Source organism: Falco peregrinus, chromosome 2 (assembly GCF_023634155.1).
Source record: "Falco peregrinus isolate bFalPer1 chromosome 2, bFalPer1.pri, whole genome shotgun sequence".
In the NCBI taxonomy this organism is placed as follows: Eukaryota; Metazoa; Chordata; class Aves; order Falconiformes; family Falconidae; genus Falco; species Falco peregrinus.
In genome coordinates this window covers 36,034,895-36,095,842 of record NC_073722.1, presented here as the reverse complement: position 1 = coordinate 36,095,842, position 60,948 = coordinate 36,034,895, and the positions used below count along the sequence as shown (strand labels likewise).

The 60,948-nt window shown below is 43.7% G+C and overlaps 3 protein-coding genes and 1 long non-coding RNA gene across 5 annotated transcripts; 2 read left to right on the top strand and 2 right to left on the bottom strand.

Annotated features, from left to right (window-relative positions):
- Nucleotides 1-318: 318 nt before the first annotated feature.
- On the bottom strand, nt 319-2,712 carry HMGB2 (high mobility group box 2). Its single transcript, XM_055795320.1, has 5 exons — nt 2,551-2,712; nt 1,909-2,079; nt 1,614-1,759; nt 1,355-1,529; nt 319-872 (listed from the first exon to the last, which is right to left on the bottom strand). The coding sequence occupies exons 2-5, from the start codon at nt 2,056-2,058 to the stop codon at nt 717-719; spliced, it is 627 nt and encodes a 208-aa protein (XP_055651295.1). The 5' UTR covers nt 2,059-2,079; nt 2,551-2,712; the 3' UTR covers nt 319-716.
- Nucleotides 2,713-15,941: 13,229 nt separating this feature from the next.
- SAP30 (Sin3A associated protein 30) lies at nt 15,942-23,240 on the top strand. 2 transcript variants are annotated; one of them, XM_055796578.1, is made up of 4 exons: nt 15,942-16,588; nt 17,987-18,109; nt 20,779-20,877; nt 22,909-23,240. In XM_055796578.1, the coding sequence occupies exons 1-4, from the start codon at nt 16,286-16,288 to the stop codon at nt 23,029-23,031; spliced, it is 648 nt and encodes a 215-aa protein (XP_055652553.1). In that variant the 5' UTR covers nt 15,942-16,285; the 3' UTR covers nt 23,032-23,240. The 2 variants fall into 2 exon arrangements, with proteins under 2 accessions (XP_055652553.1, XP_055652552.1); XM_055796577.1 differs by lacking the exon at nt 15,942-16,588 and adding an exon at nt 16,625-17,546.
- Nucleotides 23,241-24,352: 1,112 nt separating this feature from the next.
- On the bottom strand, nt 24,353-28,463 carry SCRG1 (stimulator of chondrogenesis 1). The gene is made up of 2 exons (XM_005239519.4): nt 28,228-28,463; nt 24,353-26,661 (listed from the first exon to the last, which is right to left on the bottom strand). The coding sequence occupies exons 1-2, from the start codon at nt 28,461-28,463 to the stop codon at nt 26,607-26,609; spliced, it is 291 nt and encodes a 96-aa protein (XP_005239576.1). The 3' UTR covers nt 24,353-26,606.
- On the top strand, nt 28,399-42,595 carry LOC114012750 (uncharacterized). Its single transcript, XR_008745899.1, has 3 exons — nt 28,399-28,505; nt 31,146-31,386; nt 33,250-42,595. It is a non-coding gene; the product is annotated as an uncharacterized LOC114012750 (long non-coding RNA).
- The last annotated feature ends 18,353 nt before the right edge of the window (nt 42,596-60,948 follow it).

Here is a 60,948-nt window from a genome sequence, read left to right as displayed (position 1 = left end):
GAAAACAATCCAGGAATAATTATCAGCAACTTCAGTACTTAAAAAGATTATTCTTTGTTTTTCCCCCTCACAAGGTGGTAAAAGCAAATGCTAGCATAAGGAAAACATCAATTGCAACTAACGGTAATATATATGGGAGCGAGAATTGTGGTTAAAGAAGTTTAAGCTTCTGGATAAACTCCATGAGACAATGCGTTAAGAGACTCGCCAGTGTTGCAGCAACAGTGATAGCTGAAGAACAACACGAAGCGCTATCCTGCACAGGGCTTCAGCATTCTGGGAGTACCCAGCCTCTCAGAAACGTCAATACAACAGCAATCATGTACAACATTTTATTACAAAATTGTTAAAAAAAGTAATACAATGCAATATACTACAAAATATAAGATCAGCTATTAGGCTACCGCCTTTGTTTTACTTAGCTATAAAGAAACACCTGGCTATCAGTCACTGAATTTCAACAAAACCATTAAATATGCAGAAACATTCCACAACTTTTTCTTCCTTTTTTTTTTTTTTTTTTAGTTAAACTGAACTGTAGCAGCCCTTGGCTACTACTTACATTAAAAATAGAGGTCTCCCTACAAAGAACCACATTACCTATACACAATTCTGTACAGATTTTTATACTGAAGCTAACAATGAGCTGCACTTGAGTTCACATTCTTAGCAAAATATTGGATTTTGAGCATAAATCTTTACAGCAGGACGTTCATTTATTCTTCATCCTCCTCTTCTTCCTCCTCTTCATCATCCTCCTCCTCCTCCTCCTCCTCCTCTTCTGGTTCTGCTTTCTTCTTAGATCCTGCAGGCCTACCTGGGCCCTTTTTCCCTGCATCACTCTTGCTCTTGGCACGATATGCTGCAATATCCTGCAAGAAAAATGCTGTTTAGTTACCGCCAACGGAACTCTGAAGACCAATTTGTACTGTCTTCAGTAATTTAACAGTACTATACTGTGCGGATCAAATACAGTGTGTGCAGAAAAGTGAGCTTTCAACCTTGGGACTTCCGTGCTTACACCTCTTGACCAAGTAACACGCGATCTGGACAGGCATAATTTTATGCCTGCAGTGCTTTGGAGTATTGACTATGTATTTTACCAAGCAGGTGACCCATTTTCTGGAAGTATCTTACTGGTAAAACATCTAGACATGTAAAAACCACATCCAGGTTGACTGTAAGGGTTCCAGATACCTCCCCCACACCACACCTTTCCCTGCATTCTGAAGTCTGATGAAGGCTGACATAAACATTTAGAATTACAAACCATGTGGTTTCGGTGCAAAACAGAAGTCGCATATTATCACTGACCTGTACAGCTTTAGCCATCCTTAGATCACTTTCACCGTACCTTTTCATATTTCTCCTTTAGTTTTGCAGCCTTCTGTTCATATGGCTGTTTATCTTTGGCTGACTGTTCAGACCACATTTCACCTAATTTCTTTGCTGTATCTCCAATAGACAAGCCAGGATGATCATTCTTGATTTTTGGACGGTGTTCAGAACAGAAAAGGAAGAAAGCAGATCTAAAATGAGAGACAGTGATTAAGTGTCAGACTATTAAACCTAGTACTTTCCGCACCCCCCCTTCTGGTCATAGAAATACTCACGGTGGTCTTTTAGGAGCATTGGGGTCCTTTTTCTTTCCCTTCTTCTCGCCTTTGGGAGGAACATAGTTTTTCATCTCCCTGTCATAACGAGCTTTGTCCCCTTTAGCCATTTCTTCAAACTTCCCTTTTTCCTTGCTAGACATTGTCTGCGAACACGCGGAGGGGAAAGAAGAGTCTGGATCAGATAAAGCACCCGGTGACCCACTAACGTGCGAGCAGCAGCTGCCACCAGGATCCTTCCCCAGCTGCCCGCAGCGGGGCGGGGGCCGGCTCGGCCCGGCCCGGCCCCACTCACCTTCCACCGCTCCGAGCACTTCCGCGAGAACTCGGCGAAGTTGACGGACGAGTCCGGGTGCTTCTTTTTGTGCTCCTCACGGCAGGTCTGCACGAAGTAGGCGTACGAGGACATCTTGCCCCGCGGCTTGTTGGGGTCGCCTTTGCCCATGGCGAGGTCGGCGGCGGGTCCCTGCGGGGAGGGCGGCAGCGTGAGGGGGGCGGGCGGCGCGGAGCCACGGCCGGGCGGGGCCGCGCCTCAGGCCGCTCCCGCCTCCCGCCCGCCGGCGCCTTCCCGCCCCAGCACGCCCCCTGCGGCCGCCGACCCCGCCCCGCCGCGGCCCCTCTCCCGCCCGCCCCGCGGCCCCTCCCGCGCCGCCGCCGGGCGCCACCACCCGCCCCCCGCGGCGGCCCGAGCGGGCGGCCCCAACCCGCCCCGGCGGGGCCGCCCGCCTCCCGCCCCGCGCGGCCAGCCGCCCCCGCCCCGCCCGGCGGGAATCCCCTCCTCAGCCCCGGGCGCGCCGCCCGCCCGCCCGCCGCGGCCACCCCGCGCCCCCGCCGCGCCCCGGGCCGCTGCCGGCGGCACCCCCTCCTTCCCGCTCTCCCTCCCAGCGCCCTACCCGCCACCGCCGGCGGCGGCGAGAGGGGCTTCGCGGGGCCTTGCCTGGCTGGGTGGGGCGGCGGCGGCGGCTCGGGGCGCTGCTCCCTGCGCTGCTGCTGCAGCTGAATGGTGCCCCGGCAGCGCACTTACAGCCTCTTGTTTTCCACAGCCCTACCCGCCACAGCAACTTGACCCGCGGCGCCCGGGAACCCACCCCCCGCCACCGCGGATTGGCTGCCGCGCCGGTTCAAACTGCCTGTGGCCCCGCCCCCCGAGGCCGGCGCCGCCGGGGATTGGCCAGCCGCTGCTGTGGCGTCAGCGGCCGAGCAGCTCCTCGGCTAGGTCGAGCGCGAGGGGGTCGCTAGCGCTTATACTCGTTGGAACCGGTTGGGGTGAAGATAGCGGAGGGGTGGAACTAAGAGAGCTGGGCGGTGATTGGGGGAGGGGGACGGTTTTAAAAAACCGCGGGGGCCCCCGCCATTGGCCGCCGGGGGCTGTGCACGTTTTGATTGGGCAGAGCGGGATGCTGTAGCGTGGTTTAAAAATACAAAGGGAGCGAGGGCGGCCGGCGGGGCGGGCACAGCGAGAGGAGCCGCGGAAGGGGTCGGGCGGGGCGCGGGATCGGGGACCGGTCTGTGCTGGCGGCCTCGAGGGGCACGGCGGCGGGCGGCTGCCCTGGCCGCGGCCCGGCCGCCGGCAGAGCGTCGGTCCCCCTCCGGCGCTACCTTCCTCCTGCCCGGGGTGGGCCGCGGCGGCGAGCGCCACCGTCTCTCCCGGGCTAGGCGGGCCGTGGCTTCCCGCGTCCGGCGGGCGGCAGCTGTACAAACCGGGCTTTAGCCGCGCCGCCCGAGCGAGGCCCGCTCCCGAGGCGTAACGGCCGCCCCCGGCTGCCTGCCGCGGGGCTGGGGAGGGCCCAGGGCGCGGCGCCCCTCGGGCAGGGGGAGGCCTGGCTGCCGGCGGGGAGCGCCGCTCCCCGCTCTGGGGCCGGCGGGGTGCCGAGCAGGGCCGGGGCCGGCTGCGAGGGTTCCCCTTCCCACGCCGCGAAGGGGAAGCGCCGCCGCTCCCCGTGTGTCGCCCCCTGGGCAGGCGGCGCCGCGGGTCGGTGGAGGCGGGGGCTGCGGCTGGCCCTGCCGCTCTGCCCAGCCGCTGCAGCGCGCCTGGCGCCTTTGGCCTGGGCAGAAACCCGAGGCTTCTGTACGGTCGTTTTGTCTCTGCTTGCGATTTGACACTAGTCTGCACGATGTGGGTTTTCGGCTGTCTGGTTACTTTCATCCAGTTCTTTAATTAACATCAGTTTAAGCCAATATTCTTAGTAATTGAAGCGGTTTCTAACGCTCTTGCTTTTTCAGGTGTAGCTTGCAGCACTGGTGAAAAGCGGTTACCAAAGATGCTGTGCCTTCGGCAGAGTCTTAATCATATTAACCTAGCTCAATGGTAAAAAAAAAAAAATAACCTTTAAAAGACAGCAGCAAGAACCCCTAAGTTGTCTGAGGATATTGAGTAGCTGCAGGTGTGAGAAGGGTCAGTGTAGATATCCAGAGTCTCCCCCATTCCAGTTTTGCTCAAGTATAAGAAACACTAGGTCTGGTCTTTCAAGCTTTTTTTTTTTCTCTTTTTTTTCCTTCCAATGAGGATGTGTTCACGCAGAACTGTTCACTAATATGGAGGTAAATGCTTCCTCGTTTTAAGCTTTATGTATTTGCCCAACTGCAGCCCTAAGAGACACAATGTAAACTGGAAAAAGTTGGTCAAAACTTGTCAAGAGGGAGGTATGCAGAGACAGATATGCCCTTTGCAGGTGCTAAAGCCTGTCAGATGCCAGTTATCTGAACTCTTATATCCACTAACTTCTGTGGCTATTCCTAACCTACAAACGAACCTTACACTTCCCTTCTAAAATCAATGTATACACAAGGGATATTCCACATTTCAGTTTTGGCTCTTAATTTCTGTAAACCATTTCACCACTACTCAGTAGCAAATTAATGTTCTCAGTTCTATGGCATTGAACAAAGCGGAGGCCTAGACACTTTGCAAGTTGTTTTAATTTGTTATGTAGCTTTAAAAATGCCTTTACTTCATATGGTACTTGGAAAGCACTATTTTGTTTGGTGAATTAAGCTGCCAGATGGGTTACTCATTCACTTTGTGGTAAACCACCTGTATGTGACAGTTTCTTGCAGAATGTTTTCTAGTTAATAAAGCAGTTTTGTAGCAGATGGTAGAATCTTACAATACTAGTCTGTACTGAAAGAATCATAGCACAGCCATTAGTATCTCTGGTGTAAAACCACTCTTTGTCCGCCAGTTTTACCTACAGTTCTCAATATCACACCCTTCAAACAAATTCATAGATAACCTTCTGTGTAGTTTACGAGCCATATGGGAATGTAGGTTAACTCCATCAAGATCAGTTTTACTTGAGTCCACACCGATGCAGTTGAAAGAACAACGAAGCAATCCGCTAGGTTTCAGGAAACTGAGTTTTCTCGGTGTCAGCACTTCTAAAATAGTCATGACCTCTTGGGAGTTTGTCACTGAAAAGTTATAATGATGGCTACAGGCACCAGAAATTATTTTAAACAGTTGAAAGGAGAGAAGATTTTTCCTCATCTTAATCATCCAAATCCATTCTCTGTCAGTTCTTGAGCAACAACAACAAAAGCTTTATGTAAGTTTACTGTGAACATGTTTTTACTCTTCCTTTTAACATTAATATAGCAAGTTCATGGAAAAAATTACTTTGGAACAGTCTTCGGAATTTATAGCATATAATTGCAGTGAGGCTTCCTCTGTTGCATCTGTTTTTGTATCTGCTCTAAGAGTATGAAGAAAATTCTTGTGGAAAAGCAGGTACGGTGAGAAAGTGTAATTACTTCCATGGGAAAAAATGAGACCTGCCTTTCAAATGATTTAATCGATTGTTTTAAGAAAGAAATTAGGTTCTTTGTGCTTTTAAAGATACTCTTTTTCTAGATTATCTTCACTGAAAAAGAAAGCTTTGGTACAATTAAATATGTACATAGAGTGTTATGTCATGCAACATAGGGCAGCGTAAGAAACCAAACAGTTGTACTCTAACATCTGTCTGTGTTCCAACAAGGAAGGCAGTATTGAAAATTTTCCACGCTTGAACATGATACTGGAAGCTTTCCACAGCAGTGCCGATACTGAAAGCTCCACGCAAGAATGCCGATCTTAGCCTGTCAGTCCCAAAGCTGTGCCTTCCTCCCAGCACTCTCATGCATGGTAAAGTGCTTCTCTCTGCGCCTGGTTCCACAATAAGCTGTTGCTGTTTTCTCATTACACCACACTGTTTCTTTTCAGACAAAACCACAAATTTTGTCTCAAGAGATTCAGTCACTGTTGCTCTTCTAAAGCAGTGATCTATGCAGTATTGACTTCGGCTGGTCCGCGTGGTTAATTTATTAACCACATGTGGATGACAGTTGTGGGGAAGAAGCATAAACTCCAGGACTTGAAGCTTACTTCTGCCTGAATAATTCAGCTCATGAAATGACTGTTAAGTTTTATAGCTCCCTGGCTTCGAGCCCTTTTGAGTCTTTAATCTCCTCCACAATTACAATTTTGGGCACTATTGTTAACTTCACTTAATCTTCAGTAAACTGCGTGTGAAGAGACATGAGCAATGTAGTGACTAGAAAGGCTGGATAGAAAGAAGAGAAAAGACCAGGCGGATGGTTACAGAGCTGAGAAATGGATTTAAAGAAAAGTATGTCACAGAAACAAAAATGTGTGATTGGAGTGATAATACTTTACATCATACTGTACCTCTTGGCTTCTGTGGGCGGCTTCTACAGCTTTTCTGGATGCTCATGTCAGTGTGGACAAAGCAAGGAAACATAACAAAGACCTTTTATTTGAATTAACATTTTCATCAGCGGATCCATTGCAACAGATACCATTCAGCTGAGGAAGCTGCAAACTACAGTTGCATGACCTTAACTCTGACCAAACTTTCATTCTGATGTGTGTTATATGGTGACACTGTCAGTTGGATGAAGCAGCTCTCCCCTGTAGCAGAGACTCTGCTATTACCCAGATTCCTGTATGGGATATGCTTTAATGTAGCCTTAATGGCAATAAAATTCTGCTTTGGAAAGTGATCATTCTTGCTAGATTACTGCTGAAGAAGTCTTGCTTATGGGACCTCAGAAGTCGGTGTTTACCAGATGAATAATGAAAGCGAGTTACAGCTGCTCTCAATTTTAATGTCACCCAACTTCACTAACAGTAATGCAATATGTTGAAAGAAAAAGAAAATTTAGCTTTAATCAGCTTTTTTGTTGTTGTTGTTCTAGAAAAAGATTAAAATCCCAGACACATAAAGCATTTAAATAGGTCACTGCTTTAAAACTCACTTTTTAATGTGAGTTACGAAGTCTACAGAGAGCAGCTATGTCTTTTAGCCTATTTCATGTGAGCATCTCATACTAGGTAGATGGTAGGAGCTTTAGGATGAGAAGCAAAAAACAGAACTACCTAGTCTACTGCTTACCTAAATTCAAAACTCACTTTACTGTAGTGTTTTGGTTATAAGCAGCTACTTTCTTTGTACTGTGATAAAAAACATACATAACTGCAGCTGCCCAAAAATTAAAAAACCTGGTATTTCGGTCAATATCTTAAAGAACTGCGTTTAAGCTAATACATTAGAACTTTTCCCATTTTTCTGTTGTTGTGTAATATGCAAATAATAAGTATTTATAGAAATGAAATCTATTTACCCTTTAAACATTACAGTTTTATTATACGGGCTATGGCAAAGCCTGCATAACCAGTTAAGCAGCTCATAGGTGAACGGCGGCTGTGTTACACAGGGCTGGTTTAGTCTGAAAGCTCAGGAACTTGTTTTGAGTTTGTGCTGTGTACCCACCTAAAACAAAGGCAGCCTACATTAGACACTACCCAGGGCAGCTGCCCAGTAGGGACTGAAACTGCAGTGGTCATATGTTAGGAAGTAAAACAAATCTCTCCTGGTACTAATGCAGATAATATTAGGAACATGGGCAGTCATGGTCACAGTAATTATTAACTGAACTTTTTCAGTCTTAATTTGGCAAGAAATTTTCTTGCATTGGGTTTACAAGCTTTAATTTTTTTATATTTTTACTTTTCCTAAACCTCACTTTCACTGACTTTCTTATTTACATTTAAAGTAACACTCATGCAACATTTTCCCCTTGAGATCTTAATAAGCCTCCTTCATATCTTGCTACACTGTTGGTCCCTTTTTGCAGGTATGAGAAGAAAGCAGTAATTTGCCTTTGCTCATCCATTAGATAGTTTCACAGGCAGTTTAAAGGGGCTTTGAAATGTGGATAGCTGTAATTCACACTATGAAATCAGTTTATAATCGGTAAAAAAAAGTTTTGATCCTTCTGTCCCCACCCTGTAAACTCTTCCAGCCTTGGTAAGCATTGGTACTTCACCTGAAGTGTATACATGACTCACTCTTAAGAAATAAAATGTCATTACTAATAAAAATGTGATGTTGTTTGGGAATTGGAGAACATCATTCTAGGCTTGGGGGGGTGCTTTTTTTTTTTTTTTTTCTCCTTCTAAGCAGTAAGACAAAGGGTTGGAGTGCGTCTGGCCCGGGAGGTGTGACATCCAGCTAGCAGATCCAAAAAGGCTGTAGTTACAGTCCAGTTCCCCAATATCCCAAGCACCCACCACGCAAAGCTAGCTGCTGGTGCTCACTGCTGCCAAAATGAAGTACCAGTCCACCCACGGTGACTTACAAATGTGGAAACCTCTACAGAACAAACCAGACCATTTTGTTTGTACCTTGTCCAATCTAAGAGACTGTTTTATTCTGCAGTTTTGAGGGCTAGAAATTTAAAAGCAAGCTGAACCTGGCAGTGGAAGCTGTTTCCTATGTAATTGCAGCTCTAAAATTTCTTAGGAAAGAGAAATAAATGAGTGGGTTAACAAGGCTGCATGCCATGGGCCACAAGAGGAAGGAGGAATCGTGCTGTCCTGTCTCCCAGAGCCAGAAGAGAGAAGCAGGTTTGTCTGGTATCTGCCTGGTTCCTTGTGAGCACTGCGATACTCGTCAACACATTGGTCTTGTATCCAGGTAGTGGAAAAACTTGAATGAATATTAACAAGTCTCGTTAAACTTAAATGGGTCTCAAGTTTTGGTTGTGTGGAGTACATCCTCTGCTGTTGCTAATCAGACACGGTCTTGGTAGAATAATCTATTCTGTTATTTCTGGCAAATAGCGCTGTCATATGTGTCATAGAAATGATCATAGGATACACAGGTAATCTGAGACTAGAAAGAAAATGCTCAGGAAATTTTGAAGTTGTTGATTCAATCATCAGCCTCCTTTTTAGTCATGGATCCTGGGGGATTTTCCAGCAATCGATGATATAAAAGTATAGTTTCTCTGGAGGATCCCATTGTATACCCTACTCTATACTGTTAAGTGTTTTACAGGAACAAGGAAGGTTGTTTCAGTGATCTTATGCTACTGGAAAACGCGTATGTTTATAACACTAGCCAAAAGCTAATGCTTCTACTCCACAGCCCTGACTCTTGTGGGAAGGAAAAAAAATAATCTTTAGGAAGTTTGATAGTAAACCCTTGCGCCTATGATTAATCCTCATCATTTTCATTTAGTGTGACCATGTGTGAAGTTAAGCAGAAGCTCTTCCTAGGTACTGGCAGGGATCAATGCCTAGTACACATGAAAAAGAAATAGGGAGCGGTACAGTCACGCATCTGGAGAACAAACAAGGGTATCTCAAATGAAGTCGTTCTGTGTCAAAGAAAGGCCAGCTTATTCAGAGCTACCAAGACACTAAATTGCAGCCCAAAACATGTCTTTTCCAGGTTTTGAAAGTTGAAAAAAAGAATCCTTGAAAGCTGTGAACTCCCAGCTTCAGTGTAAACCTTTAAGAGAGAAACCATCTTGATGAATACACTCCGGTTTGTAGGCTCGATCATGTGTGATTTTTATGTCACTACATTTTATACTAATAATTAGCATTTATGTTGTTATATTATTGTTATATGTACAAATCTTAAAAGCATAAAATCCCCGTTCTCCTTTTCCAGTCGTTAAAAATTACTTTGTATACAAAGATATGATTTGTTTTGGAACGGACTTTCATGATATAACTAGAAAAACAGATAATAACAGAACAAAGAATTTAAAGTTGCTGAAGAGGTAAGAGATCTGTGTTATTTTCCTGATTTTGACATAATTTACAAGATCATGTAAAATCCAGCTCAAGCAGTCACTTCTGGAGAGAGGTAAGGGTCTGTCTGTGGATAGCTGTAATAGCAGAATCAGGTCTCAGCTGTGGTGTTTATAAATATTAACAACCAAACACTTGGATTAAAAAAAACTTATAAAACCATATCTGTTTAAACGCTGAAACTGGAGCATGGGGTTCTCTTTTTGTGTTTTGTGCTTTAGGATATGTCCTTGACCAGGTTTCAAACTTACCTTTGCGACTATAAAAGCTAGCAGCTTTATCAGTATGTAAACTGAGGCTCTTAACGTTATCTTTCAAGTACGGGAGTTGAAGTTTGAGGAGCATTAGAGATGAACGGCAATACCTAATGGAGAAGCAATGCTTTTGATCAGCTGCTGTATGTTAAATGAATGATAGCAGTAGGTACTAGCCAAACATAGGAAATCTGGTACATTCTGCCTAGTGGCCATTTTTGTGAAAAAAAATTGCAGAACATTTTATCTGATTCATTTCCCATAATATTTCTCAGCTAAGGGTTTATTGTCAAGTAACAATAGCAAAAAACAACTACAGTTCAAAACTATTGTTTCACTTGAGTTTGTGGGAGTATAAGCCTGTATCTTTTACGGAGAACGAGCTCTGCAGGAAGTCAGGAAAACATTTAAACTCCAAGCCCACATGCAATTTTACTCGTTTTATTTTTATAAAAATATCTGTGCTAGCATCGGACTCTATTTTGGTTTTACTGACAAATTACAAATACCTTCTAAAGACCTTCTAAAGCATGCATTCTGGACTCTGGTGGAAGAAGTGTTCACCCGCTCCCAAGGGGCACTTAAAACCTGCTGTTAACTTCAACAAGAGCTAAGTCAGACCTACAGATGCTTATGACTGTACTGCAAAGACAAGGGCACTGGAAGAGGCTTGAGGGCTACAGAATTTTCCCATTTTCCTTTCTGTAAAATGAGTCTGTATCAGAAGATGACATAATGGTGTAAAGGGGCACTGTAGTTTCTAGGACCCTCTGACAAAACTGCGAAGATGGTGTAAGATGCATTATTGAAGGCAAAAAGCAAGTAATTAAAGACAGCGTTGAATCTGAATTTCTGTAAGCAGAAAACAGTGGCTCACAAAATGTAAGACTGTAGGAAAGAGTATACAGGGCTTTTTGTGGTATCAAGATTGCATTACAGACCAGTAAAATTTGCTGAAAAGACACGGCAGTTTCTCTTACAGGCAAAAAAAAACCCCAAAACAGCTGAGCAAGCCCTTTATTTCTTTTCAAGGGATTAAAAAATAACTCTTAAGCAATATACTACATCAGCCTATTACTCATAGCTAAATTTTTGTTGCATTATTACACAAAACCTCTGGGGGTGATACTTTTCCACTATGCATTCCAGATAGTTGCATTACATTTCAGGAAAGCACTAACAATGATTTTGTTGCGTTCCTTTCTGACTGCGAGATCTCACATAATGTGAAACAAAATGTTGATCAAAGCTACCTGGACGGACAAGTGATCAGTGACTCTGAAACAAGCAGATGGATGTACACCTTTAACTTGGCCGAAAGGGAGCTTGTGAGGAGGAGGGGTGTTGAAACCCTGGGGGTACCTCAGTGCAAAGCTGGAGGTTGGCTTCTCTGCTTTCTGTGCAGTTGTTGTGTTTGAAGTATCGCACTTAACTCATACTGCATCATTTAAGTCCCCCAGCAAACAATTTGCCACGTACATTTGACAAAGAACATCCAAAGTTTCTGCACCAACGTTTCTGTATCTCTGCACGTAAGAACAAAGCCTTCTAACAGAAGTTTCTTTGATGCCTCCTGTAACTAATGGCTTATTGCGAAAGTGAATTGGCACAAACCATTAAGGGGCATGTATAACAAATCTTTAAAGCTTTTACAGTACGCAGGCTTATCAGTTTTAATCCCGTAACACCTAGATTATTCTTAAAACAATGTTTAGTTTTGGACCCTGTTTACTGCTTTGAATCTTGTAATAAAAGCCTGTGTTATGTAAATTCTTTCATATACCCTTAGTTTCTATTGAACAAGGCAGAACGCTTAAAAAAGGAACATTGGCTTCAAGTGGGTTACTCGAAGACCTAGAAATGCCCGTTTCGCACCAATATCACTATTTTGGTTAAAGGTATGATTTTTTTCTCTTACTGTATTACTTGAGTCATATACAATAAGTTCTATGTGTGCTAATACAGATTGTTTTGTTAGACAATTAACTACCTGAAACTACATTTTAATTATCCTAGTGTAAAACATAAAGAAGTAAACCAGACAAACAAACAAAAATACAGTCTGTAGGTGAGTCCCAATACTCCTGTGCTTTAGGGGTCTATGCTTTAACAGATTTGGACAATAAATTGGAGGCAGCGCAACAGGCAGTAGCACAGCGAGTTGGTGCCAGAGTGGGAAGGGAAAATCAGAGATTCAAAAACCAGAAAAAAGAGAGAAAAATAAAAATAATAGGACTTGTTTCTGATAAGGAAGGAGAGATTTGCTCACTGTTCTTTATCACAGCCCGTGACTGCCCATTGAGTAGGTTGCTTTTTTATCAAAAGTGCCAGGGTGTGTAGTGGAATTTGCAGAATTTTCAGTGTTTTAAAGCTGTTTTTCATTGAAATACTTGCAATCCGAAACAAAGAAAATGTATATTTGCTGTGGAAAATGTATACCAATAGTTTTGCTTATTATTCCATTTGCTAACAGGATAATTTCAGGTGCTGCACACTTAGACTTCAGCTGAATGGTACCTGTTGGGGAAGAGAATAGTCATCCCCAGTTGAACCTTATCATGTGAAGATGTATACACAGTTACAAGCCACATTTCCTTTCCAAGATTTAATTACTAATAATACATTTGCAGTGAGCTTCCAATATATCCAAAGCGATACGTCCGACTATTATTCTTCTCTCTCAAATTACAAAACACATCAGTCAAAAGCTAACAGGAGCTGGGACATATGGCATCTCGGAGAGACACAAGCTGCTCAGCTTCCACCTGTGCCTAGACCACCTTGGTGCCAGGAGGAGCCACTGAGTCCCACTGACTTCAGAGCCTGGCAGCTGTGAATTCAGGCACACTTTTCAAGATGCCATAGCTCCTGCTCTTTCTGCATGCCACTTAAAAGTCATCTGTGCTATGTTTTTGACACCCACGAGGGATGTAGATTACTGCTGCCTTCTGTACAATTCCGCTCTGCTTTGCACGTGGCCCATAAGTGCTAGTGAAATCTCATGTACAGAGGAGTTGCTGGTTTGGAGCTGCTGTTTCCTTTGAGCTGGTTTGATTTTTGAAGTTTTACCCTAATCAGTATATTGGTGCAATACTGCAGGTTTTTATGTTTATGCTAAATCTCTCCCTATATATGCTTTAGTTATACCTGAATATTTCTACTAACCACTACTAAAGCTTATGTTGTAAAATCATAATTTCAGATTACATACCCTATGAATGATTTTTTTTTTTTATTTCACAGGCCCCGAACTACACGAAAGTTTGCAAATCCATCCTGTAGTAAGCTTCCTACTGCCTGATAAGCCCATCTAGCTGCAGCTCTCTGTATTTTGTGATCCCACATATGATGCAAGATTGAAAGTGACATGATTTCTTTGTTACTGTAAGCAGGCTTTCATAGCAAACAGCATAGTCATCCCCCTGCACCAGTTGCACGGTCCTGCCCTTCCACTGGACCTTGTGTGTGCTGGGACATCATGCAACCAAGCAGTAAAGCAGATCGGGGTTAAACTTAACTGATTTTCTTGTTGCTGGTCTAGTTGTAACCCTATCCAGTTTGCAGTGCAGCCACAAGAAATGCTTTTACAGGCACAAAGGATGGGGCACAGGTGTCAAAACGAGCAGCTTACAGCAGAAGCAGAACCATCTTTCTCAGCTCCACTACTCTCTTATCGTGATCTAATCATGAAACTATAATACTACTCTACTTGAAATTCAGCTTATAAATTAACACATTGGCAAGCATCACCGGGTAACATAATCAGTCTTTTAATTGCTCACAAACTGTACAAAGAGGATCAGAAACGTTTAAAATGCACAAGTGATTGTTCCGTTATACCAAATCACAGCAGACAGATCCGGATTGACATATTTTACGCTCAGAGTAAGGTCAAATGCATCTAAAGAAATAAAAGGCACCTCAAAGTACATAGCCTAAGAGCTGAGAAATTGCTATTCATGACCCAGATTTCCACTGAAGAATTCCTGGAACTCACCCTTGTCCCACTTTTCCCAGCTCATGCTTCCTATGTTTTTCTTTAAGGTCTGCTGTTATTGTTATTGGTGGTGGTGGTTTTTTGGTTTTTTTTTAATTTTAACATCATTGTATTTTTTGAAAGCGTGAAATCGCAAGGAACTCAAAACGTGAGTTAAACAGTTGTTGCCTTAGATTGCACAGCAGCAGAGCCTGGAATTAAACCCAAGCACTCCACATAGTCTTCAGCTCTGCCAGTAACAAAACAGGGTTTGGTAGTTTTTCAAAGTCTTACCCAGTTCCTCCTCTAATCACCAAAACGTGCCTTCTAGGTAACTGCTGTCTCTGACGTTTTGCTCAGTTTTGCTTCAGTTACTGTATCCTTCATTCAATTGCAACTGTGGGAAGGCTGAAGTGGGACCTACCCTTGCTCTCTAATGCCAGGTTATGCAACCAGATCAAGCAGCCATCTGCAGCGCAAACCGAAACTGCACTATAATCGTGTTCCCGGCTCACGCAGAACTTCGGCTTACGCAGGATCTGTGTCTCCTCGAATCATTCACCGGCCTCCTCGCTACTCCCTCTCCTCCTTCTGCAAGCTGGAAGCGCACTTTGCAGCAAGCAATACGGTCAAATATTTCAGTGATGAAATCATTGCGCTTTGAATACGGTCAGCTCGGATGCTGTTTCCGAGATTTAAAGGAATATTTGCAGCAGTTCAAAAGGAAAGCAAAACCTCACCCTTCACTGCGTGTGCTTTGAATGCGCTTGAAGAAAGATAGTAGGTCAAAGCTCGCTGCTTCTGCAGCTCTGCTGTCAGCAGCTGAATCGTTAGGTGGTTTGGTGCCAACGCATCTCTTCTGTAGTTTTCCAAACTCTCAAAAGTAAAAGCACTTAAGCTTTTATCAAGCACTTTCACAGAATCTATTTTAGTTAGTCATGCGCAGCAAGGCAGCAAGGTCTTGGTTCAACACCAGTGAAAACAATTCTGCATTCTCAGTCTTTTATTGTCGTTAAAGTCACCTTTATTAAACAAAAAGTCCTTTTAAATGACAAAACTGGGAACTCGCGCTGCAAGCCTTCTTTGTCTTCAGAGATCTTCACTGCAGGAACGCAAGGCGGACCCCGGATTACAGGCGTTTTGTAAGCGGCTTTAACAAAGGCCGGGGGTCCAGAGAGGCGCAGTCGGTGGCTGCGCTGCGGGTCCCGGGGAGCTGCCTCCTGCCAGCGGGGCCGCAGCGCCCGGCACCCACACCGGCGGGGCCGGCTCTGCAGCCATGGCCGGCAGCGGGAGGAAGGACCGAGCCGGAAGATAGAAAAAGAGAAAAATGGGGGGGTTGTAAAGTCGTGGAAAACCCTAAACAAGCATCCCGAGAAGCACGACGCAGATGAAAACATTAGAGCCGCAGAAGCCACGGGGGCAGACCCACGTCAAAGCGGAGCAGGGAGAAGCGGGGACGCCCGAACCCCTTTAGGCACGCCGAGAGGCAGCACCGGCCTCCCCCGCTCTGCCCCTCGCCTTCCCGCCTACCGCCCCGCCACAGCCAGGCCTGGCCGCCGCCGCACGGCCGCCTTTCAAATCCCAACGGCCGCGCCGCCGGGGAGGAGCGACCGGGGGCGGGGGGGAAGCAGGAGGGAGGGGGGGGGGGTGTGTGTGCGTGTGTGTGTGTGAGAGAGAGAGAGAGAACGGCGCCTTTTAAAAGTAAGCTGAGCCGCTGCCGCCACTCCCGCACGGCGGGCCCGGCCTCCTGGCGGCGGGGGAAAGGGGAGCGGAGCGAAGCCCGCCGCGGAAAGGAGCAGCCGCCGCCACGGCGGGACGGCATCGCCTCAGCAGCGCAGAGAGGCGCGCCGAGCCCCCCGCCCGCGCTCCCGCCTCCGCGGTGCATCTCGGGAGCTGTAGTTCTCCCGCCGCGCCGGCCGCGGCCGGCGCGGCGGGAGAACTACAGCTCCCGAGATGCACCGCGGCGGGCCAGCCGGCATGCGCGGGCAGGCGGGGCGGGGCGGCGGGCAGGTTGCTGTTGTTACATAGGAAACAGCTGAAGAGTCTCCACATGACAGGGGGGGAAAGAGGAAGTGGGGCGACCCGCGGGGCGCCGCCGCCGCTCCGGTAGCCGCGGGGCTGAGGCTAGCGGACAGCCGGCGGGGAGAGTCGTTCCCGCGACGTGCGGGCTGGCCGCCCTTGAAGGGCGGGTTCGCGCCCCGGTGCCGCTGCTGAGGGGAGGCAGGGAGAGGGGGGGCGCCCCGCCGGGCCGCGGCGTTTCGCCGGGGAAGTTTGGCGCGGGGCGGGATCCCGCCGCCTTCCTCCGGGCTTCCCACCGGCCGCGGAGGTGGCGCCGGCTATGAACGGCTTCGCCCCCGAAGAGGTGACCCAGCGCGGGGCGGACCCCGCCACCGCCGCCGCGGCTGCGGGTAATGCGGGCTCTGCCGTAGAGGTGCCGCCGCCGCCGCCGGGGCTGGCTCCGGCCGCTGCCGCCGCGGGCTCGGTGGGCGCCGGGGTTGCGGGCGGCCCCGGGGCCGGGCAGCTGTGCTGCCTGCGGGAGGAGGGGGAGCGGTGCGGCCGCGCCGCCGGCAACGCCAGCTTCAGCAAGCGGATCCAGAAGAGCATCTCGCAGAAGAAGGTGAAGATCGAACTGGACAAAAGCGTAAGTCCGGGGAGGGGAGGGCACACCTGGGACTGCCGCATCCCACCCCAGGCCCCCGCCGCCGGCGGGGCAGGCAGACAAAAGCGGCCGGCGGGTCCGGCTCCGGCCCCCAGCCCCGCTCCGCGCGGGCCGGTTGCTGCCGTGGGTTACTTGTTTTGGGGGCTTTTATTAAAAGTTCAGGGGTTGTGGGTTGGGGTTTTTTGGCGGTAGGGAAGTGGTGCTTCCCGCTTCCCTCCCCCCTCCCCTTTATCCCGTAGCACGGTGGAGTTTGGCTGGTGGTGCTGGAGCACGGCCTCAAAGTGCGCTCCCTCTGCGGGAAAGGGAGGGGGAACTCCCCTCCCCCCGTCCCTCCGCTTGTTTCAGGGGTCCCCTCCCACCCCGCAAGAACCGGGGGCATCGACTGCATGTGTGGCCCCCCCGCCGCCCGGTGCAGCCGGAGCGGGACGAAGCGTGGCCGGGAGGCGCCGCTCCCCCTCCCCGGCGCGGAGCCTGCATGGCTCCCGGCGCGCTAGTTTGTGCCTGTTCCTGGCGAGGGCAGCGCTCGGCTGCTCCGCCTCGTGTTGCGATGTTGCACGTCTCCCCTTGCCACTCAATCTTCCGCTCGGCAGCCATCAGGCGCCGCGCAGCGCGGCTCGGGCCGGCTGGGCGGGGGGGGGCACGGCACGGATCCCCCGGCGGAGCTGCAGCCGCCGTTCTGCGGCGTGAAGCGCCCGGGCGGTGCGGAGTGGTGCCTGCCTTCGCCCGGTCCCTGGGAGCGGGGAGCTCCCGGTGCGGGGGGCAAAGCAGCTTAAAATGCGCGGCGGCCGGCCTGGCTGCTCCGTGCCCCCCGGGGGACCCCCGCAGCCCCCGGCCCCCAAACGCGGCTCCGTGCGGGCATTGCCAGGAAAGCACCCAGCTCGGAAATTCGGGGCCGGTGCGCGCCTGGGAGATACCCCAAAGCGTGCAGACCCCTGCAAAGGTAAACTTTTTAAAACACAGACAAAAAACCAGTGCGTTGCTTGACCTCGCCGAGGTAGTGGAAGTGAAAACACGGAGGGAAGGATATTGATGGGAAAGGAGAGCGGGCCTTTTGCCCTCTAAAGAACAAGTGAAAGCTTGTTTTTCGTTTTCCTTCCCGGTGCCCGAGTTGCAATGCGTCGTGGCTGGAGGGAGGGTTGTACTCGTGTGGCTCTGCAGCCTGTTACAGCTGCATCAGTCGATGGCAGCAGCACTTCGGCGTCCTCTGGGCCAAGCCGGTGGCGGTGAGCTGTAGCACAGCATGTTATTCATTTTGAAGAATCCGGTATAAAAACTTTCATGTGACTCTGGTTGCTGAGGGGTTGTCTCTGTACGTGCGTTTATATTGTAAGTCTGGGAGATAGGTGGATTTGATTGAAAGACGCCGTATTACTCTTCTAGGCAAGACATCTGTATATTTGTGACTTCCACAAAAACTTAATTCAGAGTGTGAGAAATAGAAGGAAGAGGAAGGGCAGCGATGATGATGGTGACTCACCGGTGCAAGACATCGACACTCCAGAGGTAGCTAAATAGCAGTGTCTTTTCTAATTGTTGTGTTAACCTTGTTCTTGCTGACTACCTAGTCCACACAGGTACTGTTTTCCCACTCTTACAGCTCTTCTTATTTGGGGTGTGTGGAAAAGAGAAGACTCTTAATTAACTCAGTCTTAGTATAACAAAATCTAACTGAATTTTATGGTGTTTTTTCTGTATTAATTGTGCAGAGTGCAATGAACAAAAGTCCTTAGATTATTTTAAGTGTCTGCTGGTTCTCTCAAGAAAACTGCTGTTCTCAGCTTTCTCCATCTTGGTGCTTCCTCTCCAAAGTGGTGCTCTGCCACATACCAGCAACCTCTGTCTTCGGCAGGAGTTGACAACTTGAAGGGAATTGCACACAGGGCTTGGGATATAAATGCTTCAGTGCCTCATCCCTCTGATCCTTTCCTTCTGTGGTAAATGTGTTGCAGATGGCTTTTCCCTTAGTCGCGTTAAACACAAAGTTTAATGCCGGTAGCTCTTTCTTTTTACCTTGTTGGGGGGGAAGAGGCATTTGGGGAGCTGTGCTAGAAAGGAGTGGAGAAAGATGGTGGGTTTGCAACCTGTTAGCTCCACTGCAGACCAGTGAAACCTCACCCATTAAGAAAAGTGAACTACAGCTTTCAACCTTTTTTGTAGTACAGTGGGAAAGACTGCAGTTAAGGCTTGCTTTTCCTATATGTGCTCTGGATTACTTCTGCTGCAGACTGGCTTAGCAGGTGCTCTTCTGTGTGTTAATTTTGAACAGAGGCTGTCATGCCTACCTGGTTCCTTCTAAAAGGGATTTTATTTTTAAAGCATTCTCCAGAAATTGCTCTAAGTGTTAATTTAATGGCATCCTTATGGTCTGCATTTGTAGATATCAGCAGCATAAGTGATGAAACTTTGTACAAGAATCCATGCCTAAAGGCATGTGGCTGCAGTCTGAAGGCTCTGGCTAAGAGGATTTTAGGGGATTGGGAGTAGTTTGATGCTGGGCTGTGTTATTTGTCTCTTAAATATCTGGGATTGCTGCTTTAAAAGTTTTGTCTAAAGCTAATGCTCTGTGTGACTTCAGGTAGCTCTGGCACAGTGGTAATCGCAGCTCTCCTGCAAGCCTGTCTTGTTTTCTCATGCAAGAATTATAAAACATGTCACAAATGATGGATATCTCCAGAACAAGAAAGCAAGCTGCTTTGGTTTTAGGTTTTTTTTAATGGTCCTACTGCAGGAAATAAAACTGCCTGGGAAGTATTTTTGAGGATTTTCAACTGGCAATTTGGACAAGGTCAGTACGTTCATTCCACGTAATTACTGTATGCCTTAGATGCCAGTTGGCCCTTGATCTTTATTTTCAATTGCTATCCAGTTTATTAAGGAAAAAAAACTTACCATTTTTCTGAAGACTTGTAAGGCCTTTCCATTTCAGTCTCAGTCATGGCCATCGTTACCTGTTAGAAGTGATTCCTGCAGGAGGGGAAGAGGCTTCTGCAGTGCTGGTAGCTTCTGGGAATTGGTGGAAAGCTGCTGCTGCTCCTCTGTGTGATGCTCTGGGGTATGGGTTCCCCGCTGTGACTTGGGAAGTGGAATTTGTGCTGTGTAAACTTCAAAATACCAAAGGATACTCATCCTTTATCATGCAAGGCAGCATGACATCAAGTCTGGCCAGGTTACCAAGCATGCAGTAGCACTGCTGTTGTTTGTGTTCTGTAATAAGGCTGCTAAATGAGTTTAAAGCAAAAATGAATGCCTTAACCAATTTTTAATGCAGTGAGTTTGGAGAATGCTACTGTAACTGCAACTGATGTAGCAGAATTTCTCATTCGGCCTGCTTTCTCGGCTTGCTTTCCCACTCAGTCATCTGATTAAGCTCTCTTACATTGTCAGGGAGGGTGGGAGGGTAAGCTGTTGCTGGGAGAAGTGGCTGTTGATGAGAGTTCTTGGGATTCAAAACCGACAGAGTACTGGGTTAAGGTTGTGTATTTGTATCCCTAAGAGGACCTTGTGCAATTCTTTCAGCTGTCAGCTCGTGCTGAAAAATAGTTTTGGACAACGGTGCCCGTGCACATAACTCGTGCATTGTGCTTATGTAGCAGGGATGTGTTTGGAGAGCAAGAGCAGCTGTTTTCTTCTCTCACCTCAAGCCAAGAAAACTTTGTGCTGTAGACTTCCCTTATTCTAGTATGTGCTGTCTCATGGTGCAGATGTGCTATATCTTGCATGTGACTTGTGTAAAATTTGATGGCTGAAATTGCAGAGCAGGGGCCTCCTTTTGAAATGTCATCTTCATAGATGTTGTCTCAAAAGTTGTTACTGGGCTTTGTGTTATCATGCTTGAACTGGGGAACAAACAAAAAACCCCAGAACTGAGTAAAGTACAATAATGAGTTCCAAATATTGTCCACAGCTGAAGGGAGGCAGAGCCACGCTTGGGAACAATAAAATGCTCTTAAACTGAACTGGGCTGTTTTCCTTTCTGCTAAAAGGTGCAGGGTAGAGCTTGGTTTTTGTCAAAATGAGATCTGCTGAGCTGACTGTTTACACTTATGTATCTAAGATTCCAAAATGTTTTTGAGAGGTAAACTGTTAATGACTGAATCCTGTTCAGTTACATTAGATTATTTTTCCTCCTCCCCGCCCCCCCCACCCCCACCACCCCCCGCCTTTTCTTCTAGGTTGATTTATATCAGTTACAAGTAAACACACTTCGAAGGTACAAAAGACACTTCAAGCTACAGACCAGACCAGGACTCAACAAAGCACAGCTCGTTGAAGTACGTATGAGTGTTTGTTCCATAATAGAAAATGTGACTTGTTATGGCATGTGGTTTTCTATACAGTGGGATCCTTGCATAAAGAGCATATGTAATCTGGATTTTAGAAGAACAAAAGGGAACTACTTATCTAGCTTCCTTCATTGGCTGCAGCTCCTGAGCCAAGTAAATCAAAAGTAAAAGCTCTTTCCAGAGGAAGAAACTTCCGAAAGGAGTGTGTGCCGCTCAAAAACAGTGTTGGAACAGTAAGATGAACTGGGTGTCGCTGAATACCATAGAATCACAGATTTATGGTCTGTGTATCAGTCACACCTTCACCCCAAGTGTCCTGCTGAAAAGAGCTGGAAGCTGGGAGGTGGCAGCAAACTTCTGGCAAGGTTCAGACTTCACAGTAACTGGCTGTTTGAAGCAAACATACGTGTTACTATGTATATAAAGTATAGAAAGCTGAAAACCAGGCTTCTATTGATAATTAATTACCAATAAATAACCAAAACCACTGGGATCTGCCATCAGAAAGATAGAACTTTATGAAATATTTCTAAAGGAGCTGAAGCTCTGTGTGAGTACAGCTGTATGTAAGCATCTTGACTGCGTGTGAGTGTAATTTTAAAGGGTTTGTCCTGCGCTGCAAGATCCAGTTAGAGCTTGCTGATGTAACTACATGGAAGAACTCACGATCTTCTCTAAACAGGGAGGTACAGCCACTGATTTTTCACTTTTGTGCAGCGATACACTCAATTGTACTTCCGTGCAGACATTTTGTTGTCCTCTCCCTTAATCTGTGCGGATTAACGGCAAGGTTCTTAAATGTGTGGGAGATCTCAAGGCTGAGAACAGTGCCGCGGCCGCTGCAGTCTTCTGTTTTTTTAATATGTGAGTTGAGGTACAGATAAGCTCTTGAATTAGCAGGACTGTGATTTGAAAAAGCACAAGGAGTTTTTGTCCTCCAAAAATGGTGTTTCTAAGGGTCTGCTTTAGGTACCTCTCATGAGGTATTTGCACTACTTGTTCTTACGCTGCATGGTGTGCATGGGCAAAGCTGCTTTGGTCATTGGCTTGGTTTGACTGACCTGCAGGTATTTGTGAGCCATAGCTGCGGATCTTCTTTAGTTTACAGTACATATGATTCCTTGTAACCTGTCCTAACATAAAATAGACACTCCTCTAGCTGTTACAAGTCCCCTTCAAAGGACTCTTGTCAAACTGTTTCTCTCTGAATTTTTTGGGGAGTTGGTTTTAGAAACCTTCCTAACTTGCTGATGAGGCTAAACATTTATATACTTGTATCCTGTGGTAATTAAATAACCAGTCCCAGGTTTCTCACTTGCCAACTTTAATCTACAAAAAAATCCTGCAAAAAGCCAGAGAATAGACGCAGGCAGGTATAATATTTTGTGTGCTTGCTTTTAAAGCTGGAGTTCATTTTGATGAAGGGGAAGACTTCTAGAATGACAAAAGTGATTTAAGGACTGTTTAGAGATTTTCATATTTTAGTAGTTACAGCATGGTCAGTTTTCATTAATAGCTCTGACTTGAAGAGCTGAATGTTCAGTTATAATTCTTGAAGATTCTTAGGTGTTTCTGTATGTGACTTGATACAGACACACACCACCCTCCCGAGTGCTGAGCAGTAGCCTCTCGTTTACCTGCTGTTGCTCTGTTTGTATTCTATAGTCATTACTTGCTTTATAGTTGAGCTTTAACTATACAGCTGTAACAATACTCAAAACTGTTTGTTTTGAGAACTTTTTTTTTTGAGGTTGTTCTTGTTTTCTGAAAATTTTCTGAGTTTTTAAGTTTGAAAATTAAGGTACAATCTGCTATATTTAATTCATAGGTCTCAATATTAAAATGGTTCCTGTTTATCTTTTTTATGACTATTAAAGACTCTTGAAAAGAACTAGCTTTTTCTTTTGTAAGCTGCTCTATCAATCTTTTAAACTTCAATGAAGTTGATTTAAATCTGAATCTTCAGTTCTTCTGCATATAAAAGTGGTTATTTAATTTCCTTGCATTCTTCCTTTTTAGATAATTGGCTGCCATTTTAGGACAATTCCAGTGAATGAAAAGGATACCTTAACATATTTCATCTACTCGGTGAAGAATGATAAGAACAAACCAGATCTAAAGATGGATAGTGGGGTTCACTAGACGGAAAAGGTTGGGACTGAGACTCAGGCTGCAAATCAAAAGACTGAGGTTTTGTGGATATGCAAAAGCTTTCTTTGTAACTTTTTCTCCCCGGAGAGTTTGTCTCTTATTTTTCATAACCTTGCTGATTTGTTTGAAAACAATCTCTTATGAAACAAATTGCCTCAGCAAAAGTATTTTAAATAAATATCACTGATATTGTTGCTCAAGTTGGGTGTGTCTGTAACTTATTTAGTGAGTTACTTGTACCTAATAGTTAAGCTTTGACTAATTATGTAATATTAAAATATTTTTCAATTTAAGTGTGCCAAGGATTTATTTATGAATGTACTTCAAGTTCTCATGATGCAACGCCTTTTAAAAAAAAAAAGCTGTAGCAGACTTGGCACTAGGTTTTTTTCCTGAGGTAAAAGGCTTTAAATGACAGTTCCAGTTGTTAACTGGGCAGAAATGGCTGAATAACACTTTCTTTTTCTCCCCTTTGGAAACAAGAATTGATGGGGGCTTTTCAGATTTGTTTATTCATCTTGTCATTGCTGGGATGTATGCTTCCAAGCACTGAGGCCTTCCTGCTGCTATATTAAAATGGAAAAAAAATGCAGCTCTCAAATTTCAAAGCTATAAGTACAGATGAAAAGACTGCTGCAGCTTACTGTGCTGAGAAATCCTTCCACTCAGTAAGAAATCCTGTAGCTGCTGACTTTTCCATTCATCTATACAGACTGCTGCTAAGATCTTAATTGGAGAAAGATAGAACCTGTGCTGGGTCAATGTGGTGTCTTCTAATAGACATACTGTTTCATTGCATGCATTAGCTCAGGCTTGTTTAAAGAAACCAAACAAAAAAAAAAAAAACCACCAGAAGTTATGGTAACATATGAGAACAATACCCAGCAATACTTTCGCTTTTAATTGAGTATCGAAGTCTGATGTTGAAGACTGTATTATTAATGACTTCTTGTTTTGTCATGTAACTGTTGTGCCGATCTAAACATGTGGTGTATGGAATATGATTTCTTTCTGCTTTAAGCTGCGCACATAGGTTGAAGAAAAGGCAGAGGGAAGACTGTTTTCATCTTGAAGCTGTGTCCTCCACTGCTTTAACTTGTTTGTTTAGCATTTGATGGAACTATTAACCTTATCAGATGTTTAAAAGCTTTTTCTTCATTTGGGGAAAAATAAGAAAGCAGTATTTCTATGGTCTAATCTGCTCAATGTTAATCTTGTGAGTTTTTCAAAAACTACTACTTTGGGCATCACTGCAACTAAGTTGCTCTTCTTTGGTTTTTTTGACCTGTGACACTTGATAGAACTGAGTGATGATAAACCCTAACCTCAAACTGGCTGCATTCCCAGTAGCTCTCGGTGGCCTGATTTTTCACTTGCATTGTCATGTATTTCCACAATAAACTTATGCGGTGTTGGCCTAAGTTCAAGGCAGTTAGTGATATCTAGCTAGTGGCAGCTAAAATTGGTAATCCTCCAAAGAGGTGTTTTAGTGCCGATTTCACTACAGTGACTGTGGTTTGCTAAATACCCTTTGCACACATTCAGCTTGTTGGTTTCAAAGTACTTGTTGCGTGAACAGCCAGGGAACCTGGTCAGGGATGGGGCATCCGAAGGATAAAGGCTCTTGCTCTGAGTGCGTGGCCAATGTTCTCACCTAGGCCTGGCAGAGAAACAAAAGCAAGTTTTTATGGGAAACTATTATTAAAGTAGTAGCCTATGTGACACTGTCCTTCTGCGTGTGGAAAGTGGCGAAATTTTTGCTCCAGTGGATTATGGATTTTCCAGGAGCTGTGGAAGGAAAGTAACTGAAAAGCATTTTCCAACTTTACTACCCAGATTTGCATCTGCCTTAAATTTTTTTGCTACTGCTGCTTTGGAGAGTGTGAATGCCAGGCATATGCAACATGATTCATGTAGAAACTAGATGGTACAAGCAACAGAAGTTACGTGCCCTTATTATTGCTAGCAGCTTACAGAGGGCTTTGCACAAGAGCAGATACCATATGTTTCCTTAGCAGAGCACTGTCTTTGGATACTTTTGACTGTGGGTTGCCAGATTTATGGGGTGTTTTTTTACCCATAATTGATGATTTGGTAGAAAGCCCAAATGACTCAGGAATAATTACTATATAAACCAAGCTTAAAAAGCCTGGTGTTAACAGTCAGTAGCCTAAAAAATTACTTGGCAAAAAAAGTACATGCAGATTTACTTGAAACATTTATTATTAGCTATGTATAATAAGTAACCAATGCTTGTTTACTAACAGAGGAAGAAAAACAGTCATTGTGATACCTCATACTGAATGTGAAATAAAACTGGTAAACCGGTGGTAGCAGTTTTTGTGGTATAGCGGTGTTAGATTATTAGATGAACAGTATACTTTCTGAGTGGAAAAGGCTCAATAGTTACATCAGTACTACACACTTACATGTGGCTGACTTGACAGCTACAGAGGTTTTTTTATATGTAAGACAATAAGCCTTAAGTTCAAGGGCTTTTGTTAAACTTAACGGCATAAATTTTTGGCTGTTTTTCTCTTGCACTGTGTTTGGTATTGGCAGGTGTTGAGGTGACCATGTATCTACAGTCTGGATTAAGATACCCCTTAAACATAAAGGCAATTACTTCTAACGTTTTGAGATACCTCTTTGTCCTCAGTTTCCTAGCTATTTCCTTACAGGGCTAGCCTAAAAATAAAAAGCCAGCATTTTAACTTAATTATGGGGTACTGTATTTCAAACAAGGCTTGATTAAAAAAAAGCTGCTTAAGTGTGGATTTTTACGTTGCTTTAACAGACCTTGCATCAGTCCCATCCTCTTTAGATGTCTTTTTGAATGAATGAAAAAAAAATCCTATTGTAACTGTTGTAGTATTTTAAATGTTCAAGGTTAAGATTAAGCAATTTCAGGTTTTACAGATTGCATAGTTAATGCAGGTCACCAGTCAGACATAATTAAGACCACAGTGTGCCTTAGTATTATTAATGTGAGTTTTACCTATTTTTTTTTCCCAGTGGAATTTTCAAATGCAAATAGTGAAAGTCTGTCTTTTTTATGTGCATGTTTTTTAAGATACCTCAATAGAACATGAGAGCTTGTCCCTGGCACTTCTGTCTGCAGAAGTGCCAGGGACAAGCAGCTTCAGCTTAAAACATTAGCTGTATGATGGCAGTAACGTGATAGGAAGCAGCACTGCTCTAGGTTGCTACGACGTGAAGGCTTAGGCTTGGAGTTTCTTCATCCAGACTAGCTGAGAATGTTGTGCTGAGTGACAGTTAGGCTTTTTGCTGGGGGATGCATATTAGGATGCATTAAGAGCTTGTACAGTAGTCTACACCATGATGGAAATAGTCAGCTACTAAATTTGAAAGTAGAATTTCTTAAGTATTTGAGATTCCAAAAAGGTATAGAAAGGAAACTTTTTACGGTGTGAAAAGAGGTGTGGTCCTGTGATTAGAAAGGAAGTTTTTGTTGGTGGTGGTGGGTTTGTTTTTCCTCTTGGAAAGCATATACCATGTGATTGTAGAACGATGTCTGTTGTCTTCACTGGCAGACTTGATGTCCATCACCGACTGTTGCAGGGGATCACAAAAGATATCTTTGGTCCAAAGAAAATACCCCTGAAAGATATTATCAGATATTTAAATAATTAGATCATTTGTTCATCAGAGTTTTAACGTAACATGCATTTTCAGCTGTGATTTATTTTTTTTTTTTTTTTAGTTCACAGAGAGATGGGTATATGTAGGATTACTGTGTTTGTGGGATACCCTTCCAGCAATGTAAATGCAGCTGCAGCTCTGGGTGAAGATCCTGCTTTTCTGCCTCAGCTGGCCTGGATTGGAAGTGATGGCAAAACTTCAATTGACTCACCAGTGTGCCAGGACTCCACCCTGGTATTTTAGCTTTGAGAAAGTAAACTTAATAAATACTAATTATTACAAAAATAAAGAACTTTGGCATGTGCACACGCACTGTTCAGTGCAATTTGTCCTGAGAGCAGACCTGCAAAGTAGGTCTTCTGTGCCTTAGGACGGTTGAAGGAAGACCTCCTTATGTATTTTTATCAAAGTGGCTTTATTAGGCTGCTCCAAGCTCAGAGTTTGAAGCTGGAAACCCAAAATGTGCTTCAGGGTGAGGACACCATACCTGGTTTTAGGGAAAGTGAAAGATGAAAAACTTACTTAAACCCTGCTTTCAGTTTGAAAGTGAAGTTTCCAGATTTAGAAGTCATTCCCACTTGGTTCAAATCTAGTGTCCTATGGAAGTGATGCAAAGTTGCCTTTTATTGGATTTTAGAGGACTTGAGAAACTTGGGTGGTAAAAGATGCATATGTAAAAAGCCATTTTTGTTTGCCTATATAATGCATCACATAGTGTCCCTGAAGTATTAGTAAGTTTTGAAGTGTTGATATTTTTAATCTGAATTTCCTGGAAAAAGATGTTGCTGGAAAGCTGAATGACATAATACCTCTTAATACATTTTATTACTTCAAACCAGCGTGGGCTGATGGTGTTTACTAACTCAGTTTTGTTGGGATGTACATTCTTTTTGTAAAACAACAACAGAAACACGTGGTCAGTGAGAACTTCACTGCTCAGCATTGTCAGCAGTTCCAGTGAGCCAGAGGAGCTGTTGTTCTTCAGCTAAATCTTGTTGTTCCCTTGTGGGCATTTGTTAACCCCTGTTCCCCCAGTTCACCTTCCTACTTTAAACAGCTGCCTCTATGGAATCTGATGTATGTGCATATGGCTTAGAATAGCAATACTGTTCTTCACTATGGAACAGAAATCAAACAGTTTTGTTTATAGTCCTGAAAACATCTTCATTGCTAAGTGTTGTGAATGAGGGTTTTATGTAGTTCTCGTTCTTGTTTTAGATAGAAGAGTCAAAGTTGGGTGATTTAAATGCTAGTCCCCTATAACAGGACATGCAGGTTTACAAAATATGCTAGGCAAGTCCTAGGTGAGCCCCTGAAAAATGAAACCTGAAAACTGGCAGTGTATCAGATAACTGGCTATCTCTTGATATCATTTCAAACCATCTGAAGCGATGAATTTCTTTGTAGTGATAGCTGATTCCAGCAGTGGGAACTGTAAAATGATGGAACTGTAATGGGAATGATGGAACTATAATGGGTGATCATACAGAACTGTACAAGTTTGTGAAATGAGTGTGATCTTACTTTGGGCAGCAGAGCAATTCATTCAAGTTGCAGTAGCAAATCACCTCACAGCCCTTCCCTTCCCAAAAGTGATCTTGCAGACCATCATCAATTTGTCGAAGATTCTCCATGCCTTCAGGGATGTTGTGACAGCTGTGGTCTTTCAGGGCCCTCTTGTAACAAGAGGGACGCCGGGAAGGCACCGCCAGGGTACCCAGGAGGGTGCTCAGCAGAAGCAGCGCCAAGACCATCTTCATTTTTGCGAAGCTTCCAGCAGCAGGGTGCTAAAGAGAAATGAGGTACGTGACACAGGTATAGCTGCCGAACAGATCTCTTTCCCCAATTCGCTTTCTGGCTTGCGTTTTTCTTTTCTTTCCTGTGAACTTTTGGAGGAGCCTGAGTGCTGGAGAGTGTTTTCTCCTAGGAGGTAAATAATATTGCAGCAGAATTGATACTCATTACTTTCTGTACAACCTTGGGAGTCCTTTCATTGGGAATTGAGGCTTCTGTTGCTGGCAATTTTGCTGTTTCTTTGGCCTCTCACCTTGAGAAAATTGCTTTGGGCTGGCCGTGTTCTCTCGGTGGTGTAAGCAAATGTATCAATTGCTACCAAACCAGGGGAAAATGTCCAGGTGTGTTTCTCTACCTTCCTGGCCATTTTGCTTGTCAAAACAAGAGTCACTCACATAAAATGAATAGTCTTTCCCCATCAAAGTTGCGGAAAAACTTTCTGCTGATTGAATCCTCCGTCACAGACCACTCACGAAACTGAAGCATTTTAACAGCAAAGGAGGTCTGGAGCTCTCTGCAGCGCTGCCAAGTGCCGCTGTCCTGGGCTGCAGGTTCCGCAATGATACAGCATTACTGAGAATTTCCTCTTTCTATTTTTTTCTTTTTTAAAATCTTTTTTTGGTACTGAAAGCTGCTTAATTGAGTCTTTGCACAGGAGGTCATTATGGTTTAATTGGCTTATTAAAAGACGGGATAAATTATCCCTTGCAAAGCTGTGTTAGCGACTAGGATTTCCATTGTCTGCATGAGCTTGTTTAGTGCTGGCTGTGCTATTCTGTGCTGCTTTGCAGAGACTGACCATGGCACATGTTTGGGTCAGACCCTTGAACGTGCATTCACCTTTAAATTAGCATTTGGAACAATGCTTCAGCCTAGACTTTATCAATATTAGGAAAGAGAGTGGGGTTTTACCTTGCCTCGTGAAAGGGGTCTGATATCTTACTGAATTTAAATCGGAATTCTGCTCTGCAAACTAACCTAAAGCAATGGCCAGCTCTGCCCAGCAAGCTCTCCCCAGGTGTTCCTCGCTGTACTTGTGTTAGCCTCAGGCAGAACTTTGCCGCCCTTCATCCTTTTGGCACTTTGGAGTCAGTTATGGGCTGGCCCTGGTCTGTCTGGTGAGGCTGCAGAACAGAGTGCTCCAGAGACTGACGAACGCAAAAATAACTAGGCATGGGGCAGTGTCTGATCAAAGGCTATCAAAGGCCAAGTTAAGGTGGCAGAGCTATTATATAGATTATAGAAAAAAAAGGCGTGCCAGCTATAGAGGTCAATTAATAGAGTCCCACTTGGGTTACTTCATAAAACTCTTGAGATCACCCTTGAAAAACAAACAGTAAGCTATTAAATGTATAGATTTACTGTATTTTGTAATAATTTGTCCTGGGTAATTATATCACCACCATAGCTATCCTGCTGATGTTCCATGTCTTCAGTTAATGAATGACATGCCAGAGACTATAAGAAAACTGGGAATTTGGATTCATATTTGGGGTAAAATGCTATACCTTGATGCTCCCCAATTATATTTTTCCATAAGGTTTTGTGCAAACTTGTTTTTTGAACACCAGTAGCCAAATAAAATATTAAAAAGTGGCCAATATATTAAAGAACATGATTGAAGTGAAAATAAGCTCTTGTGCACATTTTCATTTCTGTTGTAGAAGCAAAATTCATTGAATGATTCCTTTTAGTTTCCATGAACTTGTATGTGAACTTTTGAGTAGGAGACTCCTATAAACTACTAGTAATGGAGCCGTGGGGATCTATTTTTTAATTACCTTAGAGTGCAGTATTGAATAACATACTGTCTTTATTAGTTTTAGACCTCAAAACTACTTCTCAAATAAAGTAAACATTGTTCTGACTTTGCATAATGTTGGTTTTTAGACTTGAGTAAAGAATCTGTATTATTATAATAATGGTTTTATTTTGTAGGGGTATAAACACTGCAGTTATGAGGGTTCTGCTCAGAGAAGTCTAATGCTTAAAGAGAGCAAGTTTGTTTCTACTATACCTTGATAAATGCCAATGTTGAGAAGTACAATTTAACATTCTTCTGTTCAAATAACTGAGCTTAATTATTCAAGTATTTAATGGAAGAAAATTTCTGTGAAAGAGGAATTGGGGGGGGGGTGCCTTTGTTTCTTGTGATTGCATTATTTTGTGAGTTCTTCCCCTGAGGATGAGGCATTCCTAATATCTTGCTCTTCAGTATGTTTTTTATATTCCTAATAAGATGGGAGATCTTTCCCTACCTGGAGTTAAGCTGGAATGCTTCTTGAGCCTGTTGCCAGCTGCCTGCCTGCTCAAAATTTGTAGGAACTCATTCTGTCCTGAAAATGGGCAGATTTTCTATAGACTGTCAGATTGTTGGACTCAAAAATCATGACCTACAATTGAAGGTAACTCGGTACCTGCCTTGGAACATAACAGGATATTGCTGTAGTGCATCAAGAGGGTTTATATGGGTGACTGCCAAAATCATTTTTAGCAAAGTCAATATGCCAGTGAGCTGCGGATAGACAGCTTCACTAACAGGTCAGTTATGCACCTTACCAATGCTCAGCATTGTTATTATGAAGAAATGAATGTTTATTTTGTTATAATTTTATTTCTGCTTACATATTTTCTCTGGTTTTTTGCAGATCATAACCAAAAGGAAACTTTTTATCAAAAGGCCTTTCTTCAGAAGGTTGTTTCTTTCCTGTGAGAGAAAGAGCCCTATTTGCAGATGAAAGATTGCCAAGGGCCTCAAGCGTTTCATCAGCTCCCTGCACAGGATCGATGTGGATAAACTTGGCAGACCTTTCAGATGCAGCATCTCTTGCTGCAACTTCTTTTCCTGCATATGGTTGCACAGATGATGGAATGTCACTGATTGCCTAGGTAAAGAACAGAGCTAGCACGTGCATATTTCAAAATGCCTCATCTGCTTATTTCAAAGACTTTATCTGCTTTTGCATACCACAGAAACAGTCTTTTCTCATAAAACAGATCAGGGAAACATGATGAACAAATCCAGTCACTAAGGTGACTCAAAGTCTCGTTGCCAGCAAATGCCCTCTTATATCTCTTTATTTTATAAAACCTTCTGAAAAGGTAGCAACACCAATTGTGCTAAGCCTGACGAGGTTGCTCTGTTGAGATACATCATTTCATGTTCTAGCAGGAGTAAAGCCACCTAAAAATATTGAAAATGAGCTCCTTCCATTTGCATAAATTCTTGTCGGTTAATTACTTTGGTTGCTTTGACATGGTGTAAGTAAAGTTTGAGACCAAGCGCTGCTGAGAATACGAGTGCTTTGAAATAATTTGGAGTTTTGTATAAAGGAAAATGGTTTGGGAATATGCATGGTGAGTTAGGAATCGGTGCTATCCCTGCTCGTTCAGCTGGGAGTATGTGAATCACCCTGCCAGGCAATTTGGCACCACATAGCTTTGGATCTGCTAGATGTGGAGGTAGTCAGAAAAGACCAAAGAGGAAACCCCAAGTTTCAGCCTCCTTGGCTGTGAACAAGAGGGTAATATTTCATGAGAAGTGATGTTCTTTAAAGGTCACATGGTATTAGTAGGAGCTCAGGTGTTAGGGGACAGAAACAGGGAAAACTGAGAAATGGCACAATAATGTGTATTTCAGCACCTCTAGAGGTTGGGAAAAGATAAATATTTACAGTTTGGTCTGTCAGCTGTTAGATATACCCTTCAGAGTTAAGCAGGCTGCATTTCCCATTGCCTGGTGTTGAAAATAAGAAACACATTAATTGATACGCTTTTGGTGTACTGTCTTTTCCAATCTGTCCATGTGCTGGGTTAACATGCTGCTTTTACAGTGAAACAAATTTAAGATCTATTTGTTTCTTAACATGCATTGAGCTCAAGAACCAAAAACATCTATTAAAAATAAAATATCTTTTATTATTTATTTGTTTGTCAGGTTTCCATTTCAGAAACTCCTGTAAAATGTTAAGCTATACATTTAATATTTAGGTGTGTTACTGTGTAAAAGGTTTATTAGTGCATTCCTAAGAAATCATTACACAAGAGCTGCATAACTGATAATATTATGAAGAGGGTTTTTCCATTTAAAAAAAATCCTTCAAATCTATTTTGCTTGAACAGTTGGTGCATTGTAAGGACAGCAGCTATTCCACTGAGGATGAATTCAATGAATTACCGCTTTGTAATTACCATAAATACCCTGATTCTTCCCAGAAATTGAGTTCTCATTGAAACCCATTTAGTTTTCTTAAAGACAGCAATTTGTTGTGAACACACCTCTCTCCATAGTCACCAATTTTGCAATTATACTGAGCACTTGAAAGTGATATGTTTAATGACTTCAGATATTAATATGTAGCATCTAACTTCGAAGAGCAAGATAGTAAAAGAATTATCTTTAGCTTGAACATATCCATGCATCTGGCTTGAATACTGTCTCTTACCTACAATTTATCTGTTTTCCCAAATCATCTTCCGCATGTTCCCATATATATTTCCAATTCTCTTCTGTAACTAGCATCAAGCAGAACAAGTGTACAAGGATGATTTCAGGAGCAAGACATACCTTTCTCTTCTGCTTCACCTCCACTTTCTTGGTAGCTGTATCTTTTTTAGATGTACCCAGAGAGAGCTAGAGCTGGCGGGGATGAAAAGAGGGAGGGAGGGAAGGAAGGCTGATGGGAGATGCTGTACAAACAGCCCTTTGTTTGTCCTAACTTCTGCCTGCCACTGACGGGCTCTCTTCTCCAGCGAGGGGCCAGAGGATGGGCTTCAAGAGCTACCTCTTTCAGTCAGTGCCAACCTGGAAAAAAACACAGAAAGTATCCTTTCCAGTAGGAAACGATTAGTTCATTCAGGATCCAGTGAGAAGGTGTCTCCTCTGAGAGCAAAGCCACATATCCAGAGTGGGGGAAGAGGAAACACCTCATGGAGTAACAATGGAGTACGAGCAGGCTGGGGGCAGTGGGAAGGAGTGGGCCCCCAGGGTTGCACAGGCAGAACAATGTGGTTGCTGGACAGATGCCTTGTGTTGTGTTGGGTGGAGAAAAGCAGACCTAGCCAACAACCTCATGCAATACTTTAATTCCTGGCTTTGGGATTCTTTCCGGTTTTTGCAACTGAAATAAAAACCCCCTGTAATTACTCTAACCGGGCTGCTAGTACAGCATACTCAATGCACTGAGTTCCTTGCTGACCAGACATTTAATCAAGAGGTTGATTGAACGGTATTTCAGAGGAAGTTACTTTAGACTACTATAGCTAATCAAATGATCTGGTACCATAAAAACACACAACAAGGTTCTTAAATGGAATCGAAGTATTATGTATTAATGAGAAAATAGTCTTGAGGGTGAAGCATGTGTCCTCATATTTCTGTTGCAGTTTGGCCCTTGTTCTATTACCGCCATCCTGGATCTATTTTGTGATGTGGGTGAATAGAGATGGATGATTGCCCCTTAGCTGTTGAAGCCATAATTCTTACATTTTCCAGTCTGCCTAGTTTTGATTCTGATCTTGCTTTGTGAGAGTTCAGGGGGTTTTCTGCCTGTTGGGCTGCTTGCAGGACAGAGGTTTGTTAGGAGTGTGAAAAGGTGCCTCTGCTCAGCTGACTCTGTTCACAATTTGATGTCACGGTGCTTATTCAGTTTGATTTATCATATGCCAGAAGCGAACTAGGGCCTCTATAAGAAGTGCATGTCCCATCTGCTGCTGCCTCAGCAAGGAAAGTAGGCAAAGGGCACAGATGCTTTGAAGCAAACCTCTTGAAACTGAGCCTACCTACTCGTGGTGGTCCCATCCAACAGGGTGTTCCCCCTCTCTGCTGGGGATGGGCAGCCAGGACAGCTGAAAGCAGGGTGGATGGTTGTACCTCTGCCTCTAGTTCAGATTAGAAACATCAGGCAGGACATCCTTTGCTACTGCTGTTATGGGCATGGCAATTTAAAAGGGGGGGGAGGAGATAGCTGCAGACAGCACGGGCAGAACAGGATATCCTTGCCTTTTCAGGGTGACAAAATGCCTGGCACTGCCTCTGCTTTTCTGCAGAAATTCTTTTCTGGTGCAGATCCTGGCCACAGCAGTCCATGCCTTAGATGAGATTATCCTAATGCCTCTGGGAGCGTGCAGCGTTCCAGGGCAGCGCTGTGCTGCGGGGGCAGGCTGTGAGCCTGGTGCCCATCTCCAAGGGGAAGCTGTAAGCAGGAATAAAACTCAGAGGAGGGAATGAGAGCATATTGTGCTGGTGCTGTGACTTTGGATGTCTTTTTAGTTAACTGCAAATAAATTTTGGTATGAGTAATTTGAAGTTTTTATCAGAAGATACAATGTAATAAAAGTGTATTAGTAGCATTCCCTTGCTGCCCAAGGGAAGTTCTCTTGTGTTTTCCAGGGAGTAGCTGCGTTTCCAGAACACGTTCAGAGAGCCGTGCTGGAACGTGGACTGATAGTTATGTTTACAAAGTGTGTGAGTGATAGTTTTCTTCAGGAAACGTCCCGCTGCATTTTGAGAAAGGATAGTTCTAACAAAGCTGGTGTTTTACTGGTGTGATGATTTTAGGGATTTTTCCCCCCCCCCCGCCCCTCTCCTTCCATAGCCCCACATATGATGTTTTCAGTCACTGAAAGCATTCAGGAACAGGAGGAAACTTTCTCCTTCATGATGCAGTTTCAGAGTAGAGACTGGGAAGCAGATTGGGATTTAGAGGAAACAAAAGTTTTAGGGAATTTCAGCAGGGAAATGCAACCTAAGAGGAGGCAAGAGAAGGAACAACTCTTCGAGGTGTGCAAAGCGAGGCAGTTTATAGGAAAATGCATTGAAGGGCAGGGCAGCCTGCAAAGGGAGAAAGCAAACTGCAAAGCAGTACTTCAGATCTTACCTCCTTTTCCCTTTCTCCACTGTTCCCCTAACCCGTTGCCCCAAATACCTGTTTCTGTACTGACAGGGTCTCCAGCCCTGGTGACCCTTTCTTTATTTTCAGTTTCCTCCTGCCTTTTTGCTCCGGCACCATGTCCCCAGCGGGCTCAGCAGCTGGTGTCTGGTGCAGGCTGGCAGGGTGCCAGCCATGACAGAGGGGTATTGAAAATCGCAGAGGCTTTTTGTTCCCCACCATGGCATCTGGGAGCTGCAGGAGAACCGTAAGGAAATCCTGCTCTTTCACCCTCCTTCATCGGTGCAGTAATCCCGAGTCATGTTCAACTCCTTATATTTAAATACCCTGCTTTAGATGTATACATATCTGCTCCTCTCTGAAGAGGTATGGCAATATTAGAGGTAAGATGCAAAGTAGAGCTGCTTTGGCTTTGTTTGTTTGTTTGTTTTCATTTTGTTTCCCAGGCTAGAGCTGTTGGAGCCAGCAAGAAGTGATGGCCCATGAGGAGGCAGTGGCAGATGGAGGCAGGAGGGGGTGGTGAAAAGGTAGCAGCAGCAATCCATAGGAGAGAAGTAGTTTTCAAAGGAGAACAGCCCCTGATAGGGTGAGAAGGAGGAAAGAAAAAGCAGCAATGAAATTCAGCCACAAAAGCGTGGCTGCCTCTGACATACAGCACTACTCTAGACTAAATCTGTGTAATGTGCCCTGGGAAAATAATCTTACTTTTTAATTTTATTTTTTGAAATATTCAGTATTCTAAATGTGCTTTGCATTTTGAACGTGAGCCACACAGGTTTAGGTTTTTTCTGTAAACAAAAATCACTTTGCATCTTATTGTATCCTTGATATCAACGCTCAGCTCTTCACAGGGTGACAGTGAGAAATACCGATGCTTCTCCACTCACATTAAATCTTCTTAAAAGATACCACTTAACCTATGAGTCAGCCAGCTCATTAATACACAGAGTTTATATGAAGAGATCTATAAGGAACCTCAGAACCTGATTTTGGCAGATGATGCAGTCTAAAACTTGTACTTGAAGATTATAAAGGAATGTAAGTATTGTACGGATGCATAAAGACCTGGGAGACTTAATGCCAGTGGTAATGACAGTGCCAGCACAGCTAAGGCATTAACTGCTGTCATTATTTGTTACAGGATCACAGTGGGTAGGGTGCCTTGGAGTCAGTCTTCAGCACAATGGATTTTTAAGCAGAGATAAAAATCTTACATGCTCATTTTGCAAATATTCACATGTAAAACGAATATAACTCGCATTGCACTCCTCATGCCATGCCTTCCATCACTCAGCATCTATAATGTCACTCAGAAAAAGTATTTGAAAATGGTTTTTTACGCTTTTAGCTTGTGTAATTTTAATTGTGTGCCCTTTGTTCTGTTGTTGATTGGTTTTAGAAAAATGTCTGTGCTGTTAAACACTCTACAATTGCCTCTGCAGTTCCTGCATCTGATAATTTGCTTTTTACCTTGTACATGCTTTACCCTGGGGGATTCGTCTGAGTTTTCTGGAGCACTGTTCATTGTTCTGAAGAAACTGGGGGTACGGTAGTTCTTGCTCATGCCTTTATTGCTGGGTGCTGATTTACTTCCAGTGGCTGTTCTCTGTGGAGTCCCAGAGCCCCTCTGTTTCCCTTCTCTCTCTGATTTTTGGCTTCCTGGTTTAGCTGTTAGTTTTCTCAACTTTTTATGCAGGCTGCAATCTGTGCTTGGTTAAAATTTGCAACACGGAACACTGGGCTAATCAAAGGCATCTTTTAGTGTATTTCCTCAGATCAGCGGTCTATTGGCATGCTCAGGCTCTTGCTGCTTTTCTGTGAAGGCAGAGAGGATACAGATATTCAGAACCTGTTGATGCTATGAACTATAAAGTCCAGACAGGCCAAATGAGTTAATGTTGTAAGCATGTACATATAAAGTCTGGTGTCTCAGGCTGGCAAAGGAATCTGAATGTATTACAGAAAAAACACTCTAAAATGGGAAACTGTTCCCAGTTACCGGCCATCGCAGATACTGGTTGTCTGATACTTAGAAATCCATGTCTGGTCTGATTTGTTTGTTGATTCAGGATGTTATGGGGTTTTGTATGGCATTTTTTTACTGCTTTGCTAGGAATTAGCTATTTATACCTAAAGGCACGTGGCCTTGAGGATGTGGAGCATTCTGCAGCTGCTGAAGTTGGTTGGTGCCAGGAGTGTGATAGAAAACAGAGATACCTTTGTCTCTATCACCTGTGCTTATTTCTCTGTAGTTAAAGGAAAAAAAAAAATAATATAAAACAAAAAAACCAAACTTACATTAATTGTAAGGTCTGATTTAGTTTTCCTTAATCACCACCACTAAAAACATTACAGATACTGCACTGACTTTTGAAGTCCTTGATCACACCACTGCCTTTTGCCTGTACAGGGTAGCTCTGACCCTGCACAAGACTGCTTGCTGGGCATTCAGCCCTGGGGTGCTGCAGAGAGACTGTAAGGCTTGTCCAGCCCTCAGACTTTCACCCCTGCTGCTCATCCATGTGGTCACCAACAATACAGCCAGCAGAGACCTGGAAAGTATCAAGTGTGACTGCATGGGGCAAAAGCATCTTTGCCAACAGGCTGGCCAGCCTGATGAGGAGAGCTTTAAACCAGAAACAACAGGGGAAGGAGAGGGCAACCCCTAACTGAGTGAGGAAGCAGTGGCAACCTCAGGAAGCTTGCAGAAGAAGCAGGAGTGGAGGAAGGAGACCATGCACCTAGTGGCTAGGCTGCCACTCAAAAAGCCTGGAGAAATAGGCTGGCAGGAGCACCATGATGTTCAACAAAAGCAAATGCAAAGTCCTGCACCTTGGGAAGAACGGCCACATGCATTACAACAGGCCGGGGACTAACTGGTTGGAATGCAGCTTTGGAGAGTAGGACATAGGGTCCTGGTAAGCACCAAGTTGGACATGAGCCAGCAGCGGACCTTTGCAGCAAAGAAGGCCAACAGTGTCCTGGTCTGCACTAGGAGAAGTGTTGCCAGCAAGCTGAGGGAGGTGAGCGTTCCCCTCTGCTCTTCTCTGGTGAGACACACCTGGAGCGCTGGACCCAGATTCAGGTGACCTAGAATAAAAGAGCTGTGAACAAACTGGAGGCCACTGAAGGGCCGCAAAGGTGATTTATGGACTGGAACATCTATTGTACAAAGAGGATGGGACAGCTGGGACTCTCCAGCATGGAGAAGGGAAGACCCACCAGGGATCTTATCTATCTATTTAAAAACACCCAGTGGGGACTGGGTAATGAAGATGGAGCCAGACTCTCCTCAGTGGTGCCCAGTGACAGAGCAAGAGGCAATGGGCACCAGCGGGAACACAGAAGATTCCATTTCAAAACCCAAATAACTTGTTTACCTGTGATGAAGGTCACAGTGCCCACAGAGGCTGTGGAGATCTCCTTAGAGGTATTAAAACCCCAGGTAAAAACAGTCCTGGGCAACTTGCTACAGCTGACCCTGCTTGAGCTGGGGAGCTGGACTAGATGATCCCAAGGTGCCTTCCAGCCTCAACTACTCTGTGACTTCAGCCCCATGCGCAAATGGAAGTCAATTGGCAGCCCAGCACAGGCTCAGAACTGTGATCACCTGTACTGAGTGCATCGTCTCAAATAAGCTCATGTAACGGTGGTTTGACAAAGTAAATCTTTTGTTTGCAGACTTTTTACTGGTCCCTGTCACCCTTTGTCAGGTCACAGCCCAGATGTCCTGTGAGAACAGCAACCTCCCTGCATCACGGCAGGCGACTGTGCATGCTACTATTTGTTTCTGAACTGTCAGGTATGAATAGACAATTCAGTTTCCTTAAGAGCCTCTGGTGAGGGATTTTTGCCAAAAACTTTCTGGAAACTGAAGTACTGCAATAGAAGCTGAATCCCCCTTATCCGCTTAATCACAGTTCATCTGACGCTGGTGTTTTTCCTGCTTTACCTGCCAGAAGTAGTTTTAGGCATATAAAAGCTTAAAGGATTACTGCCTTTGAGTGTCACCAGAACCTCTTCATTTGTTGATAGATAACAATGAGGTAATTTTATTGAGAGGAGAAGGATTTGTTTTTCTATTAACTAACACAGAGTAATAGTCACAGTTCTGAAGTACTCGTCCTGTTTTTGCAAAGTTGCCCATCCAGACTCTCTCATCAAAGGAACTGATACCTTCAGCATCTACTACACAGTCCTTTGATAACTTCAAATTAACTTACAAAGGTTTTGTATCTGTAAAGGGTTGTAGCTGCTGAGCAGAATTGCTGCTGTCAGTACCAGGTCTTTGATTCCTACAACTACTGGTAGCAAATGTTACCCACCTTAGGGATCATACAAAATGGCTAGTAAATCCACAAGTGTTAATGAAGGTGATGGTGTTCATAGCTGTGTGCTTACATTATTTCATATCTTGTGAGGTGAAGACTTTGGAGACTTGTTAGCGACAGCTATGTATCAATCCCAAATGAAGCCACACACAAGGCATTTAGGTGTTTCACCCAAACACTACTGCTGTTGGCAGATACAGTGCTCTGCATCCCTCTGAAATATATCTAAAAAAAGATCCTTGGCTCTTAGCTGTAGTAAAAGGATGGAGATGAAGAGAGGAACATCTCCACAGTCTCATCTGGGCTCTTCCCCATGCAAAGTGGGACAGCATGTTTTACTGCTGGAAGGGCTGTCTTAAGTATGCTGGAGGCCCTAGCTAAATACTTGCTGGGCTTCTCTACCATAACGAATAAGGAAGGGCTTTACTGACTTACGTTTAAATTGAGCCTTTTATTCTGGACTCAAACCAACAAGTCAAAACATCAGTGTCTTATGCCTACAAGCTCCAGGCTCTGGTCATAACTGACACTGAGAAAGTCTGCTGCCTAGACTTTTAGGTAGCAAAACTACAAATCACAGCTGAAACCTTTTTTGAAGGATATTGGACTTGACACTCACCAGAGACAAATAATATGGTCTTATTTGTAGTGTATGTCAGTGCAGCTCATCTTTAATAAGCTTTAACTACAAAAGAAGACCATTTACTGTTGTAGTTTACTATCATCATAACCCAGAAAAAAACCACAAAGGAATGCTATTTGTGGAAACGTGAAATTCAGCTTATCAATATTTACTGCCAGGCAGGAGCTGAGCAGGGATGATTATTCTCTTGCTGAAGTATGCAGCTCACAACAAATACCTTTCATGTTCACCCAGGTCACTACAGTCAAGCACATTACTTTTCTGATGCTATTTGATTTCCTCAGTATTCATAGACCTTAATTAAATTGAAAAACCAAGTCATATACTGATGTCTTTATATGCCTTTTTGGTGACCCTTAAGTCAATAAAGACTTGGGTTCTGTGAGGAACAGTTTTGGTAACCCCTTCAAGGGTACTTAGGTGACTGCTTCATTGTTGCATGTTTCTTGTCATCAAGAGCAGTGTGAACAGTTCCCAGAGCTTTTAACTTTGCATTTAAATTGGATATGTCAAGTCTTACAGTAGGTCTCTGATTTTGAAGGTTTGATAAGAATATACATCTTTACAAGGTAACTTTTATGTGGTATCTGATATCAATGTGTATGTATAGGTCCTCAATTTCTTGTACAATCTTCCTTGGGTCTGAGACTGAGAACTTAATCTAAAGAATCGTCAAAAATGCTTTCCAGACTGTCCCTGCTTCAACGGAGACTTAAAAGCTTCACATTCAGGGTATCTGGAACTGAATTATCACTTTACAATCTTTGTGCAGACCTTTGATTGTATTAGCAAGACCTGACAGTTGAGTGTTAGGTAAACATTATGCAACTCTTCAACTTGGACCTAGTAGTGTTGAACACAGTGTTGAACACAGTAAATAGCCCAAGAAAAAGGACAATTTTGCATAAAGCAAAAACTATGAAGCAATTTACTGCTGCCTTCAGCAATCTCGGTGCTCATTAAGCTTAAGATATATCCAACACATGGAAAATACAAAAATAGTTTGACCCGGGAATACTATGTATATTTACGTAAATGTTTATATAAAATTATTATTTTATATATATTGCCTTATGCCTGTCACCACCAAATTAATCAGGACATATCTTTCTCCTTTAAAAATATCATCACCATATTTGCAAGATAGCTCTACGGGAGTAAACTATAGAAACTATTCCATCTGGGCTTTTGTTTATATATATCACAACATAAAAGTTTAATTGCTTGTATGATATGCATTTACAGCATAGTTCCCGCTAAATGATTAATATTTTGAGGGGGGTGTTGGGTTTATGGTTAATAGTTCAGAAACAATTGGAGGCAAACCTTTCTGTCTGGTAGGGTGACAACCCAAGCGTGAGCATTCTTCACATTTCTTGAGGCATGCTCTTTAAGGAGAGAGCTGGTTAACTGGTTCAAAAGGTTAACCAGTTTCCTGTTTCCTACATATCTTTCTCTGGTTTGTTGTCCTGTAATAGAACTGTCTCCCTGGGATTCACAACTCAAGTAATAATGATTACTTCAGTTCTAATTACATTTAACCCCTCTTGCAATGCTGTTCCTCACTGTTGAACTTCATTAATTCTGAGTCAGTTTTACCAGATCGCTCTTGTCAGTACCAACGCATTAGCATACACAATTCAGAGACCATTTTAATACCCTGAAATATAAGCTGTCTCAGCACAGTCACTGAAAGAGTTTGTACAGTTTGACAAATCTGTTCTTGAAAATAACCGACGTCCAAAGCAGCAGATTGACTTCTAGGTGGTAAATATTCACCATTTACAAATTCATCATGAGGAGTTCGTGCTTGAAAACTGCATTAAATATCTTGGGTTTGCTTTCTCACCAACTGAATAAACATAGGAAGGCTTACTTTAATCCTAGTCCTCATTCTGCCAGTTCTTCAGGGCTTTTAGTTATCCAATAGGAAAGTAATTCATTGTTAATTGTATACTGTAAAGCTGGATTTCCTGAAAAGTGTGAAGACTCTTGTGGTTTGAATATTCCTGCAGTGTTTACTGTAATGCCCTTTTCTTTGCTTGCCTTCTGTATGGTACACCTTATGTAATTAATCATTTGGTAAGTTCTCCTTTTGGATAAGGATTAATTTCTGCTCTCCTATTACTTCATGATGAGCCTAATTTCATGTGAAAAATAAACCTAAGCATAGCTGATTTGCTGCTTTTTCTTTTTTTTTTTTTGCTGTTCCATTTCTATCATTGTCCTATCACAAATAAAGCTCAGAGAACATCACCCCCAAAGCATATAAATTGTAAAAGTACGAATGCTGTTGACAGCACGCCATAGCAGTATACCAAAGGTGGGCTCTGAAGTGGAATAAATCAGTCTTCCAGTGGCCACGACTTATCCCTGACTGGTCACACTTAATCACTAGGTAGGTAACGATTTTTCTAAAAAAATCACTTTGGTAGGTATCGCATATTTGCTTAAGGCTTTTATTCTCCCAGTTTACGCTTTGAAGAGGGTGCATGTCAGTCATAGGTTGTTTTGGCACTGGCTGCTCAGCAGCTGGGATGTCTTAAATTTAAACTCCAAGGCTTGGTTCTGCTCAGGATGACTAATAGAGGAGGGGGACAATGTGTCTCTGGAACCCCTACCAGCTCCCTGGAACACTTGCCCTTGGTCTACCAAGTATCAAGATATGGATGGGAAGGGGAGGTAGGAACTGTGTGGAACTTCTTTCCTTGATGGCTTTCCCTAAAAAATGAGATTTTTAACAAAAAAAAAAAAAAATGTGTAGAAAGATTAGTCTGTAAAAGGTCATGCTTTTGCCAGATGGATGGAGAAGGTGTTCCTGCAGAAGATTAAGAGGTGGAAAAAGAGGAGAGCAGAGAAAGACCATACAGTTCAGGAAGATGTGAAGTCTGTGGGTGTATCTATCATGTGAAATTAAAAATATCAGGGGGTTTAAGAGCCTTCGTAGCCCAGTATTTTGGGGGGACAGAAGCCTACACTTTCTTACTTGAAAAGAAATCGAGAGTCTGGCCTTCTCTTTCCTTGAGCTGGGAAGGGAACCATACAGTAGTTCAGTGGTTAGCCAACTTTACCAAGATAAGAGAGGCAATTCCTTTGCAACTTAAAGAGAGTGATCTAAGCAATAGGGTATACTTTTGTGGAGGATAATTAGCAGCTGTTGTGTTTTGTGTAATTACTTTTCTGTTTATGGAAGGGAAAGAGGAGCAAATAACTTGTCTCTGTTACAAGTAAGATGAGCTGACGACTGCAGATCGGACATCTCAGTTGCAGGAGGCCAAGTTGAAGCATGACTGATTCCACCCAGGCTGGTCCTTGTGGCAGCATTCCCTTGCCACTGCCTGCATCTTGCCTGGGTGTCTGGAGGGTGTATACTGGACTGGCCCCTAGGGTGAGTGCTGGGAGGAGTGCCAGGCTTCACCTAAAGAGAATTTTGGATGACAATTTTAGATTATAGTAATTAAGCCCTTTTGTAACTTTGGCTCATTACAGCTTACATTTGCAGCTTACGTTCTAATGATCTAACAGTGGCACAAAAGCACCGATTTTTAATTTTTTTTTTTAAGTCTTCTAGTTTAATGCATACATTATTAAGTAGCAATCTCTTGAAAAGTAAGGGGGGTGGTTAAAAAGAAAAATGAGACGTTACAATAAAATTCTGTAGAATGCAAAATAATTTGTTACAAAAAATCATTTTTAATTCTAGCATGCAAATGCTGTATCAGTGTCTCGGGAGTTATAACTTTGAAAGTATCCAAGTTCACATAATGCACAAAAACCTGGTCTTGTCGTGTTGCTCATATGAGAGGCTCTCTAGGAAAAGTTCTTTATATGACTTGCTTGAATGAGAAATGCTTCACAGGAATATGCCCTTGACCTTTTATCAGAGGGACCTGATCCCCAGTTCTCCATATTGTGCGACTGGTGTCCAATCTTGCAACCATTTACTCATGGAAGTACTATTTGCTTATTTTAATTCATCTTTATGGAACCATGTGTGGATGGAGGAAGAGCAGAATTTGTTTGTTGGTGAGACAAGCAGTTTCAGAGCAGGTAAGTGGGAGATCTGGCTAATAATGCATTTTTAAAAATCTTAAAAATAAAAATATAACCTAAATCATTACTTACTTTAGAATTTAATGGCCAGCAGGGTATAACGCAGCTGCCACAGGAGAAAATGTAAGTTATCATTTACTGAAGCTGGTACTCAATTTCTTATACACATCATCATCATCACCCTAAAGAGTAATCTGACATACAGATATTAAGTCTGAAGTTTGCATAATTGCATCGCTGCTTCCATCCTTCCTGAACCCCTACTTAAAGGAAGGAAGTTTCAGCAGTACAATCTCTTCAGCAGCGGAGAGAGAGAGAAAACACCCCTAATGCTATTGAATTTGGGAAGGATGCCAGTTCTGCCATTTAAGAACACAAAATTCAAGACTCCTGCCTGATTGCTTATTATGATAGAAAACATTTTAAAAGATTCATGGCCTAGCTGAAGGTCTGAAGATATCTAGCTTACAGAGACTCTGGCAGGCACAGTCTGTGCCTCCGATTTCAATTGTACCCCAGCAGTGTAAATTGGAAAGGAAAGAGGGGGCATCACAGGAAGCATTGCATAGAAAATATACTTTGTGCTCTATCAGAAAGCAGTGAGGTTTATATAATTAACTTTGGACAGCTTCAGCTGCAAAACGCAGTGGTAAATAGTAAAGTGCAGAACTGGCTTTCCTTATTGACATTTATTAAACAGGCTGTTTGACTTTTTTTCAAAATGAGTTCTCCTTTAAAATTAGTTTTATTGGTCAAAGCCTGACTTGTACACAACTTTTTTACCTGATCGGACAGGTTGGGCATGTCTGTAACTTTGTGCTGGATTTTTGGCTTGCACTGACTGCGCTAATCACACCCCCAAACCTGCCGTTGCCTGGAGAAATTACATTGTGAGGATTGTGAACCTGTCCATAGGGTTAGTTTGCTAGTGTTATGGTCATAGGGCGTATGTATAGTATGAACATACATATCTTTGTAGATAAGATGGCATACTTTATTCTGCCTCCAGCTGGGTGACTACACAGAACATCGGTGCCTCCCTGGTGCTCTGCCCTGAGGCTCCAGAGATGAGCAGCATGTGAGAGCTGGTGCCGGGGTCACATCTCCCACCCGAGGGGGGGTGACCCTCTGGCTGGCATATCCACACTCCATCTGGTGGACAATCTCTAATAATGGCTTGAATTTCTTTTACAGCCAAAACCTGAGGAAGCTTCAGGGTTAATTTCTTGCTTGTGAGTTTAAGAGCAACCTCTGTCTCTTGGCAAGATGTGAGTATATAAATGGCTCCCCTTTGCATCCCACAAAGGAGACAAAATTAAATAATTGGTATCAGATTGAACACCTGTGGCATGTAAAAGACAATTATTCAAATAACTGTATTTGTGTGATCAGGATTCCCTTTCCCTCAGTTTGGAAATTCACCTACAGCAGTACTGCTGCTTCTGAACCACCTACACGGTGGTCTTGAGGGGTGCTTTTCTTGTGCCCACACACACACACACAAGTCCAACTAGAATAACTTTATTGGTAATATCAGTAAAAATAGGAAGTAACTTCACTGTGATCAATACAGAGATTTATGGCTACCTAACAGGTAGTGATGTTTGTCCTAGGTGTGTAATGTTCTTCCTAATCCAATTATTTCTGATTTTGTTAAACAAGAAACATTTTCTGAGGGCCCAGCTGATCCGCAGGAGGCCTGAGCAGCTGTTCACTGGGACCTCCACAGGCTGGAGGAACAGGACAGCACCACCCTCAAGAAGTTCAGTAAAGACAAACGCATGGCCCTGTGTCGGGGCTGGAGTAACGCCACGCACCAGCATCGGCAGGGGGAGGGTGGACCAGTAGCTCCACTGGGCACTGGGCAGTTAAGCAGCAGAGGACATGTGGGTGCTGGCAGATCACACTGGGCACGAGCCAGCACTGTACCCTGGTGCTGCTGAAGTCCTGGCATCTACTGAGCTACGGGAGCAAGAGGTGATTCCCTTCCTAATTCTTACAAGGCTGCATCTGGGGTACTACACCTGCATTTGGGCTCTGCAGTCCAAGGGGGGAGGCAGCAAACTGGGGAGAGGCCAGTGGAGTGCAGGCGGGGGGGGGGGGGGGGGGGGGGGGGGGGAGGGGGGGGTGTGTGCAGGGGCAGGTGAAGTGTGAGGGGAGGCTGGGTTTGCTCAGCCTCAGGAGGAGAAGGCTTTGGGGGACCCCCAGAGGTGGGGAGGAGCATGGAGATAGGGCTCTTCCCAGCGGTGTGTGTTAACAAGTGCATGGCGTATTGCAACAGGGGAAACTGCCTGCGTGTGGGGGTGGCTGAGAACTGGAACACACTGGCCAGAGATACTCCAGGATTTCCACCTTAGAGGCTGCTAAAACTTCATAGGAAAAGACACTGAACTACCTGGTCTAGTTCGAAGTAGCCCTGCTTTTGAGCAGGAGGACTGCAGCCTGTGACTTTCAAAAGTCCCTTTCAATAATTTAATGATTCTGTGAAACAGCACATACCTTCATACCAAGTACAGGTATAATGCCTCTAAAATTATAATTGAGCATGGAAACACTGATAAAAGCAAACCAGCCAGTTCACCCTCTTGTGCAGTTGGTCATCTGAGCACTATTCTGCAGGGGGGAAGCACCACCCGCACTACCCTGTACCAGCGGAGTGATGCACTGACCCACTTTAGCACTGAGCATGCAAAACGTGGCAGTTAGGCTGTTGCAAAGAGAGCGAGCTGTCAGGCTGACCAAAGGGCAGGCCTAGAAATAGTGCCTGTTGGTTGTCCAACATGTCCCATCCATGCTCATGTGCTCTAAAAGCATGATTTCTCCTCCCTCAAAGCACTGCCCTTGCTCTCTTTGGGGTGTTACTGTCAGGTTGAGCAGCATTAGCCAATGTTGGCAGCAAGGAGAGCCCCACTCAAAAAACTGATGACTTTGTAGCAGTTAATTAGGAGGGATATATGTTTGTTGTGAGCTACTGAGGAGGCTACTGCTGTCAGGTCCCGGGGTGAGCATCTGCGCAGGCAGGTAGAGCCTGGGCTGCCTGGCTGCCTCGGCCATCTCTCCCCATCCCCATCTAGACAGAGGCATTGCTCTTGGTGAACTCACTCCAGATTCATGCTGAGGTTTGTTGGGTTTGGATGTTTGAATTTGTTTTGTTGATTTTCGTTTGGTTTTGGTTTTGTGTTGTTGGGGGGGGGGGGTCAGTAGAAGTTTCTGAGACTTTTTCCCCAGCTTAAAAAAAAAAAAAAAAGCCACACACTATTGAAACTTGTTATTTGGTGCCACCTGGTGTTTCAATGACCAGCCTGAGGAAGGAACCATGCCTGCAGAGGAACGGGCTCGTATTTTTGGGGGTACAGACAGAAATCATCCCCTGACGGGGGTAAACCGCAGCTACAGCTCTGCTGCGTCTTGTGGCTGGGGGGATGCGCACAGAACGAGAGACCTCAGCTACCCGAAAGGGCGTTCTGAGCTGATGCTTCGCCTGGCGAGAGGCGGTGATGTTCACTGAAATTCGTCGAGACAGACGGCAGAGGGCATTAATGAATGCCTTAAGCACTGGGGTTTGCTTCCCAACAAAAATCTGAGTTTCACTGGTAGTCTAAATGTACCCTTTTCCTGCAACCTTTTCCCCCCCTTTTTTATCATGATGATGGCTACCTTTGTCATTAATTCGTGCATACCTTGTCTTCATTTCTACATATTTTCCTATGTGCTTCCTGTATAAAAATAAAGCAAAATATTGCAGACAAACACGAGTCTACTCTTCCTGAGGTGACAGGAATGTACCAAGCAGAAAAATACTAAAATGTTAGGCATATGGTTGAGCAAGCCTCAGCTTCATGAAAAATAACAAAAAAGCTCAAAGCCACTTTTCCCTCCTTACTGTTCAGTTATGGCAAAAAGAGTCAAGTGAGACGTCCTTTTGATGGGAGTATTGCTGCTTTTACCAGACCCGGTGGACTGCCCTTTTAAAGCCGTAACACTGATCAAAAGAAAATGCTCAGCTACTCTAATACTTTATAGGCATGTTTCACTCTTGTACTATTTAATTTCTGATAGGCAAGTTCAGGACTGGACTAATTTACTCCTGGCATGAAGCCTGGGATGTAACATGCCAAAGAGCAGTATATAATAACTACAATTGGATGGAGGAGTGTAGGTCAGCACACATTTCACACCCCTTCTTTTACTACTGGAGTCATGGGGTAAAATCTACTCCTTTTGCCAACTTTGGTGAAGGTGTAAATGCACATGCACAGTGTAATGGCTTTAAATCTTGGATTCCTACTTGTATGCGCCAGATGGATCTTGTATAAATGTTCCACTTTACAGCATGTTAGCATTTGCTAGTAGTTAACTGGAGGTTATAGCTGCCAGACTTTTCTGTGGCAGTTTCCAGGCTTTAAAAAAAAAAAAAAAAAAAAAAAAACAAAAGGCAAAAAGATAAAACAAACACAAACAGACAAAACAGTCGCCCACACAAGTGGGAAAAACAGGATAATAGATACATGTAGTTTTAAGAATTGCATGTACCTGTATATATATAAATGTAATGAACCACGTTTGATTTGTCTTGTCCTGATTTGAACTACACGAGGTACATGATTTTTAGGTTTTGAAGAAAAACTATCTCCATTTCTCAAGAATGATTTAAAAAGTCTTATAAATGTTAGTGTATTGTACACAGAATTAGGGTTGTCTTAGAAAATGTATATATGGATGTATATGTTTGTGTATTTTTCTTAAAAACAAGCCTGGAAACTAGATAGGTTCCAAATTAATTTAATCCTAGTTTAATTTTATGATATAGGCCAGAAGTATTTTTCAGCTTATGCACTACCATACATGAAATGCATTTATACTCTCTGCATTTGCTAAACACTTTTGTCCTTTCTAACTGGAAGTATAATTCTTACAGACTGTATCTCTAAGACATGACAATATGCATTTCAGCAGGCTGTGAATTCTTGCCTCGAGTTCAAATTTGCTCCTCGATATACCTGAGGCATACATTAATGGGCTAGCAAAATATATTTTAGAGTGCCTATTTTTCATATTCCTCCTTTTCCCTTTCCTTTTACTTTGGAATTAAAATTGTAATTGCTGGAAAAAAAAGACAAAAGGACATTAAAAAATGCAGAAGAAAAATTCACCAGTTTTATGGTGCACATAATTTAAAACCTACAATATTGGCTGAGCAGATTGTTAGGAACAGGGCAAACCCAAGTCTTTCTTAGCTGGCTTCTTTCTCCGGCTTTCATTCAGCTGCCTCTTCCCTGCTCCCTCTCCCAGCTTTCTTGTATGCCAACCAACAAGCACATTTTTGTCCCCATAAAAAATACACGTTGACACTTCAGTTCCAGCATTATCTTTACAGGTGTATAATAAGAGGTACATGATGCTGCTCCAGTGACTTACAGGAGGATTTCATCATAATCCCGGAGAAGGACAAGGGGTGCTAGCGGTGCTGCTGTGAGCCCCACCAGGCATGAGGGACATCTTCATCCCTCACCCTCTCCCCTGAGCATGTCAGAAGCAGAAAGGGTTGGTGTAATCTGGCGGCAACCCTGAATGGCCAGCACCTCGGGAGACATGGAGAGGAACATCCAGCCTTGTTTGATGCACCCCTGATGGTCAGTGGCTGCAAAATTCCTCCTGCCTTGGGGGAGGACAATGTCGATAACACTGAAGGTGTTGGAAGCCGCACACCTGGGTTCCCATGCCACAGAGAATGACACGCGTGCCCGGTTTATGTGCTGTGAGTAGTCCCACTGAAATCACTTGTTTCAAATTAAGCAGTACTCAGCTGCTTTGGAGGATTAGGCTAGCACGCCTGTGCCTGTTCCCTGGTAAACCTGGGCAGTACCACTGGAAGATAACGGGTTCTCAAGAGGCAATGCGAGTTTGTAGCATGACGATTTTGTACCTCTACCAGAGCAAGCTTAAAGTCTTTTGCTGTGAAGGAAAATTTACAGTGTTTTTTTCCTTAAGTTCCTCCTGTATGTGAAGAAGAAAACCATAGCCAAATATCACAACTGCATCTATTGCCTTTTTCTGCAAGACCTTGCCACATCAGATATGGCCTCATGCAGTACATATCGTTGATAACGTCACGTTTTTAAAAATTTAGTGAAAAATGCCTGGAAATTTAATAGTTGTACTTCCCACTGTGGAAAGAGCATTTGCAGAAAAATGAATTGTTACCAATAGCTCTAATTGCCACTTTGATCATTAAACTTTGCCTTGGGTCAGCCATTCACCCTGCCAGAAGATTATTAAGTACAGATTAAGAGGCCATTGCTAGCATTAGCTATGGACTCATAAGGCATTGCTGTTCGAGAATACTGTGTGTTTTATTTGAGCAAGCTTCAGCAGCAGAGTGTTTTTCTCAAAACTTGCATTAGCAACCAACTTTTAGTGGGAACGAAGGCTGTAATTGGATTATTCGCTTCCTGCTGGATGCAGAGGATATAGGCTTCTGCTTGTCTCGCACTGCTGTGGAGCCCCTCCCTGCTCCCTTGAATAGCCGAGGTATTGTTGTACGGCCGTGGTCCAGGGGCCGTGTCCTTTTGTGCTGCAAGGGCTCGCATTCCCTCATGCTCTCCGCCGCCTTCTCCGTACTGGAATACTCGGTGGAACATTTTGATCGTTGGAAGCATTCGCTTCTGAGCTCACTGTACATTTTAGTTCTGCGCTGTTGGCCAGGATTGATAGATGCAGGAGAAGAGAACTTTAAAAGGCCTTTGGATGTGGTTTGCTAAAAGCTTATTTACTGTATGAGTGGTAAAAAAAGGAAACATGCATATTGTGCTGGGCCATGCTCAGTTTCCAGGCATATCTTACCGATCAAAAAAAAAAAAAAAAAATCTTTCCTGCCAGTTGAATTTATGGCCAAGATAGCCAGATTACTAGAAACACTTCTGTGTTTAATCTTTTCATGTTTTGAGCGGGAGAAGGTAGGGCAAGGAAAATGGAGTGGAATTGCTTTTTATTTTGTGGAGATTGTAAATTCTGTTATGGAAAATGTAATAAAGAAGCAGCTTAAACAAAAAGAATGGTTGTGTGAAATCGCAAAATTTCCATTGGGTGAAAACAAATCCTAACTTTATGTACATTTCCCTGGAGAGATGTAATGTGAATGCTTACAGCTGTTTTTAGTTTCTTATTCCCTGATTAGGTTTAAATTAAAGGAAGGATGTCATATTGAATTATGAAGAATTACTTATTCTGCGTATTTTGGTTTATACATACCTTCTATCACAGTCTCACTGTGGCATTTGCAAGGACGCATTGAACATGTGCATGCAAATAATATTAAAAGTAAACTGGCTGCAGCGTAGTGGTTCTGACAGAAAAATGCATATAGCTCCCATGTTTCCCTCCCTGGTACCTTCACTGGGAACAGGAAACCACCCTGCCATACCTAACCTTCCTCTGCAAGACAGGTCAGTTGCTGCCTGGGAAAGAGGGGTGGTTGGTTGTCTTTGGGAACCCCTCCCCCTCAACAGGACCCTCTGCTCCAAGGGGTCTTGCAGAGGGACCAGCAGCTCAGAGCATCTCCACCAACCCAGGTCAGAGAGGACAAGATTCGCAATACAGCCAGTGTGCCCAAGCCTGAGCGATACCTGGAGCAAGCTGAGCAGGTGGGGAGGAGGGGAGGGGTGAAGGAAATGCTGCAACCGGCCGTGCCATTCCCAAATGCAGACTCTTTAATATCTGCTTTCAGCAAGCATCCAGACAATCCAGCAGCCCAGAGGTTTGAAATTCACTCTCTGGGGAGATATATGTCTCTCTTCCGAAGGGAAGTGCTTTCTTGCAGTATTGTGTGACTTACCTAAGCAGCCACAGCTATGCGGCATAGCTCAAGCTGTGGGTAGATTTGGTCCCACCACAGATGAAAAAATTAGAAAAGCTCAGTTTGAACAATTAGCACACTAACAGTTTTGCAAATCAGTTTTAAAGTATTGCATGGGACTCTTTAATTGTTATTTTTCTTGCAAATTATCAGCTCTACAAGAGTTGCAAGACATAAAGAATTCATTAATGAAAACTACCCTGGTAAATATATATATATACACACACACAGATACATATTTAAAATAGACTAAGAAAAAAAGAATAGAATTAGTGGGTTGGATAGAAAAAGTGCTGATTTGAGTAAGGGGTTTACAGAGCTGTGTTGTGTAGTGCAGCATACCATTTGGGGTTGGAAACAAAGGGGAAGAGATTTTCCAGGAGCTCAGTTGTATTTTGCACAAGTGAGCAGCCTGCTCACACAGCCTCTGTGGTGTGAGTTGCAGTAAGGTAATCTGGAGCTGCAAAGAAGGTGCTGCCTCATGCAGCTGGAAATCATGCTCCTCTTAGATATGCAAAGAGCTGAACATCTAATCCACAGCTTTGTGCTTCTGCAATCATGTCTCCTCTTTTTCCTTCTCCATAAGAGGTTGTTTATACCATGCTATGTTTTTGAGTGGAGGACGAGGAGCCTGCTGCTGACCTGCAGGGTAAGTGCATTAAAAAGAAAGGATGATACTTGGGGAAGTGTAGGTCTCAAAGCTGGCAGGCAAGGGAAAAAGGAGATGGAGATGGGGGTGTGAGAAGCACTTTTGCCATGGACAAAACCCCAGGGAGCAGCACCTCTCAGGTGGGCTTGCCTTGGCCTCCACTGGGCGTCCCCAGACGCTCTGCCCCCTGATCCCAAAGAGCAGTAAGCCCCCCTCCTATGAAGACAGGACATTTGGGCCAAGCCTGCTGGAGGGGAGGGGGAGAGTGGCTCTGGAAACACAGACAGCGGCAGAGTTGGCAGGAGGGGGATGCTGCAGCCCCCCCTGGGGCATCCTGGCAGCTGAGGTCTCCACCATGCCTTGGAGCCTGGGGAGGAAGAGAAGGGCATGGAGCGGGACTTGCGGGGAGAGAGCTGCTACTTGTAATGCCAAGTCCTACTTCAGGTTTGACCCATGCCACCAGGCACACAGAAACTGCAGCCTACACAATCTTTGCAGGAGCCGGCAGCTACTTCCCAGTCCTCATCCTCTGGGAACTGAATATATCTTGTTATGTAAATTACCTTGCCTTATCAATGTCTTATTCATCAGCTCTTTCTTATCTGTTAGTCTTTAAGGTCTTCGGGATGTTTGTAGTCCCCAGCAACAGCTTTATATAGTAGTAGTAATAAAAATAAAAATAAAAATAAAAATAAAAATAAAAATAAAAATAAAAATAAAAATAAAAATAAAACTGGTGTTCTTTTTATGGCAGTGACCATCATTCTCGGAGAAAGGGTGACCAGCAGTTCACACACTTGCCCAGAAAGTTCTGGATTCATCTTGCTCTATTGCTGTACATACCTCATCTGACACTGATGGGGAATATTTCTGTACCAGTTTCCCATCTGTAACATGGAAGCAAAAGAGACATCTGCTTCACAAAAGTACACTGTAAAATTAAATACCTTACTGTTTTGAAGCACTTTAATGCAATATGAACAGGAGCCATAAAAGTACCTCAGGCTGAGAGAGAGAGTCTTTTATTACACACATTTTGGAAAAAAGCCCCTGCAGAAGAGACAATGGATACTTCATCAGTTTCTTTACCTTCCTTTTTAAATCAGCTATGAGACATATAAACTTGTAACTTGAATACGTTGATGCTTTTTTTTCCCTTTTCTTTCATTCTATGTGCGTATCTATAGCTTATTGCAGCTTCTGTGTCTCCTTTCAGCCACGATACCTTTTTCCTATCAATCTGTGGTGTTTTGCTGAGCAAATAAAATATCCTGAACAATACCACTTTTTAGTCAGTCATGCCACTGATTTATTTCAGCTTTGGAAAACTCTTTTCAGGTTCCCAACATGCATATTGTGACCGATGTCACGTTTTGTCTGCACACAGCAAAGGCAACTGTATTAAAGTCACTGGTACCAAAGCAGCTCCCAGTCTTTGAGCCCAGTGAGTAGGTCTCTGGCCTTTCTCATTCTCAGGCTTTATGGAAAAGATGGCAACAGGCAGGAATGGCTAAAATGTACAGGTAGTTGCTCTACACAGACACATGCACACACAGAGTTTTAAATGTTTCCTCTGCTTTGGAAAGCTGGGATTTTTTTTTTTCCTGCATGTTCTTGACTGTGATAGTGACCAAGAAGGGTGTTTCTCCTGCCTGTAGGTCCCTGCAGTCCCTGGTTTCAAAAAGAGAAAACAGAAACAAATTTTCCAGTACCAACTACTCAATTACACCCTTGCCGTCAGGCGAGGTGTTCCATGAAGTGGGTTGGTGTGTTTTGGACATGTCACTGAGTGATGCATTTAATCAAGAACACCTTGTACTTGCGAGGGCTGTGCTTTTCCTTTTTCTTTTTTTTTCTTCTTTTTTCTTTCTTCTGTATTTTTTCTTCTTTCTGCTGTCTTTTTTCTTTTTCCATCCCTCTCACCCCTCTTTTGCTTTTTTTCCCTCTCTCTCTTTCTTTCCTTAATAGCTGAATCTATTAACAAGTAAATCCCCTCCTTCAGTTACTTTAATATGCTTTCATACCATGTTTGCTCCACTTTATTTCTCAGCTTTGTTATTTCCACTCCACAGTAAAATCTATCACCTTTGAATGAGTTATTTGCTTTTCTGGACTGCAGCAAATACCACCCACTCTGTTAAGGTCAGGCTCCAGCTCCTTGACTTCGCTATTGTTCCGTCCCTTCCTTACCCACTCTGTCATTGCAGTACGACAGCTCCAGCTGGGAGGGCAGGGAAATCACTCCCTCAAGAGCAGTTTATCATGGCAATAAATGTTATGTGTTTTACTAGGATGCCATCAAAGTTCACCATCGTGCTGAAGCCGAAACAATTGTTTCTTTTATTCATCTATTATACATGCCGTATTGGGTAGGTGTCTATATCCTGCAGAGATCAGCATCCTGAAGGTGCAAGATGTTACTTCTACTTTCTGCTGTGTTGTAAAAATTATAGAATTTGCAGAGAGAAACATCATAATATTTTTAATTAATTACTGCTTCTCAGTCTTCTTCCTGTTCTCCCTACTGCCTGGGTTTTAATTACTTTGCTCACATAGGCATCTCCAAAGTAATGTCAATTAAATGGTATACGTGGCCTTTACATTTCTTTCTGGTTGTTTTCTTCTTTTTATGGTACTGCCTGTGCATAGCTCTGTTGACTTCAAAGCATCAGAGATTTTTGTGACTGCAACTGGTACTCAGCAGAATCCAGCCAGCCAACTGAGTTGGTCTGTCATTCATGAAGTTAGATATTTTAATTTGGTTTTTTCAGATACTAGAGAGAAGAGAAACCTTTCTGCTTGCATGCCCTCCCCCATCTTCCTATTCAGTATTGATCTTTCCTCAGCCAAGAGAGCTTAATAAAGACTGAGAATACACTTTACTACATTAATTTCATCCAGCAGAATTGCTTGTAGCAGTATGAAAACAAGTTGCTGAATGTGTGACAGGGTAATTCACTGAGCACTAAAGGAAATTGCTTAAAACAAAAAAGAAATTTGTTATACTCTAAGCTCTCGGTGACATGTGAGAGCTCCCAGTGTTCTAGTGGGAAAAATGGTCAGCAGTCTTGCACTGACATATGTTAGGTATCTATCTCAATTGCCTGAAATGCAGATCTGGATTGACAGAAACGATCTGGGACTTTAGGTTAAATTCCCAACAACATTTTCAGTCAAGAACATGCAGGAAAAATCTGAAAAGTCATAATATTTCATTTCAACATTTTTCTACAGAAAACCCTTTAATTCCTTTTTTTTTTTTTTTTTCCCCCAGAACACTGTATTTCTAAATCTGGCTCAGCTCTGTAAAGGGAAGAGACAGCAACACCTAAACCCAGCGTTTGGAGCATCCCCTCCTCTTCATCCCTCTCTGGCAGAAGGGGCTGGCAGCTCACCTCATGTCGCAGCAGTTCCCTACAATGATCAGTGTAGAGACAGTGCTGTGGCCCCCAGTGACAACGTATGTCACCAGGAAATAGAGGCTCAAAGTCAACCAAGCTAAACCAGAACCACCATTCTTGAAATCACCTTTGGGGTGGACCGAGGACCTTCACTGTAAAGGCAGATCAGAGGTTCGGTGGTAGGACGCCGTTCCTCTGCCCTCAGTTTTAGGCTAGGTACCCTTGAGAAGACTTAGCATTCACTGCCAGGATCATAATTTTGGGACCCCTGTATGATTTATTTCATTTAATGTTATGCAGGAATGCCAGCTGCAGACAAATGGGACAAAGTTTTGCTTTGACTAATGCATGTTATGATGTATATTGAGTCTGCAAGAGGAAGAAAGGAAGATAGATCACTGGTGGATAGCACTCAGCTTCAAGGAAGTAGATGTAAGTACAAAAATAGAGGATCATTAAATGAGATGATACAGCAGGACTGTTGCTATTGATGTCAACAGCTGTTTTCTTTCTCGTGGTATGATCAGTGTTCACTTATTGGCGTGCAACTGAACTGGATTAAAAGGTTTTGATCAGAAGGCAGAGAAGGACATATTTTCCTGCTGCATATTTTCCTGTTCTTCAGGGGGGGTTCTGATGGAGGTGGATATTTGGCCACAAATATTACAAAAAGTTAGTGTCCTTGCCTCTGTGGGCTTTCAAGAAAGAATGCCAACTGGGGGTTAGGAAGGCTACTCAAGTGCTTGGGCCTGGAAGCAGCATTTTCTAGCTGTGTCCCTATTAGGATGTAGTGAGCCTCTCCACCACCTCGGCTGTTGAGCACTGGCGTGTAGTTCAGTAACCATGTCAGGATTTGGAGTTGTTTTCTGATGGGCAGTTTTGTGGTCTGCAGTTAGAGCAATAACAAGAGTTGAATGAGGCTTTTCAGGTGAGACAACATTTGTGTGGCACTGACTTTGGTGATTTCATGGTTTCCATGGGTTTGCTCAACTTCAGTCAGCACAGGTTCTGCCCTCCACTGGACTCCTCAGCTAGGGTTTCAGAGCTAGAAGCAGCAGATGCAGAAAATGTGGCACTCTTCCCACCTGGCTACCACCTCTTTATTTTCAAGTCTAAATGCTGCCTCCACATCAGGATATGCACTCATTTCAGGGCCCCCAGGAGCTGACATACTGCCAGCCACCCAAGGTGAAGGGCTTTCTTCCGTCTGCACCCATTGCCCACGGTTCTAAAATATTTTGGGGCATTGTTAAGGTGTTATCCCTAATTTTTATCTCTTGGCTTACCTTTGGTTCTGACTGACCAGCTGAGAAAAAGGTAATGATACAGACTGAAGCTGCTGGCAAAGGAATGATTGCTTTTAAATATTGTTAAAGGTTCCTCAGGGCTTTGAGTGGCTACACAGTCAGTGCTGTTTTGTGTGAACTAAAAAGATGTAAACAAAGCCTGGATTTATTTATTGTAGCCAGGCTGAGACTGAAGTCAAAGAGATGGCCTGTTACCCATCTCAGCCAGCTACAAAATGGGAGATTATTTAAATTCAGCATATCAGCAAAGCTTTGCCTTAAAGGCATAAATGGTTGGGGGACAGTTCTAATGCTTTCTAAGGTCATAAAGAATTATTTGACTTACATTTTGGTTCAGATGGTCAGGTCCCAGAGACCAATAGCTGAACGGTCTTGGGAATATGCAGGTGCTCTTCCAGTCACCTGACTTCTGTTTAATTTGGTTTAAAGTGTTGCCTCTGGTCAAGGGAGTGACTATAACTTCCTGTGTTGAAAAGGCTTTTCACATCCCTTCCCAGTGTAACCAGAGCTGTTCAATAAAATTGTGGTCTTCCTGCCATTACCTTTTAGAGCTGTGTTACATCACATCCAACATAGCCTACTATTTTGACCCCCAGCTAAAAAAAAAAGATATTATTATTTTTATATATATATATATATATATAAAGCCTTATCAAGCCTATAGTCCCTTTACATGACTGTGCTATCTGCAACTCAAACCTCTGACGACTCAATATGAGCATGTTTGGTTAAAAACAGTGGGGTCCAAATGATAGATGGAATGGCTACATCATATCTTGGGAAAACATTTAAAAGGGTGTTTGGTTTCTGTGAGCACACTTGGGATTTGATGTAATAGTGCTTGCAAGAGTTGATATAGAGGAAATTATTGCTTCTCAATAAAATTCTCCATTTTTATTGGCTCACATACAGAGAATGGCAGCCAGCTGATAAAATACTCGGTGGAATTTTCTTTCCATCTAGCCATGTACTCTACAGCAATGAAGTGATTCTTTTTTTAAAGTGGGCAAATTATGATTGTTTGAAAGCATTTCGTGTTTATCATAATACTCTTTAGGTGGGAGTCTACATATTTTGCACTTTAACTGAAAGTTTGTCTTTTAAACCTTCTGGTTGTGGCAGTAAATAATCATAAAAAGAATCACATAAATCTCTTATCGCTGTCAGATATTTACAGGCAAAGAAAGATGTATATTCTGCAAAAGTATTTTTAACTTTTCACATGTGATTTGGATTCCTTATAAAATTTCTAGTTAAGGAGATATATATATATATATGTACACACACATATATACATGATACAGCTTTGTAAGACAGAAACTGTAAACAACATTTGCAAAATATTACCTCATCAAGGGCATGAAAATCTAGAAAACAGATCAGCCCTACTATCTTCCCTAAAATAAACACAGACTTCCTCAGAAACTCTGCAGCATTATTTGCATTAACTAATAACAATTCCTTAACTTTCCAGAATGGAAAATCTTCAATTTCCTACTCATTTAGTTTCTGGAAAGTATAAAACATTTCATCACATTAAACTGGGTTTTCTTTGTTCGCAAGGGGGAATTTGATTCCTAAGCATGAGGGCCAAAAGAGAACCTAGCTGGTGGGCTTTTAGGTGCCTGCTTTCTGGAACAGATGCCAGGTTATCTGTCTTCCCAGGCTATACACAGGGAAAGCCAGGCTGACCCAGGAGGGAAGCCCCTGTGACCAAAATTGCACGGAGCTACTCTGCTCTGCAGCACATACAGGGCACCAAGTATCTTAAATCTGGTCCCCTCCGCAAGGCTACAAGGGAGGCTCCTCTTTGCATGGTATCCACAGGTGGCTCAAGGGACATCTCCAACGTGAAGGGTAAAGAGCCTGTTTTCCACCCAACGCACCAAAGAGCACTCTCCTGGTGGGTAGCTGTGAAAGCACTGAAGAGCACTATCATGGCTGTTTTCACTGCTGCTTGTGAGGAACCAGAGCCTGGCAATGGGGCGGGGTGTGTTTGGGGGGACCTCCTGCAGTACCTTGTCTGGGCACTCCGGGTAGGGACGCTAGTTTCTCTGTCTGGTTAACAGGTGAGCTGAGATCTTCTGCAATCTCAGCAGATGTGACTGCCAGGGAATTGTTAAAATAGAAATTAAAAAAAGTAAAGAGCCAGATAAACTTGATGCTGCAGGGCTCAGCAGAGTAAAGGTTGCAGAATCACAGTTTTGGACTCAAGCAGCAATGTGTCACCTGAACTCTGCTCTGCCTGCTTTTTCCTGACCTGGTATCTTTTCTTCAGTGATATTCTGGCTAGAACTTGGCAGAGGTTGGGATCAGCTTTGTAAAAACCTGCTTATCTTTGGCAAAGCAAAGCAGTTCAGCGCTGTCCTAAGTAAGGTGCAGAGGTGCAAGTGGAGGTGCTAATGTATTATACCTGCTCTGTGGGCAAGCGGCCGCTGAGAAGGGGATCTAACGGTGGGGACTGAGGTGTCTCAGCCCATTTATTGGCCTAGCCCTCTCCAACATTCGTGAGCTTGTGATACTCTACGTTTCTGTCACTAGGAATTTACAAACCACCTTAGCTTTCTCATCACTATACAGTTTGGGGTGTTAGTCACAGGATGATCCCCCTGGAAAACGGCTCACTTCCACTGACTAGCTGCAGGGTGAGGGGGGAGAACCAAGCAAAGATGATGGCAGTCATTTTCATATCAGTTATCAGGTCAGACGATGACTGGTCTTTCCGCATAGCCACGGAAGAGGCAGATCCTCTGACTGCTCCTGCAGAGGCTCTCAGAGACTACATCAGCGAGGGAGAGCCTTAGTCATGGAGAACCATTTCCTTTGATGTGCAACATCCTCCGCAGGGAAGCTGCCGCTGCGGACAGGTCTCAGCCCCCAGGCATGTCAGCCCAGTTTCCAGCTGGCTGATGGGATTCACTTGACTCACCCCCTGAAGTGTGTCCACATAACCCCTGTTGGCCACCACACTGTATATATAAATCAGATGTCACCTGAAGGACAGGAATTCCTCATCTTTGTTGTCGAATGTGTGTGAGCCGTGAAGAACCTGCAAAGTTCATTATAGCACTCCCCAATGCTTGTCAGCTTTCCAGAAGGCTTACACTGTTAGCTGGAAATGTCTCCTTGTTCATTTCCTGGAATTATCCAGGCCTGAAGTGTCTTCGTTTGAATTGTCAAACAGATTGTTGTCACTAGAGACGGCTGACATGGGGAATAACGCTGTGCAAGAACCAAGTGATACAGCATTTTTGCAAAACATTTTACAAATCTGTATGAAAGCCAGCCTTTTATTTCTAATTAAATTAACATCATACCATGC

Excerpts from the sequence above, each read along its gene's own strand:
- HMGB2 (XM_055795320.1), bottom strand. The coding sequence starts at position 2,058 with ATGGGCAAAGGCGACCCCAACAAGCCGCGGGGCAAGATGTCCTCGTAC. Across the intron at positions 1,760-1,908 it reads AGTGCTCGGAGCGGTGGAAG|ACAATGTCTAGCAAGGAAAA; the intron begins GTGAGTGGGGCC and ends GCGTGTTCGCAG. Across the intron at positions 1,530-1,613 it reads AATGCTCCTAAAAGACCACC|ATCTGCTTTCTTCCTTTTCT; the intron begins GTGAGTATTTCT and ends CTCTCATTTTAG.
- SAP30 (XM_055796577.1), top strand. The coding sequence starts at position 17,082 with ATGGCTCCCGGCGCGCTAGTTTGTGCCTGTTCCTGGCGAGGGCAGCGC. Across the intron at positions 17,547-17,986 it reads GCGTGCAGACCCCTGCAAAG|GCAAGACATCTGTATATTTG; the intron begins GTAAACTTTTTA and ends TTACTCTTCTAG. Across the intron at positions 20,878-22,908 it reads ACAAAGCACAGCTCGTTGAA|ATAATTGGCTGCCATTTTAG; the intron begins GTACGTATGAGT and ends CTTCCTTTTTAG.
- SCRG1 (XM_005239519.4), bottom strand. The coding sequence starts at position 28,463 with ATGAAGATGGTCTTGGCGCTGCTTCTGCTGAGCACCCTCCTGGGTACC. Across the intron at positions 26,662-28,227 it reads GAATTGCTCTGCTGCCCAAA|GGGTATTTTCTTTGGACCAA; the intron begins GTAAGATCACAC and ends AATATCTTTCAG.